The 58,646-nt window shown below is 34.8% G+C and overlaps 6 protein-coding genes and 1 long non-coding RNA gene across 18 annotated transcripts; 4 read left to right on the top strand and 3 right to left on the bottom strand.

Moving 5' to 3' along the window:
* Positions 1-1,068: 1,068 nt before the first annotated feature.
* Positions 1,069-4,804, bottom strand: LOC127793216 (NADH dehydrogenase [ubiquinone] 1 beta subcomplex subunit 10-A-like). 2 transcript variants are annotated; one of them, XR_008021282.1, is made up of 4 exons: positions 4,464-4,804; positions 4,316-4,364; positions 3,987-4,205; positions 1,069-1,309 (listed from the first exon to the last, which is right to left on the bottom strand). XR_008021282.1 is itself a non-coding variant. In XM_052324017.1 (3 exons), the coding sequence occupies exons 1-2, from the start codon at positions 4,747-4,749 to the stop codon at positions 4,330-4,332; spliced, it is 321 nt and encodes a 106-aa protein (XP_052179977.1). In that variant the 5' UTR covers positions 4,750-4,802; the 3' UTR covers positions 1,069-1,309; positions 4,316-4,329. The 2 variants fall into 2 exon arrangements, 1 of the variants encoding a protein (XP_052179977.1); XM_052324017.1 differs by lacking the exon at positions 3,987-4,205 and having other exon boundaries at positions 4,464-4,802.
* A 2,480-nt stretch (positions 4,805-7,284) lies between these two features.
* On the top strand, positions 7,285-16,060 carry LOC127793057 (kinesin-like protein KIN-14K). Its single transcript, XM_052323824.1, has 22 exons — positions 7,285-7,460; positions 8,959-9,121; positions 9,224-9,381; positions 9,480-9,590; positions 9,774-10,065; positions 10,359-10,486; positions 10,610-10,693; positions 10,809-10,886; positions 10,972-11,064; positions 11,166-11,195; positions 11,927-12,268; positions 12,360-12,441; positions 12,530-12,625; positions 12,699-12,878; positions 13,064-13,170; positions 13,257-13,435; positions 13,706-13,870; positions 13,961-14,214; positions 14,549-14,712; positions 15,476-15,594; positions 15,722-15,793; positions 15,916-16,060. The coding sequence occupies exons 2-21, from the start codon at positions 9,007-9,009 to the stop codon at positions 15,726-15,728; spliced, it is 2,784 nt and encodes a 927-aa protein (XP_052179784.1). The 5' UTR covers positions 7,285-7,460; positions 8,959-9,006; the 3' UTR covers positions 15,729-15,793; positions 15,916-16,060.
* On the bottom strand, positions 13,769-15,923 carry LOC127793058 (uncharacterized). Its single transcript, XR_008021259.1, has 3 exons — positions 15,754-15,923; positions 15,191-15,644; positions 13,769-14,036 (listed from the first exon to the last, which is right to left on the bottom strand). It is a non-coding gene; the product is annotated as an uncharacterized LOC127793058 (long non-coding RNA).
* Positions 16,061-17,561: 1,501 nt separating the features above from the next.
* On the bottom strand, positions 17,562-19,238 carry LOC127793056 (uncharacterized). Its single transcript, XM_052323823.1, has 3 exons — positions 19,015-19,238; positions 18,824-18,887; positions 17,562-18,244 (listed from the first exon to the last, which is right to left on the bottom strand). Exons 1-3 carry the CDS (start codon positions 19,137-19,139, stop codon positions 17,954-17,956), a joined length of 480 nt encoding a protein of 159 aa, XP_052179783.1. The 5' UTR covers positions 19,140-19,238; the 3' UTR covers positions 17,562-17,953.
* An 8,652-nt stretch (positions 19,239-27,890) lies between these two features.
* Positions 27,891-31,322, top strand: LOC127792806 (uncharacterized). The gene is made up of 6 exons (XM_052323402.1): positions 27,891-28,099; positions 28,205-28,569; positions 28,724-29,089; positions 29,375-29,755; positions 29,882-30,096; positions 30,184-31,322. Exons 1-6 carry the CDS (start codon positions 27,954-27,956, stop codon positions 30,427-30,429), a joined length of 1,719 nt encoding a protein of 572 aa, XP_052179362.1. The 5' UTR covers positions 27,891-27,953; the 3' UTR covers positions 30,430-31,322.
* A 3,841-nt stretch (positions 31,323-35,163) lies between these two features.
* LOC127792802 (NAC domain-containing protein 92) lies at positions 35,164-36,839 on the top strand. The gene is made up of 3 exons (XM_052323391.1): positions 35,164-35,616; positions 35,699-35,964; positions 36,076-36,839. Exons 1-3 carry the CDS (start codon positions 35,463-35,465, stop codon positions 36,601-36,603), a joined length of 948 nt encoding a protein of 315 aa, XP_052179351.1. The 5' UTR covers positions 35,164-35,462; the 3' UTR covers positions 36,604-36,839.
* A 1,204-nt stretch (positions 36,840-38,043) lies between these two features.
* LOC127792803 (uncharacterized) lies at positions 38,044-56,887 on the top strand. 11 transcript variants are annotated; one of them, XM_052323395.1, is made up of 7 exons: positions 38,050-38,671; positions 48,235-48,364; positions 48,450-48,596; positions 53,346-54,425; positions 54,553-54,630; positions 56,382-56,527; positions 56,628-56,887. In XM_052323395.1, exons 4-7 carry the CDS (start codon positions 54,330-54,332, stop codon positions 56,629-56,631), a joined length of 324 nt encoding a protein of 107 aa, XP_052179355.1. In that variant the 5' UTR covers positions 38,050-38,671; positions 48,235-48,364; positions 48,450-48,596; positions 53,346-54,329; the 3' UTR covers positions 56,632-56,887. The 11 variants fall into 11 exon arrangements, 9 of the variants coding, with proteins under 9 accessions (XP_052179359.1, XP_052179360.1, XP_052179355.1 ...); XM_052323392.1 differs by lacking the exon at positions 38,050-38,671 and adding an exon at positions 41,434-41,452; XM_052323398.1 differs by lacking the exon at positions 38,050-38,671 and having other exon boundaries at positions 47,523-48,364; positions 53,346-53,542; positions 54,265-54,425.
* Positions 56,888-58,646: the final 1,759 nt, after the last annotated feature.

The following is a 58,646-nucleotide window of genomic DNA, read 5'->3' as shown; positions in this document are numbered from 1 at the left end:
CTGCTTTGCCAGTATATGTCAGTGATTGCAGCTTAATTGGCCATGCATATACAATCTGTTGTTTAACAAAGCAATACAATCCCCAGTGTCACTTTTAGTAGTGACTTGCAACTAATGTAAAGATATACCACCATTCCTTGAAGTTACGAATACGTTCTTATGTACAAGTTAGGTTTTTTGTGTCATTTTTCATTAACTGGTAACATCCATTCCAGATCTGGTCGCTTTTTTGGAAAGAAAAACAAAAAAAATTATATTTGATATACAATTTTACATTTGAAAAAATGATGAAAACACCAACATATTGTTTCCCTTCACAATCAACCAATCACTCACCCTTCATCAACCCAACACCTGATAAATAAACCAATAATTTTTTTTTTGTTTTTTTTTGGTAAGGAATATATGCTTTTTTTAATATAAATAGTTTTTTACACATCAGCAATCTGATAAGTATTGTAAATATGCTTTTATCAAACATCATTTCAATTTTTTTTATTGAAAAACGATAGCATAGTCGAATCAAACGCAATATTCAGTTTCTATTTTCTTAACAATAAATGAAAACAAACACAAAACTAATAAAAATAAACACAGAAAACTAACAAAATCAAACAAGCCCTTTTAAACTTCTTATATAAACCTGTAGTACCAGAGGTGACACAAATCAAGTCACTTAGCCCCACAAAAAAAAAAACACAAACAAACAGAGAAGCAAAATCAAGTTTCTTGATATACTCTGTTCAGTTCAGTGTCGAAATTTACGTGCCAAAGCCTCCCCTTATTACATGGTTCAACATATCCATTGATGTTTCTCATGCCCATTTCCTTTTTTGATTAGAACAGAGAAAATAAGTGAGACTCACAGACCTAACTGGGTTTTCATGCAAAGGGGAGCATATCCATTGATGATAACCAATGAAAAGAATAAATTTAACGTTTTCTATTTAATGGAAGAGTACACCATAGCACTTTCAACATTAAGGATGGTTTATGGTAAGATCCAGATCTGTTGACCAAGCAACAAGAAGGAAACATGGTAATACCCACATCCACTGCAGACATGAATGAGAATTTGAGAATGAAACTTATTCTATCTTCTGATATCCTTCCATTTATTACAAATCTCTTCAGTTTCCAATGCCAAAACACAAAAGAACTAAACATGAAAACGGTCGCCGAAAGAGTTGGACCTTGTAATTTAACAAGAGTGAAAGAACGAAAAAGGACACAAGTAGAATGCAACCACACGGATTGACCGGTAAACCTCGGTACTTTGTATAGTCTAGTAGCTCACCAAATTCAGTACCTGAAAAAAAAAAAAAAAAAAGGAAGCAAAACTTGCTTTTCTCAGATCTTTTCATCCTTCAAGTTCTTTATAGTTAAATAAATGCATAGCTATGTCATGCAACTTGTTAAGAAGCTGTAATCAGGTGGCTAACTATTAATAATATGACCACCTAGCTTAACTAAAACAGTCCCTTCATGATGGAAATGTTAAACTGCAATGCAAACCAATGTTTTAGAGGGCAACTGATGGGGGGATGCTAAAACGCACCGCATTGCCATCAGAATAGGACATCATAAATAATTCAAAAGTCAAAATATTCCCGCTGTTAAACAAAAACGTCTTCCCTTCAGATGATAGAGCCATAATTACAACTTACTAGACAACATGTGGGGATACTTATCAAAAGGAAATAGGGAAAAACCAGGGATTGTGCTTGGCACATTCCAACATTCTCACTGATAAGAACGTAAAGAAAAATACAGGTAATTTCCAATTAGTAAGAATTTTAAAAATGATAAATCCACTCAACTAGAAAGAGATAGACAAAAGAAATGTTGAAAAAATGCCCAATAGGCTCCACTTCACAGAAACTCTGTCAAAATCACCCCCCTCTCGATCACATTACCGATGAATAGTAAAGAATTGACCTATAATAAATCATTTAAAATGCTATTACCCACACCAAAATTCATATTTATTAGGGATGTTACCCATGACAAAGTGAATTGAATCAAAAGAATGCAATTTTTGACTTGTATTACGAACAATTCACCAAGTACCCAAAAGAACAAAAAGAGCTCTAAAAACAATTGTTTTGGTCCCTGATGGGTTTGTCTATTTATTGGAGAGAAAAAGGAAATTGTATTTCAGGCTGAAAGAAGTGCAACTGCTATATGCAATGTGACCTAGGCTGGGCTAAGAGATCCCGTGCAATCCATTCAAAAGTGGCAAGGGAAAGTCACACCCAAGACCTAGGTAGGGTCACAAATGAGCAGTTCGTAAGCGGCTGGGTGTTCGACTCGACAAAAACTCATTCGAGTTCGTTCGTTAAGGTAAACAAGTCGATCTTGATCCTAACTTTGAAGTTCGTTAAACCTTGCAAACATGTTTGATTAGAGGCTCATGAATACGCCTCAATTAGAAGCTTGTAAACATGTTCGATTAGAAGGTCGCAAATATCTAGTGAACAATGTCGTTTATAAATATATTATTTAACATAAAGTTATCAAACTTTAAATTATTATAATAATATAATTAAATTGAATATTTAAAATTATTATATATATTAATTTAATCACTTAACATAATATAATATATGTATACATAATAAAGTAAAATAGTAAATTAGGTTTAAGAAAAATAATAGATTTTGGCGACCTCAAGCTTGCTAACGAGCCCAAGCTCTCGCCAGCAGATGCTCAAGCTTGGTTCACATGAATCAAGCTCGAGCTCAAACCGACCTTTAAGGCTTGAGCTCAATCCTGAGCCTAGAAACTGGTTCATGAGCCGAGCATGAGCTCAGCAAAGCTTAGCTAGGCTCGGTACGATTGCAACCCTAGAATTAGGCAAAACCCATTGACATATGTATGTAGATCAAAAACCAAAGCCCGGCAGGGTAAGACAACACATGAAATCCATTCCAAAGTGACAAGGGTATGCCATGCCCAAGCCCCAAGCAGAGTCGATTGATATATGTAAATCAAAGACCAACAATGAAAGGTCACAAACAGGGGCATTAGGCTCAAGTTGCTCAATGAAAAGTCATGAATAGGGGCCACCTAATGGGTAAGCTTACTTTCATAAACATCAATTCCTGTTTGCAGAAGTCCAAGAATAATATAATCAAAATTTTTAACCAAAAAAAAAAAATCGCCAGTTATGAGGATTCTTGATTAAGTGGGAAAAAAGATGAAAGATAAGTAGAGAAAAAGAACAAGGAAACCAACACCAAAAGCATTAGTTCCACCTCAAAATGGAAACATAAATGCAGTCCTCTATACATTTCAAAGACAATGCTTCTCCACTGTCAAGGCAAATGTTTAACTTCTGCTTCTCCTTCTCTACCAAGAACAATAACAGCCACCACATGCCTTAATCCCACTAAGTGGGATTGACCATTTGTATTCTAGCTTTCCAATTACTACTTAGTGCTTCTCTACTAAGAAACCAAAAAAGATAATAGCTAATATCTGTAGTCAAATATATTGCATCCATATGGCCACTCCATTTTGATTAAGATTTAACACATACACTAAAAGTTTGCCCCGAGTCCATATTTTTAGCTTATTCAAATTTAATTGCGATACTCCTCCTTTTACAATTTTTAGGTCTAAATTTCCTTATTGGCTCCTAGTTACTATGGTTTTTGAAAGGATAAAATACAAGATTTTGTAATGCTCCAAAATTATCCTCTCAGAAGATTGGTCTTCAAAAGCTCCCTGCAAACTAACCAAGGAATGTTTAGTTTCTCCTATTTGCTTCCTTTGATAAAATCTACACCTCTAAATTGTTAAGAGCAATTTCAAAACCATTGCTTCCGTAACTAATGTGAATGCATCAAATGCCTGTTCCCACGACTCCAATTGTTGAGAACCCATAACTGGACTTGGACAGGGAATCGGCCAAGTTATTACAATTGCAGCTACCAGAGAACAACCACATTAAAATTCTATACATTAAGAGGACTTGGACTCACCGTAAACTCATTCTCATCTCGCACCTAAAAATGAAGATTAAAAATGAAAGATCATGGTCCAAACTTGATCATCCCCGAATCTCTGAATGGACTAATTTTGAGTTGCCTCATTTATGAGTTGGATAACGCATTCATCCGGATTCTCTTTTCTAGTGAATAACTAATTCCAAAAGGGATGGACACCAAATTTTGTTTCTCCTCACACTTATCTTCTCTCGCCTGAAAAAAATCAATAGTTTCAAACATACAACTTGCCACATCCTGAATAACTTACTCCATACTTGTAATTTCAAAACCCAGAGAGAGAGAGAGAGAGAAGAAACCAATACCTTGCAGAGTGTTGTCAGTCGGCCTCGGCCTCGGCCTCGACCTTAGGACCTGAAAACACGGAATCCGATCAATACAACACAGTCAGTAAAACAGAAGAGAAGAGAACAAAACAAACCCTAGAGAACCGAGAAGAAGGATGAGCCGGACCGTGAAGGGAGGGAGGACGCTGGTCCTTGCCCCAGCCGATGCCGCGGGTGGCGTCGAGGTACTGGCGGACGAGGTGGCGGCACTTCTGGAGGTGGTTGATGCCCTCGACGCGGTAGCACCACTTGAGCTTCTCGCGGAGGATCTTGGCCGTCTCGATGTCGATCCACTTCTCCCTCACCAAATGCTCCCTCATCTCCAGCATCGCCACCGGGTCCTTGTACGGATTCTCCGGATCGAAGTCGTCCGGCGCCGCCTCGTCGAACACCACTCCCTTCTTCCTCCCCATCTCTCTCTCTCTCTACAATTCACTCCACAGCTCCGAGAAGTTCAACCAAACAACGAACTCCTTCGAGGGCTTATATATGGGAGGAATGACATCACAAATGTGGCTCTCAGGGCCGGTTCGGATTCGGGTGTTATCCTGAATTGTTGGTTGGGGCCCGATTCCAAGAAGCCCGATCATAGGCAACAAAGTTGTTGGTGTTAACCTTATTTTATCTAATTTTCATTAGATTGAAATTATTTTTATAATTTTAATTATAATAAGTTAAGAAATCTTAGTTAGAATATATTTTTATCAATTAATTTTTTATAAATAATTCTTTAATAATGTATTATAGTTCATATTTTGAAAATTAATATTAACTAATCATATTTAATTTGAATAATTAGGATTATGTTTATTTTTAAAAATTAAAATTATAATATAAAAATAACTCGATATTTAAAAATATTCTATGATTATAACAAATTTATAAATTGTATAAGATTCAATTAAAATTTACAAACTTATATAAAATTAAATTAAATTTTATCCTAAGATATAGAATTAATTTTTAAGCTTTACATATTTTAGTGTAGATGAATGAATTGTAATTATAAAAATTTAAATTTTTTTATAAAATTATAACAATATTGAATTAAATTATAAAATCTAAAAGCTAAATTTAAAATTTAGAAGTTTTAATGAGTGAGAGGTTTTTTGGCTTAATGTTTTGAATATAAGCTATGTAGTGTTTTTTGGTTAAGTGATTGGCAACAATAATTAGTTTAAAAGTTACGTAACTTTAAAGCAATTATAATAGCATTTTGCCAAAACGAGTACCTCCAAGCTTTTACAAAAAATGCTACTACGTTGACCAAATAAAGGACTATTCTACCCTTGATTAAAAGTTGGTACCCCATCATCTTTCCTTCGCTTCAATCATTATCGTCGCTGCTAACATTGCCCCTCCTCCATAATCGTTGTCATCGTAGTCCAATTAGGCTGCCACAAGCAATCTCGTGTTGATAGGTCACATCATCGTCTTATCTAATTCCAGATTTGTCGTCCAACACCATCGACATTCCTCCATTACAACTGTAGCCATCAGGCATTGCCTCCATCCTCGATCGCTGTCTCTTCCTCAGTCACTGTTAGCGTCCCCAATCGACCTGTTAGTGTATATATATTGTATATATTAATGGTAATATTTTTGAAGGAAAAAAAAAAAGATGTATGTATATTATATTAATATATTTTTTAATAAGTATTTATAATTTATCTAATATTTATAAATTAATTTATAATTTTTTATAAATATAGTATTTTTATAAATTTTATTTATATTATTCAACATAATGTCTATTTTAGTCTTTTTGTCAAGTTTTGATAATTTATCAGTTTTTACAAACTAACACATAACTATTAATTGATAGTTTAAAAGCACATTTATTCAAATTTGTTATTAATTTAAACGCTACACAACTTTTATGTTAAAAATTAACTAACTTAAAAGCTCTAATAAAAATGGTAAGCCAAACAGCCTATGAAGGTTTGTTTGGCTAGGCTTTTATTTTAAAGCTTTTAAGTTGGGTAGTATTTAAGCTTTTTATAGCGTTTAAGTTGAGTAGCGTTTAAGTTGATAATATGTTTGAATAAATATGCTTTTAAGCGTTTAGTTAATAATTATGTGTTTGGTTTAAAGCAGCTAATAAGCTATTACAACTTGATAAAAAAATAAAAAATAAACATGTTATTAAATAATGTAATTTTTTATCATTAAATGTTGATAAATTATATATAATTATTAAAAATATATTAATATAATATTATTATATATTATATATGTTATATAATAATATATATTATGTATTATTGTTATATATATGTTTATATTACTGTTATATATATATAAAGTTCGGCTATGATAGTAAAGTGGAGAAGATGCACGGACGAAGGAGATGAGGGCGATGGATGGTCGGCGACGCAAAGATAGTAGTGGACAACGATACGATGGGAGCAACAGATGGTTGGTGTCGCGATAGGGGTAACGGATAACCAGCAACATGATGGGAACAACGGGCAACGATGCGATGAGAGCAATGACAAATGTTGTCGATGGCAACAATGGTGGCTGATGTAGGTGATGGCTGCCAAGAAGCAGCCGGTGGGGGTGATGACGATGGCTGACAGTGGCGGCTGGAAAAGTTGAAGAATAAGGCGACGGGAGATAGAGGTTGAAAAATGACACGACTGAAAATTAACAAAAATGATGAGAGTAAGATAGTAAATTACTTAGTTAACCCAACTTATAAATGAGTAACTTTTTGCAAAAGTTATTCTGTAAAAGCTTTTGTAAAATGTTACTATCATAACATTTAAGCTAGCTAACTTAAATGCCGGTGAATTGCACCCAAACACCACACCAACTTTTCTCAAGAGCTTATAAGCGGTCAAATCCCAAACAAAGCCCGAGTCTCCACGAAGGGTCACGTAAAACTGCACGCAGATGATTAAGTCCCGGGAGAGTAATTCAGTTATTCTCCTACTTTCCCGGGAAACAAACAGGATCTCAACCTTTCCTAGAGAGACCAATCAAACATGGAAAACCAAGCAAACCTGAGAGCCAAAATCGCCGATTGCTTTTCTGTTTTCCCTTCTCTCTCTCTCTCTCTTGCTAGATTCAAAATTTGTCTCTGGATAGTTGAAGACGTCTGTTCTGCCCCGTTCTTCAGGTGGGTTTGCTCTTTCTCTGTTGTTTCAGACGACATTCTCGTCATTTCCTTATCAGATGCTACATTACCTCATCTGGGTTTTCATTATCTTCCATTGAGCTTCAGGGTATGATCTGCATTCTGAAGATGTGTCAATATTTTGAAGTTTTATCTGTTGGAATTTACTTATCTATAAAAATCGTGCAAATTCGTTTCTTTTGATGATTGCTAGTTTCAAAGATGACATTAGGCTTGATCAGTCTAATTCAGATGGTTATGTGCCAGTTTGGCGTTGCTTGGGAATTTTTGTTGCCGTGGGAATCATTTATGTGAAAAAAAATTTATAAGAATCATTTCTAAGGAAAAAACAATTTTGGGCTTGGTTTGATCGCATGATACGCTTATAGTATTGTTATATGTGTTTAGTCGATGATTGAAAAAAAGTGTTTTGAATAATAAAATTACCAGAAAGGGGACGACTACCGACAAAAGTGTTTATGTAGTAGTATCTAATAGGTGTAACGTTTGCAATTTTAAATGTTATTTGAGGGTAATCTTGTTTAAATCATTTTATTTTTTCTTTTACTTGTGCTTAACAGTAGAAGCTGCAAGTTTCTGTTTTTGCTTCACAGTAGAAAAAAGCTTTTGCTGTTAGTAAAAGCACTTTTGTCTTTGCTGGTTTCTATATGAGATATTGGAATAAGTACCTTAGTGCAAATAAGTATATAACTTATTATTTGTCTAGTTCTTATCTGATTTAGTTAATGTTTTGGTACAAAAGCTGGAAATTGAGAAACAGCCTAAACACGAGATTCTGAGATGAGGCATCAGCTACATTACCATGAATGGTCAACCACAGATTACGGATGCAAAGAAGATGACTGTCTTTCTAAGAAACTTAAGTTAGCATCACTTGAGAAGTGGAATGAGGAGAATTGTTTGACATGATGTCAATATGAGGATCGTGAAATTGCTGGAAATGAGTTAAATGACTAAATCACTGTCATAGAGCCAAGATGAGGTCCAAAAATAAACAACGTTGATGATGGAAAAAAGAAGACAGGGCCTATGATTTTCATTAATTCATAATTGACCTGAATGCTTGAAGAGGATCTTGTTATAAATCCCAAGTAATTGGATTCTGAGTGCTCCTTAAGTTATCAAGGTTTTCGCGTGCCTGCAAGGGATGCAAAGGTTGTTAGATATCTACTGTCCATAGGCTCATTTAAGTATTGAAGGATGTTTGAAAAAACATGTTCAAGCAGTGGCGCATGGTGGCTCAGTTGCTGATAGTTATTACTGTGAATGTAGCACTAGCCAGTTACAGAGAGCAGATTAGTCCTTCCATACTTCTTTCTTGTGTCAGTAAACTTATGATAAAATTATGGTGCAAAGCTTATCCAATATTCAAACTTTTCTTGTTTGAGTTATATCTACCTTATTCTGTCTTCCAACAGCATGGTGTTGATTCTGAGTTTGGGGTTTCTAGTAATTTGCTCTACTTTGCTCGTGCCTGCAGATAATTGAGCTGTGATTCCAGATGTCTGAATGAACCAATTAATTTGTAATGAATTTCACCATGGACCGCCAAGCAAAGGGATATGGGAGATCTAACAGCTCAACTGTACCTACTGGTAGTAATGTTTTTGAGCCTGCAACAATTATTAATGGTGAGACAGAAGGTGAGCAGCCTCGGTTATACAACTTGCTCTGTTCGCCTGTTCTCTAAGCTGCGCTTTTTCTTTTTTTCTTCCCTCCCCTATACACCTTCCTCTCTTCTACAGCTAAGCAGAGGACAGCTTTGATAGAGTGGTTAAACAGTATTCTTCCCGATTTAAGTCTGCCAATAAATGCTTCAGGCGATGAACTGAGAGCTTTGCTCAGCGATGGTACTGTCTTATGCCGGATTTTGAACAGGCTGAGGCCAGGTTCTGTCCTTGAGGTACTTAATAATAAATTCTTTTTGGTAAATATTATAGCAAGCTCCCATATTGGTGGTTAATATTTGATTGTGCTCTTAATTTACTTTTTCTCTTCTAGTGTGGCATTTCTGACCATCCTTCAGAATCAGGCTCAGATAATTTAAAAAGGTTTTTGGCCTCTATGGATGAGATGAAATTGCCCAGGTTTCAAGTATCAGATCTACAGAAGGTATTTAATATTTACATAGACCAGTATTTTAATGAATATGATGACATTTCCAAACAAGCTCGGCCTTTTCCTACACAAAATGAAACGCAAAATACCGTTCCACTTTGATTTTTTATCTTGCAGTTTTTTGTGCCTCAGAGTTCCTAGCATTTGTTCTTCTCATCTCTCTTCTACTTAATACAGGGATCTATGAAACCTGTCTTTGAATGCCTTCTCATTCTTAGAGCTCAATTCATGCCAAACTTTGTTGGACGTAATACTCCAAACTCTGGCTCACCCAATAGTCATGGACGTGATTCTAGCATGGGACCCAAACATCCAGTACAAAATCCTGGAAGTAGTGATGGTTCTCTGGAGCAGAAACCTGCTCAAGCACATTCTTCCTCGTTATCTAGAGAAGAGAGGCGGAAGGCGGCATGGAAATTTGCATCTGACTCAATGTTCCGACGTGCCTTATGTAGTCCTGTCATGGCAGGTCCCTATTTCTACTTCATACTGATCACCATAAGAGTACTGTCTGTTTGACTCTATCACGATTTTCTGTTGATAACAGAATCTTAGATAAACATGCATGCTACCCAGTTTTCAGTGGTCATGCATACAGGCGTGCAGCTATAAGGAATATGATCTGATATTAAGTAATAGTTTTTGAAACTTTTAACTTCTCAAGTAATGTTTAGTTAATAGTTTGGAGCTTTTCTTTCCTCTCAGTGTTACACTACTTTTTCCAGTCAAGTTTTTGACGTAATGTTGTTTCCCATCCTGCAGAGCCATCAGCTGCATTGTTACATCATGTAGGAAATAAGTTCCAAGAAGTGTTTCAGCTGAAGCATGGTCGCTACTCTGATCTTTCTGCTGGGAGGATTTCTGAAATGATGAAACCAAACAGTTTGGATGTGCGTTTCTAAGCATTTCCCTTGTCAATGGATGAATGTTATCATTTGGCCACAGTTTAGGTTTCTTTCTTCGAAGTTTCCAGTTTGTGCATCTGAATCATTTACAGTATCTCTTTTCTACAGAATGCCCCAACTCAGTCTCTGTTGAGTGTTGTGAATGGAATCCTAGATGAAAGCACTGAAAGAAAGAATGGTGAATTACCTCACGTATGGCAATAAAAAATGATGTTAAGTTGATGCATATACTCATATTGATAAGCATTTTATTCTGAAGTTCACCCTCATGTTTCACATTGCCTTTTCTATCTTCCCCCTCCCCCAGCGTGTGGCATGTCTATTGAGAAAGGTTGTGCAGGAGATCGAGAGGCGTATATCTAATCAAGCAGAACATTTCAGAACTGTAAAGTGAAGTACATATATTTTTTTTTCTTCTACAGTTTCTAATGAGTTCTCTTCAATCATTTACTTATTGGTTATGAATGCAGCAAAGCAATATTTTCAAGTCTCGTGAGGAGAAATACCAGTCAAGAATCAAAGTGCTTGAAGCCCTTGCAACTGGATCTAATGAAGAAACACAGGTAGGATGTGCATATTATTCATAGTTGGAACAGGAACAAGTAATGTTTATGTACACTAGGTAATTACTGGTTAATCATCTGACAAGGCTTCTTTGTCACAGGTTGTCATGAACCAGCTCCAGCAGATAAAGGTATGATCTGATTTTGGGCCAAGTTGTTTCTTTTATCATATGTTTATCTTTCGTGTATTTTTTTCTGCTCCGGATATGAGAGTGGTGTGTTTGTCGTTCATCTATAACCTTGAATTGCTTCTGCATAGTCCTCTCCTGGATATCAACCATTATTGAGTTCCCTCTTGTTAGGCTTCATGATATAGTAAGAAAATTTCTCCCGATAGATGGAAGACTTAGCTGGGTATATGTTAATGGAGTCTCTTCTTGCGGGATCTGATGCAACCCCCAATAGTCAAGGACATATGTTGACCTAGTTAATCCAAGTTCCTACTGAGGCATATTGCCCCTCCCATTCTTATTCTTCTTTGTTGTTAAATATTGTACTTGAAAGAGTCTTAGGACAACCTCATTATGGGAGATTTTAACCCAAATTTATATGGAACTGGTATTGCTGTATCATGCTGTCTCATAATTCCTCGACTTTTTTTTTGGTCCAAGTTCCATTTGCATAGCTTGTTGGAAATTAATAGAGTGAATTGGTGAGAGCATTGATACATTTCCAATTTTCCTTTGCTTCAACACCATCACCTGTTTGATTCCTCACATGTGAATGCAGCTACTGAGTATTAATTTGATTTGGCATAATAGTTGGCTACCAAATGGTGCTAACATACCTAGCTTTAGAGAAGAGACGTCAAAATATGTTAATTCTGAATTCATAATTTTGGGCATTTTTTTTCACATTACAGGCTGAGACGATCAAAATAGAGGAAAAAAGGAAATTTGAAGAAGAGGATGTTCGTAGATTAGCAAAAGAGAAAAATCAGATTCACCAAGAAATTCTGTCACTGAAGCAAGAACTGGAAATAGCCAGGAAATCAAAAGAAGAATCCTGCTTACAATTGACGAAAGATGCTGAGGGTGCTCAAGGCAAGCTCGTGGAGAAGTTGACAGAAGTTGATCAGCTTCTATCAGAATCTAGGAATAGGGTTAAAGAGCTTGAGGCATATTCAGAATTAAAAAATCAGAGGTGGAACAAGAAAGAGCACATCTACCAAATATTTACAGAATTTCAGCTTGGTGCACTGAGGGTTGGTATTAATATGAATCTAAAATGCTCTTTACGTACTGTTCTGATGTTCAATGCCATGCATTTTAGTTGAACTTCCAAAAATTTCGCAGGAATTGAGGTTTGCTTCTCAATCAATCAAGCAAGAAATTTCAAGAACACAAGAGAGCTACTCGGATGAGTTTCAGAATTTAGGTGTGTAAGTTGTTCAAAACCTTTTTTTGTAGTCATGCTCCGCATGAGGAAACATTCTCACGAATTAACATCCATATATCTTCTTCAGGGATAAAACTTAAAGCCTTAGCAGATGCATCAAAAAACTATTATTCAGTCCTTGCTGAAAACAGGAAGCTGCATAATGAGGTCCAAGAGCTAAAAGGTGCCACTAGCCTCTCCATGCAAAACAGTGCTTCAGAAAGGTTTTTATTTTACATATACATTTCCTTGAACAGGAAATATTAGAGTTTATTGCCGTATAAGGCCATTTCTTCCTGGAGAGGAAGGGAGGGAGTCAATTGTGGAGCACATTGGTGAAAATGGAGAACTGGGGGTCATGAACCCCTCGAAACAAGGAAAAGATGGCCGTCGATCGTTCAAGTTTAATGAGGTTTATGGTCCAGCTACTACGCAAGGTTTTTCATCTTGTTATTTATATCTTGTACATGCTTTCGGACATTTTATTTATTATTTATTTTCTTGTGATTGATAATGGAATTTGCTAATTGTTATCATGTTTTATTGTACCTAAATGTGTTACTTGTATGAGCAACATGTGGGCTATGACACTAACTAAATTTACAATTTTGAATGGTGGCAGCGGAAGTATATTCTGATATCCAACCACTGATAAGATCAGTTCTTGATGGATACAATGTATGTATATTTGCATATGGCCAAACTGGCTCAGGGAAAACCTACACAATGGTATGAATTGCTTTTATGCCTTTGGTCCATGAAAATTTCTATAGATTCTTAAAGCGTAGCTTATGTATCTGATATGTCACTTCCAGAGTGGACCTGATGGAGCATCTGAAGAAGATTGGGGGGTCAACTACCGAGCTCTAAATGATCTTTTCAATATTTCTCAAAACAGAAATCATGCCTTTAAATATGAACTTGGAGTTCAAATGGTTGAAGTATATAATGAACAAGTGCGCGATTTGCTGTCAAGTGACGGTTCTCAAAAGAAATATCCCTTTATATATCGTCATTCTTTGTTTCAGATAATAATTGCTTAATGCTAGATATGCGTTTACTTTCTGCTTGGCATTTTTTAACTTCCATAATATGCCTCTCCCCATGTTGAATTTTACTGATAAGTATTTTTTCAATTTCAGATATAATCTTTTTTTCTGCTTTTCATTGTTGACTCTGTATCCCTGACTTGTTTTTAGTCACATGAAGGATATTGTATCTTACTTTTTCAGTGGACGGTTCTTTGTTTCCTTGATTTGCACACACTTGAGATTTTGTTGAACTCCCGACCAAACGGAATAGCTGTACCTGACGCTACCATGCAACCAGTGATTTCTACCTCTGATGTAGTGGAATTAATGGAAATTGGATTGAGGAATAGAGCCAAGGGTGCCACTGCCTTAAATGAAAGAAGCAGCCGATCCCACAGGTTCTCAGTTTGTTGAATGTTAAGCATTTATGAAGAACTATAAATGATTTACCATTATATCATGATTTTGATGTGAACATGTGCATTCAGTATTGTAACTATTCACACTCATGGGACGGATACAAAGAGTGGTGCCTCTCTGCGAGGCAGTCTTCATTTGATAGACCTGGCAGGAAGTGAAAGGTTAGATCGTATAGATGTAACTGGAGATAGGCTTAAGGAATCTCAACATATAAACAAATCTTTGTCTGCCCTTGGAGATGTCATCTTTGCTTTGTCACAGAAGAGTGCTCATGTTCCATACAGAAACAGCAAGCTCACTCAAGTTCTTCAAAGCTCCCTAGGTATTTCTTATTTATCCCTTTTCCCTTTGAGATGCATCAAATGCCTTCATAGTTTTGTTAAGTAGATCTATGTCCGGAAACATGTTATGTGCATGCTGTCTATATTTTGTTACCTATATTTTCAGTTAACCATCCCTTGTCCATTGATTCCTATAGATTGTTTAATGTGGGTGGGGGTTTAATGACTGATCATTAGTCTAAGTTTGGAGAATGAAAAAAGTACCAAAATCTTTTATAACTGGGATGAGGTCTCGTTTTTTTGTGCTTTATTATTCTTATGTCATGTTTAATACTTCCTTCAAATTATGTTTTCTTTTTTTCCTTTATCCTACAGGTGGTCATGCAAAGACTTTAATGTTTGTGCAACTTAACCCTGAGTTAGATTCGTACTCTGAAACTATGAGTACCTTAAAGTTTGCAGAGAGGGTCTCCGGAGTTGAGTTAGGTGCTGCACGAAGCAGCAAAGATGGCAGGGATGCCAAGGGTTTAATGGAACAGGTGCTTTTGTTTTTGTTGCATCTCTCTCAGAATCTTTGTGCAGTTTCAAACTAAATCTCTGCTAATATCATGGCTACTACTATGCTTTAAAGGTTACACATTAATGGTGCACTCTTTAGTTATAACTTCCATGTAAATAGGAATTCCAGATTAAAACTAAAACTTATCTGTGCATATATGTAAACTAGTATCACTGTTCTCATAATAGTGCAACTTTTCTACCGTCTTGCAATTACATAACAATCATGAAAATGAAACTTGTTTTTCCATATTCATCACTTTATCTCACTGTTATTAGTAAACAAATCTATGGCTCTTTACAACCGAGTCACTGATGAGTAAATAGCTGTCGTTGCAATTGAAGCTTCTTGCAGTACATATATACATATATGTGTGCATATAATTCGACAAGCATAGAAGTTGGATCAATTGGGGAATATAAGAAACAATTAGTTAGACTAAAGGATTTTTTGTTTACCTGAAAAAATATCTTGTCTTATAGCTGTCCCAAAAACTTTCATTATAGGTTTAAAGGGATTTTACGATCACATAGAATGGTTTGGCATATTTTTACACTTTAACCATCTTGCCTTGATTCCCTGGGATATTTTTGAGATCTATCATCAAGCTATTGATTTTGGGAACTGAGAATTGATGATGATTAGTTGATTTTGCTGCTATCCAAATATATCTACTGATCACATCCTTCACTTTCATTAATAATTATGAAATCCTTTTGCTCTTTTCTGTAATTTCCATTCAGGTGGCATCTCTCAAGGACACAATCACAAAGAAAGATGAAGAAATTGAACGCCTGCAACTGCTTAAAGATCTCAAAAATGTGTACCAAGGCGTCAATGCTGATCAGAAGCGCAGTACCAGGTACACATCTGGTGTCATTCACTCCCAAACTCCTTTGTTAAATGCTGAACCTGAGGCATGGAATAATTTGCTTCAAATAGCAAATCTCTAGCCGGGTTGCACTAAATTTGAAACTAAATTTTTGCAGGGGCTGAATTTTCACATTGAATTGCCATATACCTGCAAAAATCTCCAGTGAACTCCTTGAAGATCTCAATGGGTATGAAAAATTGCTAACTGACTGCCTTTCACTCTATTTAGCTGATAACTCAGGCCTATCCATGCTGAGCATTTTTTGTTATTATGCCATCAACATGTAACCATTTTGCAGCAACCTTTCAGGTTTCAAAAGATTTATCAGCAGAAGCAATTTGTCGGTGGAGCCTGTCACAATGTGGCAGTAAGACAGACTCAATAATTGATCTTCATATTTTTGTCTCTTGTGAATTTTTCACTGTAATGCATTTGTGTATGCTTTGTTCCCTTGTTAAATGTAGTGAGCCCCTTCTCTCATTTCTTTATGATGGTAAGAGAAGAATAGAGCAAAAGCTGAATAAAATATGTGATTTTATGTTATGTCTTTCAGTGGCTTTCTAATTTGACCATTCAAGGCCTGGAGCTGGATTGATAATTGATTCTTGCTAAAGATTAAAGACATGAATTAAATTGGGTTACACATGTAAATCTTATCATCTGGTTTCTTTTTCTTTTTGTGAAAAAGGAAATCTGTTCATTCTTGACTTGCTGATGTGAAGCACATGTAAACGTGAACTGGCCGGCATATATATGGGCCTATATTTATCATACTTGGCAAGGCATGGTTATCATCAACGTAAAGCTGTGACTCAGCAATACATATCCTCTCTCTCTCTCTCTCTCTCTCTCTCTCTCTCTCTCTCTCTCTCTCTCTTTGTGGCTTTATTTGTTTGGCTACCAAGAAAAGGCAAAGCAACATCCACCCACAAAAGCAAGACTGGTCTCACATCCCATGACCTTTCAGCTTGCAAACATGCACATGTAAAAAATGACAAGCAGCCCGAAATTCCAAATTTTTGCATTATTTTGTATTATGAAATTCTTGGAATAAAATGTGAAAACAGAGAAAGGTTAAACATTTTATTTGAATATTTATCCTAAGACTATTATTAAAGTAATATAATGAATCAATAGCAGAGTGACAGGTTATTCTTTTATTTGAATTTCATATACAAACTCTATGAAATAAGAAAATAAGAAAATAAAACATGAGATGAGCCCACACCAACAGTTGGAGGGGACCATCTTTTAGCGTGACAAAAGCAAACCAGCAAGAAACAAATTTAGATCCAACCACCACCAACACCAAGCCTGCCTTTTGCTTCCAGATCATGCCAAATTGACCACTGTTTGGAACCTCAGAAAGTTGGGAAAGTGAAGAAATTGAATTGAATAATAACAAAGGGAAAAAAAATTCTCATCAAACTCTTCTCATTTTCACTACCATTTCCAGCTAAATAAAATTTCAAATCTAATTGAAGAAACAATAATTTTCCCTCTAGAGATCTTGGTTTTTTTTTTCACATAGACAGAGTACTAATAGCAATTTTAAAGTTACTCCTGCCATTAAAAAATCATGAATTAGAGTTGTAAAAATAAATTGTTTTTGCAAATGAAAAATAAAATTATGTATAAAAACTACCGTCCTTTTAATCTTTGTAAATTGAGAAACCTAGTAAGTAAACACGTAAATATCTTGTTCTAGTACCATTCTAGAGACACCGTGGCATATAATGAATATATATATAGAAAGAGAGAGAGAGAGAGAGAGAGAGAGAAGAGATAAGGCGATTTTGGCTTTCCTGTGCTCCACAAAAATAAAAAATATTTTTAATACATTAAACTTCTTGCTTTATAATAGTTGAAAGAAGATCAATTTTGTACATGAGATATTACCCTTTGTCCTAGTCGACAAAGAAGTTATTCCCATAACCCACATTCCACTCACAAAGTGACAAACCAGACAAGAAATGAAAATATCATTATCAACATCCAAAAAGACCATCAACTTCTCCCTTCAGATTACAATTTCGAAGAAGGATAAGAGTGACAACACAATCTTAGAAATATCACAAAGAAAGAGACCTCTTAACCCCAAGAGAAAGGACGCCACTCTTCCTCTCTTTATTGAACCATTATCTGTCTCTCTCGTCCACATAAGACTGATTTTGATTTACATAACACATAATTTGATTGAAAGCAATAACTAGACAAATTGATTGAACCATTTCAAACCTGTATATACAAAGAAAAACAATAAAAATAAAAAACTGTCAATAGGTCCTCCCTCCCAAAATTTCACCTTCTTCCTCCCCTTGTTCACTGGAGAGGTGATTTCATTTCTTCATGCTACAGCTGAGATGCTTCTGCGATCTCGGCTTAAGCAGTTGAACCCCTCGATTCTCACAGCCGCAGGCTTGTGCCCGAGTTTCATCCGAGCACAAGATCCCCCTTTGTGTGCAGACGAGGATGGGGATGCTGCTGAAATGGGTGCCTCCGATAATGGACTAAACCTGCTGTTGCCGAATTGCGAGTCTTGAATTAGAGGGTTTGAAGCCCTGTTCGGCGGAGACCCGCAAAAGAATGGGGGTGATGAAGCTGCATGAGCATTTGACTTGTCCATGCTGCAACTTCCCTATCATAACGATGAATCAGAGTTCAACATGATCAGTCATCTAAGATATGAACTCAACAAGCGTAAACAGTGGTCTGAACGAATCCAGAATCTGTGAATTCAAGTAAGTTCAGGAAATAAACTATCATTGCTAACTAAATCTAAAGATAATGAAAAATACCCACAACGATACAAGAACCTAGAATCTTATAGAAGCTTCTCACAGACAGACGCCGAGTATAGACATGAATGATATAGCAATAGAACTGAAACTCCATCAAGACTAAATCATCGTAGAAAATTTGTCTGCAAATTCAGGGAAAAACTAAGAAAATCAAGAGGAAAACCAGTTTCTTCTCAAGCTCCTTCCCTGGTCTCCTCTTTTCTCTTTATTTCGAACAAGACAATTTTATACTTCGCATCTTTTCCATTTTCTTTTAAACCCAACAAAGGAGAATCGTAACCATTACTATTACTCTCTCAAAAATTATGGATTTCATGTTCTAGAGTTTCAAGGGTTGCAGGACCCAACACCAAATTTAAATACATAATCTCTAAGAGAGAGAGAGAGAGAGAGAGAGAGAGAGAGAGAGAGAGTACCTCAGTTAGAATGATGTCAAGAAGTTCAGTCCCCGCCTTAGAGTCAGAGATCTCGGTTTGGCAACTGGAATTTATTGGCCCCAAAAACAACAAAAACCCAGAACAGATAATTAGGTTTTTGATCGAAAAAGCCCCAAAACATCGAAAAAGAAAGGGCTTCAGTTGGATTCGCGCCGTAGTGTGAAACATACCTCGTTTGCCAGATTGAAGGCCTGATCCGGTGGGTTACGGATGGATTTAAGAGGCCGATTCGGCGAGGCTTCGGGCAAACGACGGAGACACCCCTCCTCTCTGCTCCTCCACAGGTTCTTTCCATGGCGGTGGCGCTGCGCAGAGAGAGAGAGAGAGAGAGAGCGAACGAGAGAGTGAGAAAGCGAGAGCGAGAGAGAGGACCGAAGAAGAAAGAGATAAGATGGAGAGCCGGGCCGCCTTATGTAGTCGGGAGACTACTTCCCCTCTTTCAGAAATTAAAATGATTATTCGTTTTTTCTTAAATTCTTAAAATACCCTCGAAACAATAACCCAATTTCAAGTGTGATTAACTTTTAGGGGCATTTTGGGCATAAGATAAATAGAAGAGAAACGTCATTTTAAGGGGTATTTTTGATAATGTAATTAATATTTTGTTTATGTCATCTAATTTTAATTTAGTAAATTTGATATAATGAATTAAAAGCATTAGTATGGTAATATAATTCTAAAACATGACAATTATAATGGTCATTTTTGTAATTAAGATCGAATTTTATTGCATGAATTTTCATACAAATTTTTTATATTTAGAATATATGCACTAAATCTGTATTTTTAATCAATTTAATTTTTATTTTTTAATTTTTTTAATGTAATAACTCGAACTTTCACTATTTTTATTACACTGCTAAATTTATATTTTTTAATTAATTTAATTTTTATTTTTTAACATGAACAAAATGTGACTCGTATTTTATAATCTCACTTTATTTTTTTTATACACAAAAATATATAGATTAAATTGATTCGAAAATATAAATTTAAAGTTATAATTAAAATAATTAAAAGTTTAAATTCACACATAAAAATAAATAAATTATATAAGTTAAATTGATTCAAAAATTAAATTTAAGAATATAATCAAAATAACAAAAAATTTGAATGGTCACCAAAAAAAAATGTAAGAAAATAGAGACAAAAATATAAATTCGAACTTTATAAATTATTATGCATACTAAATAAATTTATTTAATACATAATAAATAATAATTATAAATAAAAAAACGGCAATTTTGCTTTGGGGTGTTCACTTGGCCAGCCGCATTGAGGGATCCAAAATGGGAAGATCTCTCTGTCCATGCAGGCCGCTATCCATCTCTTTCAATTGTCACAACCAATGCTTTCTTCATCACTTCTCCAAATATAAAAATAAATAAATATTGTTATTTTAATTTTAAAAATTAAAATATAAAAAATAATAATACACAAATAAAAATAAATTCTATTTAAATTTAACTCATAACTGTCAACTTATAACATATTCAAAATTTTATACTACGTTAAATTTAATTTTACTTAAAAATATAAAAAATTAAATTATATCTGTCAATTATTATTTAAATTTTTTTATATTCTAATTTTATACACACCACGCCTTTAATATATATTTATCAATGTATTGCAGAAGTAGCAGCATTGGAAAATTAAAGAGGGAGAAAGTGGCACTGATTGGGGTAACCAAATCCATCGAATTGTTCAAATTAAATAGGCTAAATTTGTGTCAAAAATTCAACTAAATCAATTAAATAGATATTCAAACTCAAAATAAAAAAATTGAAACTGACCAAAAAATGAAAAAAAAAAGAAACAAAATGGAAAGGGTTAAAAATGACATCGTTTTCATATTTGTCGATAATTTTTAATACAAAAATTAAATTGAACTAAACCAACTTATAATTTGAATCGAATCAAACTAATAATTTTGACCTGTTCGATTCGATTATTTTACTTTAATTAAAATGTTGCTCCCAAACATATTAGCGGAAGGAAACGAGATCTGCTCTCTCGCTTGTCTGTCTATCCAATAAAAATTAGCCACATCACCTAGATAATACATTATCAAATAGTGATTATTTAAAATATATATAATTAAATAAAAAATTATAAAATCAAAGAATAATGAATATATGATGATTTTATAATTTTTTAAAATAATTATTATTTGATGATGTGTATTATTTGAAAGATATAATTGACTTTTATTAGATGAAGACAGCCGGCGGGACACTAATAACATGTATTTGAAGAAATTGCAATAACATGTATTTGAAGAAATTACATGACCTGCTACAAAAGTGGGCTACTCTTTTGGATCCATTGGGCTGAGCTAAGAAATTAATCAACAAAGCCCAAATTAATTTGAAAAATAAATAAATACAATAATATACACAACTTTTAATCTTGAATAAATAAAATATCAATGTTCTCTAAATTACTTTTATTTGCTTATACTTTTTTATTTTTGATTTTTTTATTTGAGTTACTATTCGATCTATTAGTTCGATTTTTGAAAAAAAAAATTCAATTTATTTGATTTGAACAATTATCTATTTGATAATCAAATTGGCTAAATGCTCACCCTTGCAATTAGATCATGTCTAAGACTAGATGGTTTTGGAAAAAGTTGGGGGACCAAAAATTAAATTATTAAATAATTTAAAAATAAAATTTTCTTCAGTTGCAACAGTGCAACGAATCACGAATCACTAAATAATGATAACTGTTAAATAGAGCATAAAAATCTATATATATATTATAACAAAATAGTCGTCAAAATTTTTTCCGCCCATTTTCAGTTACTATTTATATATTTTATTATATTTTTTAATTTTTTTTGCTTACCCGAAATGGAATTTTTATAAGTCATTAATTAAGTCTAAATTTGTGAAAATCGTGTAGTTCTTGGAACACGTAAATATATTTTTTTATTGTTAAATAGTATTTTGAGAATGTGTAAGTATCCTGATATATGAAGAGACAAAATTTAATTCATATTATTAATTTTTAAATATTAACATAAAATTTTAATTGAAATAAATTATAGAAAAATGAGATTTTTTTAAATCGGGAGAACTCTTGAGATATCAAGTAATACCGTTGAATACCGACTGCCAAGTAATTTTTTTATTTTAATTTAATTATATATATAGTTTAATTAATTTAAATTTATTTTTTTATAATTTTAAATGTTATAATTTTATATATAACTTAAATATTATAATTTCATTTTTTAACTTTATTTTTTTTATTACTTTCTTAAAAATGTGACATGTCTTAAATGTGATAATTGATTGCTAGAGGGAATATGTAAAGTCATGTATGGATAATTAATTTTAAAATTTTGATTATTATTATTTATATAATTAATTAATTATTTAAATTATTTTTATTTTATATATAGTTTAATTATTTTAAATTTATTTTTTTATAATTTTAAATGTTATAATTTTATATATAACTTAAATGTTAGAATTTTATTTTTTAACTTTATTTTTATTTGTTATTTTCTTAAAAATGTGACATGTCTTAAATGTGGTAATTGATTGCTAGGAGAAATATGTAAAGTCATGTATGTATAATTAATTTTAAAAATTTGATTATTATCATTTATATAATTAATTAATTATTTAAATTATCTTTATTTTATATAGTTTAATTAATTTAAATTTATTTTCTTATAATTTTAAATGTTATAATTTTATATATAACTTAAATATTATAATTTTATTTTTTAACTTTATTTTTTTTTGTTATTTTCTTAAAAATTTGATCTGTCTTAAATGTGGTAATTAATTGTCAGGAGAAATATGTAAAGTCATATATGGATAATCAATTTTGAAAATTTGATTATTATTATTTATATAATTAATTGATTATTTAAATTATTCTTATTTTATATATAGTTTAATTAATTTAAATTTATTTTTTATATTTTTAAATATTATAATTTTATATATAATTTTAATATTATAATTTACTTTTTAACTTTATATTTTTTATTACTTTCTTAAAATTTGATTTGTCTTAAATGTGGTAATTGATTGTAGGAGAAACATGTAAAGTCATGGATAATTAATTTTGAAAATTTGACTATTACCATTTATATAATTAATTGATTATTTAAATTATTTTTATTTTATATATAGTTTAATTAATTTAAATTTATTTTCCTATAATTTTAAATATAACTTAAATGTTATAATTTTATTTTTTAACTTTTTTGTTTTTACTTCTTTCAAAATTTGACCTATCTTAAATATGATAATTAATTATTAGGAGAAATATATAAAGTCATGTATGGATAATCAATTTTGAAAATTTGATTATTATTATTTATATAATTAATTGATTATTTAAATTTTTTTTATTTTACATACAATTTAATTAATTTAAAATTATTTTTTATAATTTTAAATGTCATAATTTTATTTTTCAACTTAATTTTTTATTGTCATTTATTTAATTCTCCTTTTTCCCATTGGTCTACTCCAAATATGTGCTATATGTTGGACTTGGGGAAATTAAATACAAATTAAATTTGTGTTTTGAAAATTATTTTAAGTAAGATTCAAATTGTGTGACAAAGCGTGGAAAGAAAAGGGAAACTTAATGGTGACATGTGATTTGATAAATTGAGAGAAATTGGAGAATTTGAAAGAAGAAAAATTAATAAAAGAAAAAAAATATTTGTCTCTTCTTCCTCTTCATTCCCGTTCAACACTTCCATTTCCTCTCTTCTCCTTTCTCAATTCTTCTTTTTAAATTTTCTCTTATTTTTTATTTTTATTTAGTAAATTTTAACCATTTTTTTTTATCCAGTTTGGTCTTCTGATGTAATATAGCACCACTATTATGTCAAGTGAGTGATATGAATGCAACTAGGAAAAATTAGGCCTTGAGGGTTCGTGTGGTACGCACATACGAGACAAATACATCTGAAAATTAAAAATAAAAACGTCTACCTTGAATACATATTTTAGAATAAAGAGGTTGATTATCGTTTTTTCTTTTTCTTTTTCCTGTTATCGTGTAATTTTTGTATTTTTTTACGCATTACTTATTGTATTACATGTTAATTTAGGTTTATTTTTTACATGATTTCGGGATAGAGTTATGTGTTTTTTATTGTTCGTCTACCCTTGAATGTATATAAGGAAATCTTTTAAAATTTGTAATTATTTTGTTGTATTCTCATGATTGTAACATGATTATTTTATTTTATTTTTACTTTTTTATTATAATTTTTATTTATTGTAACTACTAAATTATATAATTTTTGCTTTAACGATTTATTTTTTTTTACAATATCCATGCATCGCATGGGTTATCCACTAGTTTATAAATATAATAAAATAATATAAGTAATCTCTCTAATATTAACCCATGATGGAGGCAACCATACAAAAATGAAGAAAAAATTAAGGATTGAAAAAATAGGCGACATGCCATCGTATAGGCCATTTAGATCTCTAAAAGTCTTCCTCTTGATCGAGCAAGAAACCTGTAATATCCTGAAAATTTACAAAAAAGTATTATATATATATATATTAAGGATAAATAAAGAATGATACAACACCAGTTAGATACTTTTTAACCTGAATGTAGGTAAAAAATTCTCGAATTAAGCGTGTTTGAGTTGGAAAAACTCAATGATGAATGACCCTTGAGAAGTTCGCATAGGCCAACCAGGGTAAGTTATTCTGGTTCTTCTTATTGCTCGATACGGGATGTTACAAAACTCTTTTAAAAATTATAAATTTTAAAAGATTTGATCTCTTGACATTATTCATGCAAGATTATGAAAAATAAAATCAATCTTACTTTCGATATTCTTACAAAGAAATCTAGAATATAATCTAAAATGCCCAACGAGGATTATGACTATCCCTCAACTTGTTAGTCTCATTTCTCTAAGAGATTTATCATCTGAAAAATATAAATTTACAATTCTATTCAGATTATAATTTTATTTATTTTTAGTATTATATATTTTAAGTATAAGATTGACATAAGTATTAGAGGGTTCATGTGGGAGATTCACTCATGCCCCCTAATTGGTTTCTTTCTTTACAGATCTCTTAAAAACTACACTTGAAATACTCTTTCATTACAAATAAATTTATTATTATATATTAATAATAATAATATTATTATAAGTATGATAAAAAATATTTAAATAATATTTTTTTTAAAAAAAATGCACGTGCTGTGAAAAGCTAACAGGCTAAAGGAGTTATGGTGACAAAGGAGGCGAGAATTGACAAATCCCTTGTTAGTCATGAAGTGGGTTGCCATACCCGAACGCAACAAGTGTCTTATCCTCTTTCAAAAGCTAGCTATGGCTGTTGCATGCAATGTCACGTGCATAATGTATAGGAAATTGTTATCTCGTCCATCCAGCCACGTAAAAATTGTTTGGTGTGAACAAAATTGGAGAGGAGTATGGGCCCGAGCGTGGGTCTCGCCATCCCTCCACACCCACCCCTTGTATACTTGCATCAAGCAACATAAATATTATTTGATATAGACAATACATACCCCCAATATATACAAAATTTTATTATTTAGACATCAAATTATTATATTTTATATGATACTTAAAAGTAATTTTGTATAAAGTTATTTATAGTATTAATACATTTTATGTTTATTTATATAATAAATAATTTTACATAAAATTATTTTATTAAATTTTGGTGTTACATAAAATATAATAATTTTGTATCCAAGAGTGATATATATATTAGGATCAAGTTTAACTTGGGATGACTGTTTTTGGACGGCCTCATTGTTCGTGCATTTGATTACATCAAGGGAGGTAAATTGTAGGTATGAAGTTTCATCTTATTGTGCAAAACGATGATCGAATTCATGACCCATTAGACTGACACTAACGTATCACTTGCTCGAGTGCTCGACTTATGTCCTAGCAAGATGAAGTCTAACTTTGCACAAGCATGTGATGGGCCTTGCCTAAATGAAACTCACACATGAAATAGTCATAAAGTAAGTTTATTTGATGGCTCGGAAACACCATTTAAATTAAGCAACGAAGGTGTGGTATTAATATTATTTATGATATTCTAACGCACCAAACTAAAAATTGGATCTGGTTAAGGTCGCAAATGCTTCGATCTATTCATGAGCACTTTGGTATTTTGACTTAATAAAAATTTGTTCGAATTCGTTTATTAAAGTAAACGAGTCGAATTTGAATTTAATTTTGAAACTCAATTTATAAATGAGCCGAGTTTAAATTCAATAAAACTTGACTGATTAAAACTCATGTTAATGCTCGATTATAAACTTATAAATACTAATAGACTTTATTAGAGAATCATAAATGTATACAATTAGAAGTTTGCGAATAGTTTGTGAGTAAATATATTAATATATTTATTTATAATTTTATAAATATATTATTTAACATAAAGTTATCAAACTTTTAATTATTATAATAATATAATTAAATTAAATATATTTAAGACAATTATATATATTAATTTAATTAGTTAACATAATACAATATATACATAATAAAATAAAATAATAAATTATGTTTAAACAAAATAATAAATTCTAGTGAGTTTAAGCTTGCTAGCTTCTCGAGCTCGAGTTTGGTTCACCAAACTTTTGACAAACTCGAACACTAGTAAAGAAACTGCCTAAGAAGTCGAACTAGAACTTAGCAAATCTCGGCTCAATTGCAAGTTTAGATGTGGTATCGTAGAAAAATATAGAAATATTATTTGGATATTTAAATCTAATATTTATGATGATATTTTATATTATATATAATTATATAAAATATTAATAAAAATATAAAGTATGGGAGTAACATTTTTAATTGAAAAAAAAAAAAAATCTTAGCAGATAACACATGTACGCACGCACAAGCCTTAATGGCCAAGTTAAAGACAAAGAAGCAAAATGCAAGATTCCTACGAGGAAGCTCTAAATGAAATGGCGAAAATACCCTTCTCCTGCCATGCTTGGTAAAGCCGCTTTCCTCCAATAAGAGGCAAAGAATACTCCTCCTACCAGTCCTAAGTTAATTAATTAATTAATCTTATGGCCAAACTAATTGTAATTAATTAGAGCAATTCTTAAATAGCACCCTTTTGGTAGATCATAGTTTTATATAACCTTTTGTAAAGAACATTTCATACTTGTTGGTGTCTTCTTTTTATTTTTGTTTTATTGTGATTTTTTAAGATTTTTTTAATTGTTATTCTAGTCCATCGGAGTTTCTTTTTAACTCTTTTGAATTTTTAATAATTTAAAATACCCAATTTAATACAAGGATTTTATACTTTTTGAATGTGGAGTTGTGTTGTAATTTTCCTCTAATTTTTAAATAAAATATACAATGACTTAATTAGAATACTAAATATCATTGACAATGTTTTTAAATTAAATTACTAATTTTGTTAATTGAGTGATTTCTCCACTTATAAATTACATGGCCTTGGTCATAGATAAATGTAATTGTTAAGTTTCATTTATCTCAATCTAACCTAATATTTTCGTAGATTTTGTTTATGAACACTTATGATAAGTGCTCCAATTTCTAAAGAAAAACCCACAACAATCCATATAGCTAGAGAATTATATTTAATTGTCCACGTGATTTCATTTTAATCATATTGATTATATAGTTTGTCTATATAAAGACACAATACCTAAAGATTTGGGTATCATATTTATTACATATTTATTTATTATTATTGTGTCATTCTCAAATATAATAATTGGTTTGAGAGTCAAAATTTCTTGCAAGGAGTGATAATTCAAGTTTTAAAATTATTTAGACAACCTCGAACTATGAAAAATTCAAAAACAAAACTATATTACGAATTAGATGGTGATCGATTCTAAAATTTTAATTCGAGACTAATAAAAAATAATTAAAAAGAAAAAGAAAAAAAGGGTCTGAAACGTCGAACATGGGAGGGCAAATCAGTCATTTTAGTGAAAAGAATAAGCTTTGGCCAAGGAAATTAAAGCATGAAATCACTTTCTTTTCTGCATAGCCAACTTTGGGTCGCCTGAGAGAGTCAGAGTCCTCAGAGACTCATAATTCCACGCAACGAAGAAGATGCAACAAAACTGCTCCAAAGAAACACTCGCCGCTTTGTTCTTCAATGTCTCCAGTTCCTTGCTCCTCCTCTTCCTCTTCTTGTACTTCACCTCCATTCTTCTGGCTAAGTTCTTCTTCTTCTGTGGCTCCCCAATTCTTCAGAGGTATATATATATATGTGTGTGTGCGCGTGCGTGCGTGCGTGCTTGCGTGTGTATTTGTTCTTATATAGATATGGATGATAATTAGTTTCCTTGTTTTGAATGCAGAAATCAAGATGGGTATGACTCTGCAATGTTTTATGAAGAAGAAGAAGAAGAAAGCGAGTATGTTCAGGAGGGGCATGAGAGAGATCATCTGGTTGCAGACGTAATCGGAGGTGGAGAATCACTGCAGTTCTTGTCCGCCGGAAGCCTGCCGGAGGGACTGAACTACAAGGAAGATGATGATAATTTTGACGATGACGGCCAACCCATGTTAGACGAGCCAGATGAAGCTTTCCGCTCTCCGGCGTCGGAATCTGAACTTCATGGAGATGAAGTGGCCGCAGATGATCGGGAAGAGATCCATGGCAATTCTGACTCCAGTGAAGAAGTTGACGAGACCATTGTCGCTGATTATGCAACTCATGATGGTAAGTTCATTGAATATTTGACCCGACTGTAGGCTATTGGTAGGTGACAATTTTGACGATTCTAAAGGCTGGAGTTTGAGGCTCGGAAGAGGTAGATGTATCGGTATCTATATTTCTAACAGTATTGGGCCTATCGTTGCATATTCCGTGGCAGAAAAGAGGAAAAAGGAAGAAGAGGAAAAGGAGAAGAATACAGCAAAATTCACGAGGGATGGTAATTTCTTAATCCTTGCGCCGCCCAGGTCGGAGGCCAAGAAGGTTGAAGCGCCTGCTCCGAGGAAGGCGGTGGCCATTGACGAAGAGGAGATCTTTGGCGATTCATGCACCGTTGGATCCACTTCCAAGAGCTCTTCTGAATGGCGAAGCTCAATCAATTGCAGGGATTCGGGTACTGAAGATCCTTTCTCGTCTTCTTCCAGAAGAAGCTGCCCCAAATGGGAGTCTTACACTGTGTTCCAAAAGTATGATGAAGAGATGCTTTTCTTGGATAGAATCAGCGTTCAAAAGCTCCATGAAACAGGTATTTCAACCCCAAAATTACATCGGAACCTATAGTGGTACTATATAGCACTGAATTCAAAGGGGACTAGCTAATTAATATGGCGCTGTCACTTGTCACGATACGTGACATTATTACCAGAGTGTTTCAAATAAACTTGGCTATATATCATGCTTAACTTTCTAAGTAGAGACACACACTGTGCCCTTTAGATATCCAAACATATCGGTTTCTTTAAAAAACATATATAATTATAAAAATATCATTATCACGTTATTCTGACATAAAATTAAACCGTGTGTACAGAATCACTAAGGTCCATTCAGGCATGTCCAAGGTCGATCTCTGAAAGGATAGTTTACAAGCTGCAGGCAAAAAACAAGAGATCGTCAAGACGTTTCCATCATCAGAACCCATATCTAGAGCTGGAGGCTGCTTATGTAGCTCAGATTTGCCTGACGTGGGAGGCTCTGAACTGGAACTACAGCTACTTCCAGCGGTTGAGAGCGTCTCGACGGCAATCGGATCCCGGCTGTCCGGCGTATATCGCCCAGCAGTTCCAGCAGTTCCAAGTTCTTCTGCAACGGTACGTGGAGAATGAGCCCTACGAACATGGCAGAAGGCCCGAGATCTATGCCAGGATGAGGAGCTTGGCTGCTAAGTTGCTCCAAGTGCCCGAGTATAGAGGTAATTAGATCATTCACTAGCTTTTTGATGCGTCCGCAAGAGGTCTCAAGTTCGGGTCGTCTTTACTAATTTGTGCTCTTGGTTCAAAAGAGATATCGTAAGAATGATGTGACAGTAATCTTTCAGATTCAACCGAGGAGGAGAAAGAGGAAGGGCCGGGCGCAAGGATTCCATCCGAGTCGTTTCTCCGAATACTGCAAGAATCCATACAAACGTTCATGAATTTTCTCAAGGCCGATAGGGAGACTCACTGCCAAATGCTGGCAGCTTTCTTTAGGAGAAACAGGAGACGCTCAGCCGACCCAATTCGCCTTCTCCTAGCGAAGCAACAAAACAAGAAGGTGAGTTAATTATCTTCTTAATTGATACATAATTATGATTAAGATGAATTATGTTATATTGATCTTGCTTTGGAATGTTAACTGTAGAAGAAGATGAAGCTCAAGGATATTCGCCGGGGCAGCAAGTGCTTGAGGAAAAGAAGGCTAAAGGAGGAGGAAGAGATGGAGATCTTGATGGCTTTAATTGACATGAAGGTGGTCTCAAGGGTGCTGAGAATGGCTGAGCTAAGCGAGGAGCAGTTGAATTGGTGTGATGGCAAGATGAGGAAAGTGAGCGTTGCAGATGGGAAGCTGCACAGAGATTCCTCGCCACTTTTCTTTCCTGCTCATTGACTGCTCATCCACACTGGTTTCTATATATTGCTTTGATGACTAGACCATGATTGTGCATGCATGCACGGCTGCATGGAGGTGAATATCCCAGATTCCCACCCCTCTCTTTAGTAAATAAAATAATCAAAGGGAGAGGTCCCACCTATCAATTTTTCTTAAAAGGAGTTCTATAGTATGAATTTAGGTATCATCTTGAAAAGAGTTTTCGTGATTTCACCAACACAAAGTGATTTCATGTGGAGGTGATGAGATGGGATTTGGGAGATTTGGGAAATCCATGGAAGAGAGGAGGCTGGGATCCGTGATTTCATCATGAAGATGCACAATCAAAGTGGAAAGAGCACTTACAAAGCAAGGAACATGGGATGGAGACAGGGGTAGCTTTAGTTCTCTTTATCTTTTTTAAATTAGGGTTTATCTACCTGAGATTTAGGTTAAAAGAGAAAAGAGAAAACAAAGGAAAACAAAGCTGAGAGAGAGAGAGAGAGAGACAGACAGACAGACAGAGATGCAGTAGTGGAATAAAAAGTAGTGGCACATGGTGATATATAAAGGGAAATAAATAAGTGTTAACCATGGAAGAAAGAAGTATCCCGAGCGAGAGAGAGAGAGAGAGAGAGATCATTGGTTTGGTATAATTTACTTAAAGTCAGTCTTGCAGTTGTCTTATCATGGATATACTTTTCAGCCATGGCCATGGGGTGGTGTAATTGACTTCAGAGACTTGATTAGCTGGATTAGTTCTCAATTGGAGGCTATTTATATAGTTAAGATTTTAGTTGAAATTCTGCATACGGAATCATCCATTTCACATGGTATTTTATTACTTTTAGTTCATGTCACTGTGTACAGTCACTTGGCAACATGGGAGAAAGGAATTCATTTTTCTTTTACATATGTAGCTACTATGATCAAGGTTTTAATTTTATTTTTTTTTCTGTCTATACGTGTGTGTGTGTGTGTGTGTTACAAAAGTACTGAGAATATAGTAAGATACCCTATATTAATATGATGGGTTGAAGCCCATGACTCTATGTACTGGGCTAAAGCCCAACAAGGAATCATATGGATCTGGGCTGTAGGCCAGACTGGTGGATCCTAACATGAGGCCCAATATGTCTGTCCATGGAATCATAATGTGTAGAAACTGTTATAATTATAACAATATTATGATGAAATTATTTTGTTAATGATTTTTTAGATACAATTTCTTTTTCATAAAAAAGAATATATATAATTGCCTTAATACATGGAGGAGAAAATAAGGGGATTGATTACCTTGGTACAAGAAGTACGATTACATGCATATTTTTAGACACATTTATGTGCATGTTTGGACCTTAAGATTGGCTTCGTAAAGATTGGTTACTTGGACACTATACTTCTGTATTGGTACATTTTATACTTATATTAATTAAATATATAATATAATACATCAATATAAGAATATTAAATCAAATATCACTTTTAAGCATATTTTAAATAACATTTATATATATCTTGTACAATGTGGTTGACTTAAGAAAATTAAGTTAATGATATATACTCTAATGAGTAGTCACATACATATATATGTGTGTGTGCACGCATGATGCTCTAAATGTTAATTTTTATTTTTTTTTTGTATATGAGTTTTTTTATATAAATAAGAATTATATATATTAAACAAAAAAATAGAAAATCTACATCAAAGGTGAGGCATACCCCGCACCTAACAAAAAAAAAAAAAAATCACAAAACAAGCAAGGACATTCCCCACATCAACAAGAAACAAACAAATAAATTAGCGTAATCAAATAAAATACACATAATTGAACGAGCCACGTTGAATTTATCATCACAACACCACTTGTGTCAGATTCTCGCATAACTCTCGCTTCAGTATTTCTCTTTTTTCGTTCTTTCTTCCTTTAGAACTTTGATTTGATTGGAATATAATCAAATCTTGAATTGTCTATCCTAACAAATGAGTCATTATTTTTCTCAAAACAATCATGCTTACCCTTATCATTAATTATCATACTTGACTCTTCTAAGACCCCTTCTCTCCATCGAAGCTACCAATTCCTCAGGAAAAGGAATATCTGAAAGTGTATTAAATCGGTTTGCCATGACCACCTCTGCATCACTAACTGGATGAGAATGAGAAGTAGATGCATGATCTGCTTTTATATTCAACTATTGACAGGGAGACTTTTCTACCTCCTTAACCATCTATCCCTTATCATGAGACTTCTCTCGAACCATGCCAACATGCCTCTGCGTCGTCTGAGTAGGCTGGGCAGGCCTGTCTGGACATTTAGATAAACTATGCCCAAACACACCATAATGGGAACAAATAGACGGAATCCACTAGTACTCCACATGCATGCACAATAACTTGGGCTCCCTTGAGCCTTCATCAATTCCTTGATACAAATTAATATGCCTAGGAAAATTAGATGATGCATCCATCTCAACAAATACCCGAGCGAACTCTACTCGAGTCCTATCCTCCGTCGTGAAGTCCACAAGGATGGGCAGGCCCGGGGCACTAGCAGCCGTAGCAATATATATACCCTCCTCGTTCCATCCCTTCAATGGAATATTCAAAACTTTCACCCAAATGGGAACTGATGAATGAATTACTCGAGAGATCCATACCCACTTCTCAAATTTTTAAGATTAAACGTTGCCACGAGAAATGCCAGGTGCCCCCATATATATATATATATATATCCAAACGAAATAAGAAACAGTTTAAATTAATGGTTTGAAATTACCTCTATAAGACCGAAGCGCTGCCCCAATCGTATAGCAATTGACTGAACCACCTAGAACAAATTAAAGCGGTTTATCAATGAAGTACGTAGCCAATCAATGTATTTTCTCAATATTTCACCCCTTTGTCAATAACATTAATTGAAAAACGCATTGTAGGATCATCCACTGGAAAATTAATAGGCGGATAAAATCTCAATTTCTTAGCGAGTTGATTAGATTAGTAAAAATCATTTAAAGTGATCCAATTTGTTTTTTCAGATCTAAGTTTATCTCAATATATATTTATGTGTGAAATATGAAATGATATAAAGAGTTTGTAAGTTATTAAGTGGCTTGTTCATAAGACCTATTAAAGAAACTCTTAAGACTAGATCCCTCCCTCTCATCCACTTAATTTACAATTTTTCATAATAGGTGAATCTTGTTTTGTTAATTCGATAGATTAATACCCATCAACAATTTATTTAAGAAAAATCTAAATGTCTACAGATTCTGATATTAATTTGTTTAACTCTCTTTCAATTATGTATTCTATTTTTAATATTAAATAACAAATTACATCCTACCTACCTACATTTTTAAATTAACTAACCCATTTGTTATTCAATGTTGCTCACTTATTTGCCAATATAAATAATGCATCATCCCAGCTATGCTTGCAGAGTACTGTCACTGAAAACCAATATTTTTTTTTCCCCTCTCCTTGAATCATAACCATCACAATACACACACACACACACACACACACACACACACACATGTATAAAATTATAATTTTGACATTTAAATTTAATATTTATGATGATATTTTTGTCTTTTATTTTGTGCCATATTAATCTGAATGTTCAAGATATTAAAATAAAATATTATTTAAGGTATTAAAGTTGAATGTTTAAATAATATATGTATATATGTATATATATATTGAGAGAGAGAGAGAGAGAGAGAGAGAGAGAGAGAGAGAGAGAGATTCTAGAAAGCAGAAGCAGGTGGTAGAGCAAGTTTGTTTCTTGTTAGGATTGAAAAATGGAGGTTTTAAGCAGGGGGATCCCAAAACATGAAGGGAATAATTGAAATATCTGGGTTCAAATCAAATCACAGTCAGTCCATTCTATGGTTGGTGACCATTTTAACCCACTTCTAGCTAGCTATATCAAGCTATCTTAATTAATTTGTTCCTAGCTAGCTACTCAATAAATATATATATATATTATATGTTACGTATGGCTCATTAATTAATTAGCAGCTGCCACCCAAAATGGAAAATAATACTTTAAAAATAAATTAACTAAGATGATGTAACAGTAATATATATTTTTTATATTTAAATTTGGATGCTGATGCTAGATGCATCATCGACTTTATTCCCTCAATCACTAAGTTTTCCAAATACTTACTTTAATTTTACCAGGAAAATTTAATTAAGATCAGGAAACTTAAGATGTTAATATGCATGTATTAAGAAAATCCAACATATTAAATTAATTAATTAAACACACAGATATACTGTCTCTAATTGATATAGAAAATTAATTAGTTAACCGACAATATACAGAAACAAAAAGTGGCTTAATTAATGAATACAATTAAATCACATGCCTAAACCATGAGAGAGAGAGAGAGATGAAGTCAGCAGGGGTATATAACAAGTGTGAATAGAAAATTGTGGATGGATGTGGTGTTGAAAAGCATGCATGTTTGGCATTGAATCATGATTTCATGGCGGTCATGAGAGAGGTTGGCAAGTTTTGGTGGGTAGAAATGGGTGAGGGTTGGTTGGAGAAAGGGCACCCTGAGAGTATCTGCTGTAAAGTGTCATGGGGACTCAACCCCTCGATTGGTTCCAGTGTCCAAACCATTTGCCCTTAGTTTCCTCCTAGATTAACCCAACTTACTAGCTTAATAATCAGCTTCCAGATTACTCACAATCCCCTATATATATTAGGAATTGGTCATGGCCAATCTAGTAAATTCCAGCCCTTAATTAATTAATTGTGTTTTGTAAACCTAAATCTCCATGTACAATATCTTTGTCAAAATGTTAGCTGCAAATCAAAAACTAAAGAAAGACTAGCGCCAGCAATGGCTGAAGCTTCTTCGTCAAGGATGATGGCTATAGCTAGCTAGCTAACCCGACTTGGTGGCATTAAAATGTCAACCTGGGTGCTTCCAAACAATTCTGCTCCAGTTGCCCTTCTGCTTCATCAACATCAAACCTATCATTAACTACTTTACTGGTTCATTTTTGTGTGATTTCTGAGGTCCAAAACATGGAGGAAACCCTTCCTCCAGGGTTCAGGTTTCACCCAACTGATGAAGAACTCATCACCCACTATCTAACTCATAAGGTGTCTGATTTCAGTTTCACTTCTAAAGCTATTGTAGATGTTGATCTCAACAAGTCTGAACCTTGGGATCTTCCAGGTAATTATATATAACCCCTACGTTTGTTTTTAAAATTCTGAAGTTTCTGTTCTTATATACATATTGGGTTTGAATGTTGTAGGCAAAGCATCCATGGGAGAGAAAGAATGGTACTTCTTTAGCTTGAGAGACAGAAAGTATCCAACTGGGCTGAGAACCAACAGAGCCACAGAAGCAGGCTACTGGAAGACAACAGGCAAAGACAAGGAGATTTTCCGAGGCGGCGTCCTGGTTGGGATGAAGAAAACACTAGTCTTCTACAGAGGTAGAGCCCCCAAAGGTGAAAAAACCAACTGGGTTATGCATGAATACAGGCTCGAAACCAAGCTTTCCTTCAAACCAACCAAGGTGATGATTATAGTTTCCATGCATGCATGCATACATACATACATAAATACATATAATTTCAAATTTTAATCTGGTTCTAATCTTTTAACAATGAGCATGTTGTTGTTTTAGGAGGAATGGGTGGTTTGTAGGGTTTTCCAGAAGAGCTCAGCCGTGAAGAAACCACAGCAAACGTCGCCTTCACAGCCATCCATGGACTCTCCTTGTGACACCAACACAATGGCTAATGAATTTGGGGATATTGATCTAGCCAATATGAGCAGCATCGTGAATTCCTCGACTGCCATGAGCAATGTCAATCTGAACACGAACACGAACACGATGAGTAATCTGAACATGAATTGGCCAGCAGCCACTGATCAAGCAGCTGCAAATGGTGGTAGCCCTTTCGCATCGCCGCTACCATGGCCCCCCAGCTTGCTGGGTTCAAATCTCTCAGTGAATGCCTTGCTGCTTAGGGCATTGCAGCTCAGGAGTAGTGCTTATAATAATCAACCAAGAGAGGCTGCAAACGCTGATTATAACCCGTTCATGGCGCCTCAGGCCATTTCTCATCAGCTTGGAAGTGATTTTAGTTCCAATAATTCTGTGCAGCAGCAGCCCCAGGAGCAACCATTCAATCTGGACTCCATTTGGTGAAGCTTTTACCTAAGAACTAACAGCTTATTGTAAACTTCTTTCATCCTTCAATTGGGTAAACGCAATTGGAAATCATGTAACTAATCCTAGTACGTACTCGTTGCTGGAACTTTATAAATATTCCAGTACTTTCTGGGAAATGGGCAAAGCTCAGACTACTTTTAAGCTCAACTTATATATTTGTAACAATAAATGCAATTCGGTTTAATTACTTGATCCAATTGGGTTTACTTGGATGCCCAGCTAGGATGGTGGAAATTAACTCCCTATGCCTGTCGACATTTTGACTATTTAAATTTAATATTTATAATAATAATAATGATACTCTATATTGATAAGTATTAATTTATTTTCTATTTCTATTATTTAAGTTATACAAATGTTAAATCAAGAGCACAATGTAGTTCTAGACATGATGGTGATCTTTGGGCTATGGTAACCAAGGTCCTGAATAATTATTTAAATGACTTTTATCCCTTCAATTATTAGGGGGATTAGATCATCTATTGATGCAAATGCTTCATTTCATCTTTATTTACATTATTATTATACTATAAAACCCAAATTTTCTTCTTTAGGACTACAAGATAATTTGGAGCCCACAAAAAGGTTATTTCATATATACTTTATGGCATAAAATGACTTTGGGTAGTAATTTGACGTATTTGATTGTTAATTTGAAATGTAATAATTATGATAATCTATTAAATAATAATATTACCACCCTTACTATTTTTTAGGATGTCTTAATATTTTTTATTAATTGGTGTTAAAATAAATGTAATTATTATAATAAAATCAACTAATAATAAATGTTTAATGTTTTAAAAATAAGATATATTTAATACCCCTTAATTATTACATTTTAACAAAATGATTAACGTTACTCCTTAAAATGCTATGATCAAATTATTTTGAGAGCATTTTATGCACAAATTATATGATGTTGAGATCATCCTATTAAATATGAATTATAACTTGATTGTTTTATTTCATTTTATGTTTTATTAAATTGAGTTGAATTTAAATAAAGTTCATAATTTTGACAACCTTTTAAAGGATCAACATATATGGAAGAATTTTATTTAATTATTTGATTTTTATCATTTTATTACATCTTTATAAAGTAAAATAAATAAATAGTATATAGTGTATAAAGATGAGTTAAATTTAGATATATAAATATGATAAAATGATTTAATTAGTATTATTTACAAGATTTCTAATTTTATTCATATGCTAATAAAATTGCATTCGCAATTTTCTTATTATTTTATATGATCCCATAAATTTTCAAAAACACCCTTTAATTTTGCAAATTTTGCAATACACCCTTCACTTGAAATAAAGGTTCATTTTTTAAAATAAAATAAATTAATTTTATTAGCCCTTTTAAGTCCTTTATCTCCAAATTACTAACTACAGTAAAATAAAAAGAATTTACTGGCCGTGGCCGGCGGGATGAAATCCTGTGCAGCGAAGCTCGCCGGCTGCCATCACTGGCCGGAGGAGCAACCGAAGCATTGAGAGTCACCGACGATCAGAAGATCGGGGATTCTCCCATCGATCTCCTGGTCGGCAGCTTCATCTGCGTCGAAACCCATCGATTTTGATCTCTTGCTGTAGATAGGGCACAACAAAATTGTGGCAGCAGGTCTCTCCTCCCAAAAGCCAGATCTGGCCGCCGCCGCCAAACGTGGTGGCGATAGGTGGGTTGCGACTTTGCAGGCTGGGGGAGATTGCCTGTGCAACCCACCGGACGGTCGGCGACAGCCGAAACACCCGCGGTCGCAAGAAAGAGAGTAGAGGAAGGGAGAGGAGAGATAGTTTAAAATCAAGGGCAAAATAGACAATTGCCCGATAGGCACGGGAAGTGGGTGGATCGTACTCGACCCACCCAAAATAAAATAGATCTTTCTCTCTCCTCTCAGACGCTCCCAGTCGGTGGATCGTACTCGACCCAAATTGATGGCAGCAAACCAGCCCAACGACGGCCAGCGTTCGCCGGCGGAGGTCACTGCAACGTATAAGGATCAACTCATCGACGTCATCACCAACATGAAGGCAAGTACTGATTCGTCTTTCCCTTGGATTTCTGGGAAATTGTCTCGCCTGATGTCGAATTCGTGATCGATTTTTGGGTTGTTGAATTCTATGTGGCAGTCTGTCGCGCAACCGGACCCTCAACAAGCCAGGAAAATTCTCGTCCACAATCCTATGCTTGCTAGATATCTCCTTCTGGTCTCTAATCTAGGGTTTCAATTTCTTTCTTTATGATACTATCCTTTTAAATTCCTCGCATAATTTAATCATTTTCAGTCTGATGTTCGGGGAGGACTCTTGTCCATTTAGGTCTTGACGACGAAAAGCGGTGATCACTGTGTACTGGTATCTTAATTCACAAGATTCTTGTTCTGCGTTGGAGACCTTGGGCCCTATTCTGTGGAAATGAGTCTGGCATGTTTAGTGAGAATACTTTATCGCAATTGGTTACGTGGATTTCAAGATATCTGTCAATATTAGTGCACCCTCCTTCTGGAACATGAATGTATTATGCCGCCTCAAGGAAATTTTTGAGGCTATGGGGTGTTGAACTGATTATTGTGATTGTAATATTTGTGATGCTTATTAAAACTTTTTGGCCAATTAATTGAACTAACTATGAACTCATACATCCATCACTAGGACAGCCTTTTGAAGTTCATGCTTCTCAGGTTTGTGTCCTGCTGTCTTCATCTATTGAGATTTGTCTCTATATGAGATGGGCTAGGTACACACCAGCATGTGTCAGAGTAGAAAAGGAAAACATAGGGTTCGATATTCTAATTGGGAGTTGCAATGTTGTACTATCTGCGCTTTGTTCTGTTTCTGTGTCAGTATACGGTATTACCAATTTAACGGTTGAAATTTCTGTTATGCCACATGGAGATCCTCTTAATAATGACAAAGCACTCTAGTCAACCTTTTGACATTATATGATAGATTTGGCTATGCTTTGATATCGTCCACAGCTTTAACTGCAACTTTATTTCCCACTAATTTTCCTTGTTAATGCTTCCACTAGGCTGAAATTTTAGTTGGATTGGTGCTGCCTCCCCAAATGGTATGGTCTTCATTCCTCTTGTGGGGCCTACTTCAGTTGGTTTGAATTTGTATAGGAGTGTTGTTTTCTCATGCCCAGAGGAGGATTCATTCCAAGCTGTAGAAATGAACAAAAAGTCACATTTAAAAATATATCATACAAAGAAAACCCAAGTACTTATCCAACAAACTGCACAAACCAGCTTACCTGAAACATGGGATGCGGATGATGAAGCTGAGGTACACCAGACATGTCTGGTCCCACACCTGCCTGCTGAATAGGCTGCACTAATTCGTTAGGAGGCTGTGATGCTGTTTGCAGGGCATTTGGAATCTAATGAAATTAAGGATTTCTTAAACTGATGCTCTTATACAGATTTAAACCAAGTGATGTAGGCCATAGACCCCACACAAGGAAAGAAGGCCATACCATTTCAGGAGGTTTCAACATCCCAAACATAATTTGTGCTTAGTGGATGAATTAATAAACGAAAATTTACGTGGAGAAAAGAAGGCAGTGTCATGACCCCAAGGGCATTAGTTGTAATTGTTTCTTGTTTATATTTCCCTTAGTTTGTAGTAACTTGAGTTGGTTAGTGTGTTAATTAATTAGTTGGTTAATAATTGAATGGTTGTAAAGAGCCTATAAATAGGCTGTAGGTTAGAGAAGAAGGACTATGGATGAATTGAATGAACATTATGTTTTCCCTCTCTCTTCTCTCTCTCTCTTTGTCCCAACCATTCCCTTCTCTTCTCAATTTCTCCCCCTTTCTGTTCTATTTCCGTCCTCTATTTTGTCCTTTCTTCTTCAATTCCAAAATCCCATTCTAAACCCTAGTAAATCCTAGTCGAGACAGGTAGTTAATAGCTCTGTACAATATCAGAGGAGGATAACCATTTATATAATATAAGGTCAACAGGCTGACTAGATCTATGTGTCGTTATTAAGAGGATCACCACGTGGCGTAACAGAAATTTCAACAGTCAAATTGGTGACCGTGGATTTGGGGTACCAAACAAAACAAGACGCGAATAGAAGAAAATTGCTAGTCCCAATCAGAATATCAAACCATAAGTTCCTCTTTCCTCTTCTAGTCATGTTGGCATGTACCTAATCCTTCTAGTCTAAAGACAAATCTTTGTTGATGAAGAGAGAGTAGTGCACAAACCAGAGGGATATGAATGGCAAAGGGCTGCCTTGGTGACAGGTGAATGAGTTCACACTTAGTTCAATCAATGGGCCAAAAACCTATACTATGCATCACAATCATAATAATCAGTTTAGCATTCTGTAGCCTCAAAAATTTCCTTTAGGCAGCACACCACATTCATCCACCAGGAGTAGGGTGGACTCATATTGAGAGATATCTTGAAATTCATGCGAACAATTGCGGTAAACCATTCCCACTGAACATGTCGGACTCATATCCATTGAATTGAACATGAATAAATTATGCAAGGGCCAATGGATTTAAAAAGATAGTGCTGCAGGGAACGCAATTGAAACCCTAGATCACAGACTTGGAAGAGATGTTGAGTGAGGGTAGGATTCTCGATCAGGAATTGCCTCGCCAGCTGTGGGTCCTATTCGTCAAGTGCCTGCCGTATGGAATTGAACAACCAAAAATTCCATCACAAATTCGACAGCACATGTCAATTTCCTAGAAATGTGTACAAGGGAATGATGAGTCAGTACTTTCCTTAATGCGGTACATGATATCATACATGTCACGACCCTATGACAATAAAGGAGTATTATTGTAATAGGGTATAATAGTTTATTTTGGATATTTTAGCAATTAGTTAGGTGCACTTGGCTGCATGTGCAAGGCTGTTAGGAGACAAATATGTCTATAAAAAGCTGCTGCAAATGGAGGGGATTGCTATGTTGAATGATAATTGAAATTCCAATTTCTCTCTAATCTCTCTCCCTCGTTCTTTTGCCATTATCCCTCAAATTCTCTCTAATTTTCTCCCTCCATTCTTCTTCAATTTCCCTTCTATACATTTTGTTCTTAACTTTAACGGTATCAGATCCTTCCAATTTCTATTCTAGTCCTAGGCTAAATCCCAGGACCATGACAAATGGTACCAGAGCAGTCCATCCTTAGCTATGGTTTTGATTCGAGTTCCGACAGTGATTATCAGTGAGTTCCGATGGTGATTATCGGCTGTTGATAGGCGATTGTTTCCAATTCGATTCAAAGGATATTAAGATCGGTAGTGAACGAGAGAGAGCAAAGCAGTTCTTGCCAACTGCATCAATTAATCCTAAGCAATTCAAAATTGAAAGGTGGAGTAGCGTCAGGAGGTGATGGCCACAATTCTCAGCAACCCAGGCGAATTCAATGAGCTACCATCGGCTAGTGGTCCTCGGCTCAGGAGGTCGCGACTAGTGCAGGAGTTCCAAGCGATTGCAGTTGTGCAACGGGTTTATGGCGATCGTGGTTAGGTCGGTGATTGGGCAGAACCTGAGGAAGGAAGCGTTGATTCATCACTGGTTGGGTTATCACTGGTAAGAGGTTCGCGACTGGAAGTGATCGCATGTAGAGCAAAATCAGAGGAAGGGAACGAGAGGTTAAGCAAATTTGCCGACTGATTGGGTGCGAAGCTTTCCATTAGAGAGCACAAGTCTGACCGAACCTAAGGGACAATCGCTGTTAGAACTTGGAGTGATTTTTAGAGTTGCAACAGGCCAACGATTATTGGAAGGGATTTTCTGGAAGTAAGGCAATTGCAGCCGGGAGCGTGCGACTCAAGAGGGTGATCTCAAAAGCAAAGTTGCGCAGCAGGTTTCTGAAATCCATGGCGAGTAAGCAAGTCCGATCCAAATGTTGAGAAGTGATTTTGGGGGAGGCGAGCACGAATCCAATCAGGTGCATTGTTGATGCTGCCGCTTTGATCGGTTGGGGATTTCGACCTAGATGATGACTGTAATGGACGTTTCATGAGGTGAATTTGGAGGCCGAACCGATTCAATCAAGTTCCAGAAGTATTTGCACAACAGAAATGTTGAGATTTGGACTCGAGAGTGGGTGTAGCGATTGAACTAGCAGTAAGTTTTGGTGATTTTGGAATCAGAAACGAGCGCAAATTGGACTGGGAGCCTTGGACGGTGATTGGGCAGTAGCTGATCTTTGGCTGCGATTTTGATTTAAGTTGAAGGCAAGGAAATCGGTTTCCATAGTTAAGGTCCAGGGTGAGAAGGCTTGAAGGCGAATTGGCTGGGCGGTATTTCCAGGGAAGTAGATATAGGCTGATTTTTGGAAATTGATGCCGATGTCTGGGGTTATCGACAACTATCGTAGCATTGAGGTTTGGAGTTCCAGAGGTGGATGTTATCAGCAAACTAACCAGGTAAATTTTGATCCGTTTAGGCTATTGCCAGCTGACGTGGTTAATTTCCAAGAGAGAGAGCAACCCTTCGATCAGACGTTTGAATTTGGGATGAGAAGCAAGGTGGACAGCATTCCGAATCCTTGGCTTGCGTCCCGTTCTGCCAAGGCAGGCAGTGCACACATGAGGCCATGGGAGACTCAATTGCAGCAGAATAAGGATGCATTTTCAGTAGGGTGTCCTACTCGTGAAGCTAGGGGAGGCAGTGTATACATGAAGCAGAATACTTCACTTTTTGCTGGAATGGGACCTCAATGGCAGCCAAAAAAGGCTGCATTTCTAGTTGGCAGCAATAGGGAACAGGAGAAGGGGATCAATCAAGTTGACAAGGAAACAAGAAGTGTAATATATGAAGAGTGCAAGGAATTCGGTCGAATGTTCCACGAGAAGCTGCAGGAGTTTGCAATGATACTGATTAAGAAGTATCATTACAACTTTTCGGTGGAATACTTTGATGATTATCACAGAAGTTTTAACAAAGATGAATTCCTTAAAATGTAGTAGCTGAAGGAGAAATTTAAGAGGCGAGAAGCAGATTCATTGCCTACCTCTAATACAGAGTGAAAGAAGTATATCGGCCTAGGTGGAATGGATAAGAAAGGTGATGATAATGACAGTGCTAGCAGCAATAGCAGACTTTGCGGGGGTTCGGTACAGGGTGTGTGGGCAAAAGGAGAATTAAAGGAACACACTGGTTCCTTTGGAAAAGAAGTTCCTGATGAGGATGTTCCAAATGATACTTAGGGAAGGCCAAAAGTAGAGCTAAATGATGCAGTTAGCTGGATGATAAAGATAACAGAAGGCAGCCAGGAGTTTTTGGAGTTGGAAAAAAATTATCCAACTAAGATTGACAAGATATAAGAAGAATTGATACATCAAAGGGCAATTACCAAAAAGTTGCAAGAGGAAAGCTGGGAAGTATTTGATCAAGTAACCAACGAAACCAAGGTCAACTTGTTACCCTTGGCATCTAATGCATGGACTGAAGGATTAGGTGGTATGCTGGATCAAAATTCTGTAAGAAATGGAATTGAGAGTGGAGTTCCTAAGGATATTGTTCCATTGCCTTTGGTTTCAGATAACATGGAGGGTTCTTTATCAAATGATAAGAGGAAGACAACACCAGCAGAAGGAAGACCTGCTGATCCTAAACGATGCCACCGTATTGCTGCCCATTTTGAAGATAATGAGAAGAGGGGAATATATGTGGTAGCTGGTTGGTTAGAGTTTCAAAATGATTGACATTTAAAGGTTGTAGGGTTGTAGATTTCAGCTGCTACCTGCGACAAGGAGCAGCTAAATTCATTGAAGGCATTTGATGTGAACACATTGACAGGTTTTGGAATTATATTGGATCCCCAAACTATCGAGTACTAGCAACCTTAAATTGGTAGCTATTGTAAACCCAAGGGAAATAGTATGTTACTCTTTGGAGGAAGATGCAGCCTTGTCTGCAATGATTATCATTTTTGTTTCAATTGAGAACCAAAAAATGAAGAAGAAGAGACCTAGAAGGAGGAAGAAGGAAAGAAGGAAAGAAGGATGACCCTTTCTAGCAAGGTCCTATTCATCATTTCAGCAAGACCATTTTGCTTTGGATTTTCAGGGGCTGTCAAATGTCTTAGGATCCCATTTTCTTTACATAGCTGAGAGAACTCTTTGTTACAAAATTCCAAACCATTATCAGTTCTAATGATTTTAATTTTGTTACCTTTTTGGTTTTCTACCATGGTTTTCCATCCTTTAAAGGCTGCAAAAGTGTGGTCTTTTGACTTAAGAACATACACCCAAACCATCTTAGAAAAGTCATCTATTATTGATAGAAAATATCGGGCTCCACCATGAGTCAATGTTTGGGCAGGACTCCACAAATCAGAATGAATATAGTCTAAAGGTGCTTTAGATGAATGTATGGCAGTTTTGGAGAATTTTACCTTGGTTGATTTCCCAAATATGCATGACTCACATTTATCTAAATCTGTAAGTTTTCCTAATATCCTTTGCTTAGATAATTCCCTAAGGCCTTGCTCACTAATGTGAGCTATTCTATAATGCCAAAGCCTTGTCTTATTACAGGCTTTTAATTCAGTGGCAGAAGCTTCTCCACATACTGTGGAGGCTTGCAGCACATAAATGTCATTATTTAGGACTGCTCTCATACTTATTAGAGAGCCTCTAGATACCCTTAGGACTCCACCATCTCCCCTATAGGAGTAGCCATTTCTATCTAACTCTCCAAGGGAAATTAGGTTTCTTCTTAGTTCTGGAACATATCTTACAGAATTTAATGCTTTGATAGACCCATCTTGCAGTTTAATCTTTATATCTCCTATGCCTTTAATCCTACATTTATGATTATTTCCTAACAACAACTTACCTCCTCCTATTTCTTTAAAATTCAAGAACCATTGCTTATGGGGTGACATGTGGAAGGAGCACCCGGAATCTAATACCCATACAGATTTATCTGTATTTCCAGATATTGCAAGTGCATCGGCACTATCATAGTCATATTCACAAATAGATGAGGAATTTTCAGTCTTAGGTTTATCTAGAAAATCCTTCTTTTTCTTAGGACAATTTCTCTTAATATGCACTTCCTCATGGCAGTTATAACATTTTATAGTTTTCCTACCATTCTTGGATTTAGACCTAGATCTTCCCTTTTGCTTAGAATTCTTTTTATCAGACCTAGATCTGATTGTTAAGACATCCCCAACTGTGCTCTTCCCATCTACCCTATGTTGCAATTCCTTTGAAATTAATGCCCCTATTGCATCATCTAGGGTTAGGGTGTCCCTGCCATGCTTTAATATATCTACAAAGGTCTCATATGATTTTGGAAGAGAGTGCAACAAGACTAATGCCTTGTCCTCATCATCATATTTTACTTCTATATTTTCCAGATCTAGGCACAACTTATTAAAACTATCAATATGGTCTTGAAGCTTCTGTCCTTCATTCATTTTAAAAGTAAAGAACTTGGCCTTTAAATACAATCGACTTGATAGGGTCTTGGTCATATAAAGGCTTTCTAACTTAAGCCAAATCTCAGCTGCGTTTTTCATCTTTGATACTTCTCGCAACACCTTATCCCCTAGACTCAATATCAAGGTATTATAGGCTTTCTTGACAATCTCATTTTTCTGTTCATCTGAGAACGACTTAGGCATTTTTGATTCACCATCTAAGGCTCTCATTTTCATTTTCCAGAGGCCAAAATCATTCTGGCCATCAAACTTTTCAATGTCATATTTAGTGGCCGACATTCTTGACACTATTCCTATGACAGAAACTTTGAACAATGAAAATCTTGAGCTTTCTTGATCTGAAAGACTGGCTCTGATACCAAGTTGTTAACTTAGGAGCACTTAGAATTAGATTTCTTGATCGGATTTCATTGCCCCACCCTTGCACACACTCTCAATTCCAATGATAATAGAAACAAAAGAGAATGATAATGAAAACAGAATGTAAATGACAGAAAAATAAAACCAAACCACAAGAAGAACACAAGCAGTTTATCCTAGTTCGGATTGCCCTTAGGACAACCCTACATCCAGCCTCTTAAAGCCTCCTCATAGCAGCCTTCTTTAATTTAGAATGATAGCAGTACAACCGCGCCCTCACGATTACAAGTCTCTCCAAGATTACAAAGACTATTTCTTGTACACAGCCTTTTCTCTCTCTAACTTCCTCGTGAGAATGAACTACTTCCCATAAGCCTAGACCCCTATCCTATTTATAGAAAATTAGGGCGTTAATCTCTAGGTCTTATAACCAGTTTAGACATTCCCGGTTTTACCCTCAAACTTAATACTAATTACAAAGCTGAGAAACCGTCTGACTATACCAACTAAACCGATACATTATAACTGCTATAAAAAATCTGGATCTACTCGAGACAACATTCTAAAACTCTCCTTCGTTCTTCTGCTATTCTCCCTCAATGCTCTCTAATTTTCTCCCCCATTCTTCTTCAATTTCCCTTCTATACATTATGTTCTTAACTTTAACGGTATCGGATCCTTCCGATTTCCATTCTAGTCCTAGGCTAAATCCTAGGACCATGACAATACATTTCATCCTTATGTGTTTCGACTAAGTGTGCCCGCCAAACCCTGGCCGTCGGAGGTCTGGTTTCCACCCATTGATTTGGGGAGAGTTCGAGGAAGTTCGAGTTTGTTCCACTGGCTGCTACTGGAACAAGAGATATGTTTTTCGAGTGAGCATAGTGATGCTTATCTGTCCAACAGAGGGGCAGTGTGCATTGCAGATAAAATGACAGATTTATTTGGGCCATATCCTCGTACCTTACCCTCATTGTGGCAGCATCCTTGTATGTTACCCTCATTGCAGATAAAATGACCCTCATTTAGCATGCATTGCAGATAAGCATGCTTATTTGGGATTTGATGATTGTGTTTTAACTTGTTCTGCAGGGGTGCTTTTCCTTATTTACTCTTCTTTGGTTCCATATATGATGAGGCATGAATGCGCACTTTTATTCAAGTCATGGTTTTGATGGAGGGGAAGGTTGTTGCGCTGATAGAATGATGATCAAGAGAAAAGCTAAAATTTATTCTTGAATATGTTTTGTTGGCTTGTTCATCTTTATTTCAATGTTCCTAGCCACTTTCAATGAATTGACGTCATGATATGAAGGAGCTTTGTTGGATGTTTGATTGTCATCTACTTCTGTGTGTACTCCTAACTGCTTTATGCATGTTCATAAAAAGTCTATGCGAATGCGAGAGTGGCCGATGCAGCTATATTGTCATGTAAACCTAACCGAACCATTTAACTCTAGTTTCTCAGCTGAGTGTTTTACAATATAGCACAGGCATTTAGTAAGACCATTTAAGTGATTGAGAAGTGGCTGATTAATTTGTGTAAGGAATGCTGTTGTCTACATCATGGTTATGGTATTCATTTGCTCAAAACATAAAAACTTTGTTGTCCTAGTAAGGTACAAAAATGTTGCAACTTGTTTGTTGCAAAACTGGCAGTCAATGTGGGTGCAATGGTCAATCCGGTGATTTTTTTGTTTATTTATTTATTTTAAGTTTTGGTTGGAATGATAGTTATTCTGTACTAAATTGTAGTTTAGTTATAATGGATATAGCATTTATGGTGAATGCTTCTATTCTGCAGGTGAACAGTTCGGAATTTAGCACTCATGCTGAAAGCTCCAGGGCACCTGATGGTGGAACTCAACTTCCAGGGGCACCATGGTTAGCCCCTCTCAGATGGAGCTGGGCAGTCAGCCTGCTCACCCGCATGGGTAACTTATCCTGACTTCAATCTTTTTCCTCCCTTGATATCATGATCATTTGAAGTTTAATAAATGAGATTTATTTATGGTGCAGTTGACTGGTGAGATGGTGAAGGCACTAGTTCGGCCGTTCAAGGGCATTCCCTCAAAAGAAATCAACCTGCTCTCTCCAGAGCAAAAGCATCAATGGAACCCATGCTGGGCAGCACACCTATACTTATCCAAATGCATTACCACCCTGGTAGCTTATTGGGCTCTAATTTTATTTGCAATATCAAAATCTTGCTGTTTTTGTTGACAACTTTTTAGTAATTACGGTGTGTGTCATGTTAATCTTGTTTAGTGTTTCTTTTAACTAATGGGATAAATTTTATAACTTTGTTAGGTAACAAATTCAAGGACAGATTCATACAGGACCAAGAACAACTGAAAACTTAACTCAATATTCAATTCAATGATCTAGGCTGCCAGTAAATGCATCTCAAAAGGATTTATAAGCCCTGGTTCGGTTTTGGAAAATATTTTTTGGTTTTCAACTCCAATTTTATAACTAAACATATCTTAGCATTTTATGTTTTAAAAAATCATAGCATTCATTTTCAGAAAATTTATATCCTCTTTTATGTTCTACAATTTATAGTGCAAATTTGAAAAATTAGAAAATTAAGTTTTCTGTTTGCTAATTGGAGATTCAATCATTCAATAGAAAATTAGAATTGGAAAACATTTTCTGTTTACTACAACTGAACGGGACCTAATTTTTCGAAAACTACTTGGGAAAAATAAAGAAAGAAATGGCATAAACTAACAGCAGATAAGTGAAATACGATGATAATATTTCCGAAGATATGTATTTCTCTATCCTCCATCATTCTCCTTTGGCCAGGAAGAACACATCCTCTAGTTTTTGGATGTGTGTGCTTAATCTGTAGGATTTGCACAGTGAATGTGAAAACATTGAATCCACCCATCCTTGGCAATAATATTCTGCTTACATAAAATAATGTCGACTTTATTTTTGTGTGCATAGTAAAAGGATAACTTTATTGGAATCTTAGCCTTTGGAGTAGCTTCAATGAATGGGTCAACTAGGGTTATCACTGGAACATCAAAGGGAAGTTGAAGAACAGGCAAAGGGGAATGGCGTCTCAGGAACTTTTTAGGGACAATATCATCGTATTCTTCAATAAATGGTAAAACGTCTTTACAAGGTTCCTTGGGGATTTCCTCAACTTCCATACAATCTCTTCCATTGCCTCCAACTTGGACTTGTCTGTGTTAGGATTATAAATAAAAAATAAAATAAATAAAAAATAAAAAAATTTCCATATCCTCCATTCTTCCTCATTGGGTGAAGATTTGTCCTTTAGTATTTTGGATCTTCATTCTTGATCTGGAGGGTTCATCCAATGAATAGGAAATCATTGAATCTGCCTGTCCCAAGGGAAAAAATTCTGCTTGCATAAAATATTGTCAAATTAATATCTGCTGCCTGCATAGCAGAAAGGTAACTGTAATGGGACCTTAGACTTTAGAGTAGGTTTAATGAATATGTCAACAATAGGTTTAGTGAGATGATCATTTTGAAACATCTATTGTGTTTTTTCCTTATTTACTGTTCTTTGGTTCCGTGTATTATTAGTCATGAATGCATACTCTTTAGTGAAGTGGTGAATTTGAATGAGGGCATGCAGTGGGTGGTTTTGAAAACATTTTTCAAATTAAACCACCATACAATTTAGCTATCTTCCCCACCGCAACAAATCCACATCGCCTTGTGGTTTGGGCAGTTTGAGCTATAGCAATAGCAACAACTATCAAGACACGGAAAAAAAGTAACATCAACAATGACATTTTCCATTTTTTGTTTTTAAAATAAAAAATGAGAAAGAAAAAAGTAAATCTCGAACTCTTCTATTAAACCAATCCACTAAAGTTAATAATTAGCATGGTTGAGAGGGAGGTAAAAAAAGGCAATGGTATTTTGATTCTTTCAAAGGTTTTACCCTAAATCATTAAACCAAAAATTGTGAATTTGTTACTTTGTTTGACAATCAATTAAAATTTGCTGTTTTATGACTATTTAGAAAATTTAAACCATAGGAAACTTTCTATTATTTGGCTGGTTGGTCAGTGTGGCGGTTTACCATAGCCCAGAGCCCAGACCAAACCACTTTGGGCTGTTTTTCAAATTGCCAAACCATAACTGACCACTTCTTTTGCCAAATTGTGACTTGTCGGTTTTTAGAGGTTTGGTTTTTCTTGCTCACCCCCGGAGATGAATAAGATTGGTATGTTGAGAATGATGATCGAATTGGATAAAAGTTGGGAATTTGGATTTCAAAGGTAGGAATTTTGGTTCTCTTACCAATTGATGCATGAGCAATAGTGAGAAGAAAAAACTTAGTTTATTTGGGGGTTAGTCATTATCGCAGTTTACCAAAGCCCAAAACCCAAACCAAACCAGTACAGGCAATTTTAAATTGCCAAACCATAACCATCCACTTCCTTTGCTACATTGCAATTTTCCATTTTAAGTGGTTTGGTGTTTTCTTACTCGCCACTAGAGAAGGAGGTTGTTACACAAACAGAATAATATGATCAAATTGGACAAAAGTAGGGGATTTTCATGGATTTCAAAGGTAGGAATTTTGGCTCTCTTTCCAATTGATGCATAGCCAATAGCATGAAGAAAGAACAACTAAAAGCTCAACTCAATATTCAATTCGATTTTCAAGTCTGCCTAAGAATTCATCTCAAGAGAATAGACTAGAAATCCTATCTAATTAAGAAACATATTCAAAGATTAAAATTCTTTCCTAATTAGAATGCTGAATAATGGAAGCATAATATTTCAAAAACCACTTAGGAACGAAATAAATATACTAAAAAACAAATAAGCAAAATATGCAATAATTTCTCCCAAAAATATTTATTTCCCCATCCTCCATCATTCTGTCACCAGACCAGAAAACGGCTGTTGTTGCTGTTAAATTTTGAGCTAAGGATCGGTTATTACCTATATGTACTACCTTAGTATTTTTATTCTCTTGCGTGCATTTACTTTCCAGTTAGATAGTTTGTTATGGTTTACTTTCCAGCTAGGAAGATTGTTATGGAAGAATCTGCCAGGTGTCTAAATGCTAGAATAGGACAAAATAGTTTGTTAGAGGTGGAGTGATCCTCTGTGGCAGCACTCTCGGCTAAGCTATATAAGCCTATTCTCTCTTCTGTAAAAGGTATTCAAGAATTCAATCAAAGAATCTGTTATCCTCTCTCTTACTTCTCTTTCTCCCTTCACTTCTCTTCTATATTTCCCTCTCCCTTCTTCCTCTCTGTTTTAGTTCGCTACCTAGGTTCACACTGAACCAAGGAAGCTGCTGAGTTTCACAGCATTGCCGTGACACATTCTTCCTTGGTGGCATAAAACACACAATGAAGTTTGACAAATGTGCTTTCTCAATCTGGACGATTCGCCCAATGAGCAGGAAACATAAGTCTTTTGACACCTAGCTTGAATATTGTGCTAACATAAAATATTGTCAAATTTATATTTCTGTGCATAGCAGAATGCTAACTGTAATGAGATCTTAGACTCTGGAGCAAGGTTAATGAAAACGTTAACAAGAGGTTTAGTTGGGGAAGGAATCACTTTTTGGAGCAAGATGAATGGGGAGTTGAAGAACTGGCGAAGGGAATTCCTCAGGGATGAAATCTGTTGACACTTCATTTTCTGAACAAACTTCTTTCTGAGGTTACTTGGGAATTTCCTCAACTACCGTAAAGATTTATTCCATTACCTTGTTCTTAGGCTCATCCTGGTTAGGAATATCAATATCTGTTCTTCTACTATCTCATCGATTTTCTGGTCACTATTGGGTTTTTGAGCTTGTTCTTCTTGGTGGTTTTCCTTATTTTCTCATCTTTGGTTCCATATTTAGTCAAGCGGTGGCTTCAATGATAATGAAGGCTGTTGTTATGTTGATTGAATGATGATCAAACTAGAAAATTGAACGCAAGAACCATATTTAGTCAAAAGTTGTGATTTTTTTGTGGATTTTAAGGGCAGGAATTTTATTTCTTATACAAATTGATGCAGAACCAAGAACTAAAAACTCGAACGCAATATTCAATAAAATAATCAAGGCTGCTTAAGAATACATCTCAAAGAGGAAATATAATCAAAAATTAAAATCCTGTCTTAATTAGAAGAGTAAATAATGGAAATGTGACTTTTCTAATACTACTTAGGAAAGATATAGACAAAGAAAGAAACATCATCATCATTTGACTAATCTTATCCTAACTAAAGTTAGGGTTGGTGGTAAGGCATGCCAATTTACTTCTGAAAGTCGCATTGATAGTACAAATCCATGAAAAAGATCAATGTGGCAAAATTTTGTGCCTGGTGCCCTTACTAGATACTACCCTCTAGCTAGGGAATAAACAAAGAAAGAAATTTATTAAAAAAAATAAACGAAAATAGGCTAATACTCTCTCGTATACATAGTTATTTTACTATCCTCCATCACATATATTTGTTTCGCTGTTTTAGGCATGGCAGCATGCATGCCTTGTAGTCAAATCAAACAACAAAAATTTGTACACCTTGGTGATTGTACTTTTATTTAACTTGTATGAGCATTTTTTCTTTTCAAAAAAAGAATCAGGAGTTGACTGAATACATAGAGATGTTTTGTCAACTTTATATTGTTCCTCCAGGTTTCAGGTTTGATCCAACCGATGAATTCATCACCCATGATCTAACTCAAAAGATTTCTGATTTTAGCTTCACTTCCAATGCTAATGCAAATATTGATTTCAATAACTCTAGACGTCAGGACTTTACGGCAAACCCAAGATTTTTTTCTTTTTTTTTTGCCTACATTCTTTTTCGTTTATCATGTATGGTATTTTGATGTTTCTGTTTGTACATCCACAAACATTTGTAGAATAAGGCTGCAGTTGATCTTGAATTTAAATGTTGCAGCCAAGCATCCATGGGAGGGAAGTAATGGCACTTCTTTAGCTTGAGAGACTGGAAATATCCAACTGGCCTGAGAACAAGCAGAACCACAGAGGCAGATTATTGGAAGACAACAGGGAAAGACAAGGAGATTTTCTGGGGCGGTATCTTGGTTGGAATGAAGATAATCCTAGTCTTCTATGGAGGTGGAACCCCAAAAGGTAAAAAACCAACTGGGTTATGCATGAATACAGGCTAGAACCCCATGCCTTGATTCAATGCAACAAGTACTACCACCATCCACTCTCCCAGACCCTGTCTTTGCACTAATAGTTTTTCCGATTTGACCTAGAAAAGTCCAAGTTGTTCAGGCATAGGTTTGGGCGGGGACCCATAGCTCAGGGACAAATTTCCATCCCTTGCACCTGTCCCAAGGTATCATTTCTAGTACATGTATGGAGCAAGCTTGAAAACACACTCAGTACACCTATGTATGTTTTATAAATTTTTATTGAATGTGACATTTGATCTATATGCATTTTTAAATAGCATAAATTTTTCATATGGAGTGTACCTAACACGATCATTTTTCTATTGCAATGCAATTGAGTCAATTTCATTTTTTCATAGTGAAAAAATAAAATGTAAATTAAAATGTCCATTTATTTTTTTTCATTTAGAGGAAAAAAAATTAAAATAGAGTTCTAGAAGGAGCCCGATATTTCTGCCGACTCAGGGTGCTGACTGTGTGCTGCTTGGAAAAATAAAAAATTAGGCTAAAACATCCGAATTTTTAAAAATAAAATTCTAGAAGGACCTCGATATTTCAGCTGAGCCTGATCCAAGCGGCCCACCTAGTTGGTCGACAGGGCTAAGATTGTCCTCTAATAAATTGTATTACATTCTAGAATGATCGGATTTTGCTTGCCTCTGACCTGTTTAGAAGAATAAAAGAGAGATCAGTCCGCTCTGCTGGATAGAAGCTCATGAATCTTTCTCCCCATATCAATGGTGAGAAAGCAGTGCGATGGCGAGGGTTTGCCAGCAGCAAACTTCCTTCAAATATCGAAGAACCAACCCTACGAGATTATATCTCAGATGAAGGCAAGTATCAATTCATCTTTCCATTGTGTTCCCTTGTCAGCATTCTTGTCTCCCTACAGTTCTTGAAAATCACCTCACTTAGTTGAATTTGTGATTGATTTTTTGGTTATTGTATTCTATGGGGCAGACTCTTATTGACAAGAACCCAGAGCAAGCGAGGCAAATTTTCATCCAATATCCCCCCCTTACTAAAGCCGTCTTCCAGGTCTCTTATCTAGGTTTTCAATGTTTCAATTTTTTTCTTTATGTTCCTATCTTTTTGAATTCCTTGAATAATTTAATTATTTTCAATTGAACATTCCGTTATGCTCGTGTATTTAGGGTTTGATTATGAAAAGCAGTGATCATTGTATACTTAATTCACAAACTCTTGTTTTACATCTGGGTCCCAGACTTTTATTCAATAGAAATGAGTTTGGCATGTTTAGTGTGAGTTACTGCACTGCAATTGTTTACATGAATTTCAAGATACCTGTAAATATCTGTCAATTTTGAGAATTTTGTTCTTCAGTATGGCAATTTAACTACTGTAAAATTGTCTACCTGTTGTAATTTTTTTTTAACAAGTGGCTGCAATGTGTTGGGCCATATGTCAATCCTTGATGCGAAAATTACTTTATTCATCAGTCAAAAGGCTCTAAAAGTAGTTCTGTAGTTGCAAAGTAAGACTTATAAAAGAATGAATATGTTCTGTTGGCTTGTTCGTCTGCTTCTGTGTTTTCAAGATTCCCTTGTGAAAGTTGAGTTCTTACTGTCAGCCTAACACATTTTACTATGTGTTTTACATGTCATTTTTAATTTCTCACGGATCTTCACAATTCTGTATTGCCAAAACTATTTCTTTTCATATTGGGATCTGAGCATAAGGCTAATTTCTCTCGAATATAAATGTTGTTTTGAACTTCTAATTGGTTATGCTTCTTTCATATTGTCCCGAAATTTGAGTTCTTTCTGTTAGCGTAAACACATTTTAATATCAAATTTCTGTTCTTCAATATTGTCCAGAACTTTTCATTGGTTATTTTCTCTCAAATATGAAATTTCTCTTAGCCTAGCACATTTTAAAATGAAGTTCAAGTTCTTTCAGTTGTTGAACTAGCAAAGGAGGAGATTACTGTCAAATATGAAATTTGAGTTCTTTATGTTAGGCTAACACATTTTAATATGTATTGTACATGTCATTGCCAACATGTCATTGCCAATTTCTCACGTGTCTTGACAAATTTGTAGCTTTAACTACTTGTTTCAAGTCTGGGCCTGACCACAAGACTGTTTTCTCTAATACTATATCAGTTTTGAACTTTTCACATAGCCATAACGTGAGGGTGAAAATTGTTATTTTGATCTTTACGTGTAGTCACATAATGGATAGGCTCGCAAAATTAACTTAATGTGAAGGGCCAAAATCTTGGGGTCCGTCTTGGAATCTTCATGGCCATTTTCAATGAAGTGACACCATGACACAAAGGAGCTTGGTTGGGGGTTTGACTGACTGACACTCCTCTTTGTATTCCTAACTCCTTTGATGCATGCTCATAAAAAAAGCTTATGCAACAGTAGCCAATGGATTTATATTCCCATGTAGATCTAACCACTGGTCCATTTGACTCTAGCTTCTCAGCTGAAGATTTTAGAAGATAGAACAAGCATATAGTAAAACGATTGAAGAAGTGGCTGATTAATTTGTTTATGAGGGATTTTGCCTACGGGATGATTGATTATGGTGTATTATTCATTACTCAAAAACATAAATTTATAAATTTGCTATGCTGTCCTGGTATGGTACAAAAATGTTGCAATTTGTTTGATACATCACTGGCAGTTCACCATGGGCGCAACAGTTGATCCAACATTTTTTTTTAAATTAAATTTTGGTTGGAATGGTGATAGATCTCTACTAAACTGTAGTTATAGAACTAATGGTTAGCATTCATGGTGAATGCTTGTATTTGGCAGGTGGGCAGTTCACATTTAGGTCCGGAAGATAGCAGTCATGCAGAAAGCTCCAGGGCGTCTAAAGGAGAAACCAGCATGGATGCCTGGTTGTGGGAGCTCTCAACTGCTCGGATGGGGAAGGCAGTTGGCCCGCTCGCCGCGCATCAGTAATCTCACAATTTATTTTTGTTCTTAATTTGTTTGTTTTCTTCCTTAAATATCATGGTTGTCTCCAAGTTTTGTAAATGAGATTTGTGAATGGTGCAGTTGACCCCTGAGATGCTGAACTGAAGGCACTAAGTTCAGCAGGTCAAGGGCCCGTCCTGCTCTCTCCAAAGCAAAGACATCAATCGAACCGGTGAGGGGCGGCAGCATACCTGTACTTATCCCAAAGCATTAGTCCCCTGGCAGCACATCAGCTGCTGTTGCCAACTTATTAGTATTTATTGGTCTTTGTTGTGAGACACGAGATGTCTTAACTGAAAATTGTAGGTGATAAAATTTGTATTTACAAGAAAAGAAAGAAAGAACGAACTTAATCTGAGTTCTTGTTATTATGGAATAAATATTATCACCTTGTTAGGTAATAACAGGTTCAAGTACATTTATGCAGAACCAAGTAACTATGAACCCTAAACCAAGCAACGATGAACAATCAAAAACTTTCCCCAATCTTGAATTCAATGTCAAGGCTACCTCACAACACATCTCAACAGGATTTATATAGGCAATGAATGCAACCTAATTTTAAAACTCAATCCTAAACATATAACGAAGGCCTGAATGGTGAGGTGAGAATGATGTCAGTTTGTTGGTAAAGTTAATTATATTTTTTTGTTAAATTTTAAAAGTGCGTTGAGTTAGAATAAAATAATTAAAAAAGATTAAAAAAACCTAATTAAATTATATATAAATATGTATGAACTAAATTATATATATAAATTAATTATGCTTGATTATATTTATAAATTTTGTAGTTTGGGTTATTTGCATTAATAATTCTTAATTTAAAAATATCTTTTTAAGAGTTTTTGTGGTTTAAATTTTTGCATGGATACATGTATTACCTTTTTTGGGTTACAAACGTGCCAATTAAACATTAATTAATTTATATTAAATTATTTAAAAACAACTTAATTAGCTACCAACTTTACCAAAGAATGAAACTTTGCCAACTGAACCTAACTAGGGATCTAAATTTGGAAACCAAAATTCATGATTTTCAAATCTAAAGCCTATTATCAACAAAATGATTTTAAATCTGTAAAAGAAAAAACAAGAGCCAAATAGAGAATACTCAATAATTAAATTTGTACCTAAAAAAAGTGAAGGCTAAGTGGATCATGAGACAAGATTAAATTTGGTCCCAATAATGAGACAATGAGGTTGAAGATAATAATTGTTTGATAATGAAATTTTTTATTGTGTCAATAACTTCTCTTTTTGTAAATAACCCATCTGCATTGGATTGATGTTCTCCCCTATGTTTAGTTTTGATGATGAAAAACAATATCGTGTTTTATCTCCAAGTCATGAGTCAAGTATATGGTTTTCAACAAAAATCAATTTCAAGTGCTTTATTAAAATGAAATCCAAATGATTTATATTCTTATACATGGAGATGTGAATAAACATGTATTATGATAAAATCTCTTAAAATGTTTTTTTTTGAATTAGCTTTGAAGTCGTTGGTCAACATAGAGCTAAAATTGTTCTAAGGCAAAAGACCAACTAGAAATTCAAATGAAAGGTTTTCAATTTAAGTTTTTCATATTTTGAAACATGCATGAAAGGTTTTGGCTTGAAACTTAATCGTATGAAAAATCCTTTAATTCATGCATCATGTCTTGAAACTCGTTTTGATAACGCTTCAATATTTTTCTAAATCTGGAAGCCTAACACCTTATAAGGAGACATATATGAAAATGTTTTCTTTTTAGAAAACTAACTCCCGGTAATTCAATAACTAACATTCATTAGTGATAAAATGATTTTTAACGAATTTTTCAAGAAATGAAAAGTGTATATCTTAGAGGTGATAAAATTGCAAAATCCTAAGTTCCTACTAAAATCCAAATTCTACTTTTTTATTCTTATGGATTTTGATTTTTTAGATATTTTTATTGAATCCTAATGTAAATATGTTGTAATGTTTTCAAAATTCATTCTGTTGAAAATCTTCTTCATCTGTCGACTGTGTGCTTCAATCTGTCGACTATGCATAAGGATAGTCGACTATGCTTCTTCAATCTGTCAACTATATCTTGCATCTGTCGACTATTGTGA

The sequence above is a fragment of the Diospyros lotus genome, unplaced genomic scaffold (assembly GCF_014633365.1).
Source record: "Diospyros lotus cultivar Yz01 unplaced genomic scaffold, ASM1463336v1 superscaf1, whole genome shotgun sequence".
Taxonomy (NCBI): domain Eukaryota; kingdom Viridiplantae; phylum Streptophyta; class Magnoliopsida; order Ericales; family Ebenaceae; genus Diospyros; species Diospyros lotus.
Note: the sequence above shows the minus strand (reverse complement) of the source record. Positions and strands in the feature narration are given on the sequence as shown.

Bases quoted from the DNA above. Each gene is read 5' to 3' on its own strand.
- LOC127793216 (XM_052324017.1), bottom strand. From the start codon at position 4,749: ATGGGGAGGAAGAAGGGAGTGGTGTTCGACGAGGCGGCGCCGGACGAC. The intron at 4,365-4,463 runs GTCCGGCTCATC...CCGTGTTTTCAG, and splicing joins GCGTCCTCCCTCCCTTCACG to GTCCTAAGGTCGAGGCCGAG.
- LOC127793057 (XM_052323824.1), top strand. From the start codon at position 9,007: ATGAATTTCACCATGGACCGCCAAGCAAAGGGATATGGGAGATCTAAC. The intron at 9,382-9,479 runs GTACTTAATAAT...TTTCTCTTCTAG, and splicing joins GGCCAGGTTCTGTCCTTGAG to TGTGGCATTTCTGACCATCC. The intron at 12,442-12,529 runs GTGTGTAAGTTG...TATCTTCTTCAG, and splicing joins GGATGAGTTTCAGAATTTAG to GGATAAAACTTAAAGCCTTA.
- LOC127793056 (XM_052323823.1), bottom strand. From the start codon at position 19,139: ATGGAAAGAACCTGTGGAGGAGCAGAGAGGAGGGGTGTCTCCGTCGTT. The intron at 18,888-19,014 runs GTATGTTTCACA...AATAAATTCCAG, and splicing joins CCTTCAATCTGGCAAACGAG to TTGCCAAACCGAGATCTCTG. The intron at 18,245-18,823 runs GTACTCTCTCTC...TCGTTATGATAG, and splicing joins TTGACATCATTCTAACTGAG to GGAAGTTGCAGCATGGACAA.
- LOC127792806 (XM_052323402.1), top strand. From the start codon at position 27,954: ATGCAACAAAACTGCTCCAAAGAAACACTCGCCGCTTTGTTCTTCAAT. The intron at 29,090-29,374 runs GTATTTCAACCC...CCGTGTGTACAG, and splicing joins TCAAAAGCTCCATGAAACAG to AATCACTAAGGTCCATTCAG. The intron at 29,756-29,881 runs GTAATTAGATCA...GTAATCTTTCAG, and splicing joins CCAAGTGCCCGAGTATAGAG to ATTCAACCGAGGAGGAGAAA.
- LOC127792802 (XM_052323391.1), top strand. From the start codon at position 35,463: ATGGAGGAAACCCTTCCTCCAGGGTTCAGGTTTCACCCAACTGATGAA. The intron at 35,617-35,698 runs GTAATTATATAT...TGAATGTTGTAG, and splicing joins TGAACCTTGGGATCTTCCAG to GCAAAGCATCCATGGGAGAG. The intron at 35,965-36,075 runs GTGATGATTATA...TTGTTGTTTTAG, and splicing joins TTTCCTTCAAACCAACCAAG to GAGGAATGGGTGGTTTGTAG.
- LOC127792803 (XM_052323395.1), top strand. From the start codon at position 54,330: ATGGTGAGAAAGCAGTGCGATGGCGAGGGTTTGCCAGCAGCAAACTTC. The intron at 54,426-54,552 runs GCAAGTATCAAT...TCTATGGGGCAG, and splicing joins AGATTATATCTCAGATGAAG to ACTCTTATTGACAAGAACCC. The intron at 54,631-56,381 runs GTCTCTTATCTA...TGTATTTGGCAG, and splicing joins TTACTAAAGCCGTCTTCCAG to GTGGGCAGTTCACATTTAGG.